The sequence below is a fragment of the Aegilops tauschii genome, chromosome 1 (assembly GCF_002575655.3).
Source record: "Aegilops tauschii subsp. strangulata cultivar AL8/78 chromosome 1, Aet v6.0, whole genome shotgun sequence".
Classification (NCBI taxonomy): Eukaryota; Viridiplantae; Streptophyta; class Magnoliopsida; order Poales; family Poaceae; genus Aegilops; species Aegilops tauschii.
The window spans coordinates 10770534-10842201 of record NC_053035.3 but is presented as its reverse complement, the minus strand read 5'-3'; the positions used below and the strand labels follow the sequence as shown (position 1 = coordinate 10842201).

At 47.8% G+C, this 71668-nt stretch overlaps 4 protein-coding genes, 2 long non-coding RNA genes and 1 pseudogene across 6 annotated transcripts; 5 read left to right on the top strand and 2 right to left on the bottom strand.

The window, feature by feature from the left end:
• Window positions 1-8025: 8025 nt before the first annotated feature.
• LOC109744575 (uncharacterized) lies at window positions 8026-8649 on the bottom strand. Its single transcript, XM_020303741.1, has one exon. The coding sequence runs from the start codon at window positions 8647-8649 to the stop codon at window positions 8026-8028; it is 624 nt and encodes a 207-aa protein (XP_020159330.1).
• Window positions 8650-15737: 7088 nt separating this feature from the next.
• On the top strand, window positions 15738-16426 carry LOC109744579 (Bowman-Birk type trypsin inhibitor). Its single transcript, XM_020303743.2, has 2 exons — window positions 15738-15953; window positions 16033-16426. The coding sequence occupies exons 1-2, from the start codon at window positions 15875-15877 to the stop codon at window positions 16230-16232; spliced, it is 279 nt and encodes a 92-aa protein (XP_020159332.1). The 5' UTR covers window positions 15738-15874; the 3' UTR covers window positions 16233-16426.
• Window positions 16427-22903: 6477 nt separating this feature from the next.
• Window positions 22904-23866, top strand: LOC141026671 (uncharacterized). Its single transcript, XM_073503514.1, has one exon. The coding sequence runs from the start codon at window positions 22904-22906 to the stop codon at window positions 23864-23866; it is 963 nt and encodes a 320-aa protein (XP_073359615.1).
• A 7302-nt stretch (window positions 23867-31168) lies between these two features.
• On the top strand, window positions 31169-31667 carry LOC120966831 (uncharacterized). Its single transcript, XR_005761023.2, has 2 exons — window positions 31169-31287; window positions 31411-31667. It is a non-coding gene; the product is annotated as an uncharacterized lncRNA (long non-coding RNA).
• Window positions 31668-36089: 4422 nt separating this feature from the next.
• On the top strand, window positions 36090-36868 carry LOC109744584 (Bowman-Birk type trypsin inhibitor). Its single transcript, XM_020303746.4, has 2 exons — window positions 36090-36257; window positions 36344-36868. Exons 1-2 carry the CDS (start codon window positions 36179-36181, stop codon window positions 36553-36555), a joined length of 291 nt encoding a protein of 96 aa, XP_020159335.1. The 5' UTR covers window positions 36090-36178; the 3' UTR covers window positions 36556-36868.
• Window positions 36869-47232: 10364 nt separating this feature from the next.
• Window positions 47233-57832, top strand: LOC109744582 (fatty acyl-CoA reductase 1-like; annotated as a pseudogene).
• Window positions 57833-62237: 4405 nt separating this feature from the next.
• Window positions 62238-65337, bottom strand: LOC123497636 (uncharacterized). Its single transcript, XR_006671405.1, has 2 exons — window positions 64392-65337; window positions 62238-62543 (listed from the first exon to the last, which is right to left on the bottom strand). It is a non-coding gene; the product is annotated as an uncharacterized lncRNA (long non-coding RNA).
• Between the last annotated feature and the right edge of the window lie 6331 nt (window positions 65338-71668).

Below are 71668 nucleotides of genomic sequence, written 5' to 3'. Positions count from 1 at the left end.
ACATACCTGGACGTGGCAGTCCAGCGATGTATCACTCATCTCTGTAAAGACCCTTGAAACTGTCCACAGGCTTCCACATTTGGTTCCGAAGACGGACGACCATGGTCAAGGAGACCATTGCTTTCACTGTGCAGCACTCCGGCGGACAAAAGCATTCACCATGTCAAGCAAAAAAGCTAGGGAATAAGCTAGAGTTAGGGGAAATCATCAAGAAATAGGACAACTTCTCTGAAACCGGCGGCGGAAGGCGTAGGCTGGAGCTGCGGCATCGGTGGTGCCACGGTTACCCATGTGTGTCTTCGCGTCTGCTGCCTGGCGGCCGCCGCAGCCTTGCGGCCGCCGCAGCCTTGCGGCGATTAGGTTTCCAGAGATCAGGCGAAAACGGAAAGGAGGCGATTTCATCATGTGTGATGTGAACTTCTGAAATCACTCCCTTACGATGCGCCGCTCAGCCCGCTCTTGCTCGATGTCGATCGATCTCTCCCAAATGTGGCTGTGCACGTAGAATTAGCCAGTTGTCACTTTTTTTAGGAACATTAGCCCAGCCCAGTCCAGTCGTATCAACGCTGGAGCACGAACCTGGGGGCCCCTCGTTTCCGGGGGCCCGGGGCGGCCGCCCCCCCTGCCCCCCCATCAGGGCCGGGCCTGCCGCCAACAATCTTATTCTTATCCTACCCATTCGCAGTGGCGTAGCCAGGTCCGGGCCACGCCCAGGACCAATCTTCTTAGCCACAGGAATTATGGTTGCCACAATGTTTTCTTTTTGAACAAAGGTTGCTACAATGTTAAAATTGCCTACAGTATATAAAGGACATCCTAGCCACCACGCCCCAAGCCATGGCCCCTATAGCCTGAGGCTGGCTACGCCCCTGCCCATTCGTAGGTAAGGCTACTGTCTCCAACAATGGTTAGTGTAGAAGGAATAGATAGGGATTGATGTAATGAATGTTTATTGCTTGAGCCTCAAGGGCATATATATATATATAGGAGTATAATGACCATTGAAGTATAAGACAAGGTAGGGTAAAATCCTACGCTATCCTATCTCTCCTAAAAATCATAATACTCGACGTCCCCCGCAGTCACAATGGTAGCAACGTGGACGGTGAGACTGAAGAATAATCCAAAGGTGAGCCAACCGACATTCTCCCACAGTCGAACGGTCGATGCATCGTGGAACTCGTGGCTGGAGTGGAAACCAACGAGATCCTCAAGCAAGGCGGTAGCCCTTTGTGCCGATGCCGATGTAGCCGAGAGCGTAGGGTGGTGTAGCCGTAGTCGGGGTAGCCATGCGAGGGACGCCGTGGTCGATGTCGAGTCGGGGTTGCCGGTGTCGAGGTAGTCGCCTTGGACTGGGAAGAAGAGCGGCGGCGACGGTGGCATGAGGAGGCGGCGGCGGCAGTGCACGAAATAGACGATGGTGAACGCGACAATGTGACACAGACTGGCGTGGACGATGGTGTTCCCATGCCTAGAAAGGCGACACGACGCATACCACACAGAAGTCCATGGGCATGGCGAAGTGGACCGCGTGCCATGGCGCTACGGCCCCAAGGGGCGACGCAGCGGCAACACGCCGGTAGGGGCGACGGCTGGGAACACATCAGGGTGGAGGCAGGGACCGTGTGGCACCCTTGCTACAGTCCGATGGGTCTCAGCGCGGCAGCGCGATGGTCGCTGCAGCCATGGGAACGGCCTAGAGCGGACGGCTCGGGACGGCGGTGGACCGTAGGCCGTGGCACGACGGCCTGAAGGGGCAACGCAACGGCAGCACACGGGTCGATACAACCGCATGAAAGGCCTCGAGATGCCGACATGGACCATGTGTCGCGGCGGTACGGACTAAAAGGACGAATCAACAATGGCATGGGTCAAAGCAGCCGCTAGGAGAACCACAGGACGGCGGCGCTGTGGCCTGACGAAGGGACGCGGCGATAGCCTGTTGCTCGGTGGAGAAGCAGGTATACTCAATGTCGGGCAGGCATGCTGATCCATGCACACGCGTTGTGAAAAGAAGAAGATTCATGGACGAGCGTGCATGCAAGGACCAACTCCAGCGCGGGACAATGGTGAGCAGCCGCCTGCGCGCAACAAGTACACGCGCCCATGCAGTAGCCGCCTGCGCGCAACCAGTACACGCGCCCATGCAACACACCGGCGCAGGCTCATGACAACAGGCCAACGCACGACCGCGCTAGCAGTCGCCTACCAGCTAACCCGCGGCAGAGCTCGGTCGTTGTGCGGCTCTCAATCCAGTCGGACATAACGAAGTAGAAGCGCGCTGAAGACAACGACCGCAACGAGCGACGCCAACCGATTTTAGATCAGAAAACAAAAGAAACATAGCACCGATCCGTCAATCAGCGAGAGAGAAAAACTCAACCAACATATCGAAAAAAAGACTCACTAGAGGAGTCGATCAACGCAATCGGCAGGCGAACCCTAGGTACGAGCTGCGCGGCCCCCGGTGTCAGTCGTGGAGATCGACTGCCCCAGGGGCGGCGCAATGTGGAAGCGGCGGCTAGGTTTCAATCGGTTAGGCTGATACCATGTAAAGAGATGTTGCAATGCACAATGTATTGATCGTGTGCAATATGCACGTATATATATGATGTATAAGGTGTGCATGTACCTCAATCTATACAAAGAATATGAGGTGGGCTTAGTGTACAAGGAAACAATCTATACATGCAATATCACGTAGTGTTGCCAAGCAAAATATTCCTGCTCCGCTACATCATTTCTTATCTTGGGTAGTACTTAAAAGTTTGGAGGTTATGTGCACATACGTACACACGTAAGTTTAGTAACAGGTGATAACAATAGGTTTCTCATAGATCATCATTGGTACTTATTCAGCTTATTTCAGGATTTACCCGTGTGCTATTTAGGGAAGAATAGAGCTAAGGTTATGTACTTGCGGAGAAAATCCTGGTGGTGGCCAGATGGCGGACGGGGTAGCGGCCAACAACGGGCGCTGGTATGCAGTTTCAGCTGTGAGTGCGACGAGGTAGTAGCCGTGGGAGGCAATCGTGGTGCAGGAGGCGTTGTCATGATACTCTGGTCTGGTGTGTTGGACCCGGTGGACCCTCCGATGTGTTGGGGCTGGTGCACCCCTGGTGGTCTGTATCCATGCGTAAGTTATGTTCGACGGCGCCGATGCTGCTGATGGCGACGCTCATGAGGGTCGTTCTCATGCTTGGAATACAGGTGAAAATCCTTAGTCCGTCTTCTGAACATTTGGCCACAGGTGAAAATCCTTCTGAACAAGCCAGTAGTAGCGTACCCATCTCGGACGTGTTGTTGGGGAGCCTTCGTACTTTCAAGAGGGTCGTCATAGCTGAGTTTCTTGAGCAGTGGCAGTTGTGCTCAGGCCGTGGGGTGGCTTCCGACGGCGGTCGTCCTGCGAGTCTATACTTCCTCAATGGCTTGGTTTCCAGTTGCCCATTTTTCTAGTGTGCTTGCTGTCTTCTGGCGGACCAGCATCCATCATACCAGGACGAGGAAAGTTGTTGGCCCTCTTCGGTGACGGATGAATGTATCCACAACGAGGTTCACCCATCTTGAAATAGATCAAGGCTTGTTCCTCCTGTGTTTGTTGTCTATCACATGTTGGGATTCCATTCGCTTTAGCCTTCGTTAACGAATACTTTAGCAGGTGAAGGATTTTGCGGTGTCAAGTAACATTTCATTTTTATCTTTGTGTGCTTCTATTGTTCGTAGCCTTTGCTAGATGTGCTCCTTAGCACCCTTTATCTGCTTTGGCTGTCTGCCTTAATGTGTTGGTTTGGCTTTATCTATAGACTAGAGCGGAAGCCTATTTCCCTGGACAAATCGATCAATACTTAACTGAAAATTAATTTCCCTAAATGTGGCACCAAACAAGGATAATCATAATCTTCAAATGTGATGGTTCTTGCTTCAGCACAATTGAATTAGTTCTAGTAACATGTTTCTGTTACAGGTAGATCACAAGAAGTGCATACTGGAACTCCTGACTGCTTATTCCAAAGTAAAATAATCATAAGAAATCGATACAATTGGCTGCATGATGATCACTTCATCTACTTTGAGCATGAGTACCGGCCGCCAGGCGGCTAGCCAATTCTAGGGACACTAACCACTCGTTTGAGCTCGTCTTGCGGGTCGAAGAAGACGCACGCGCGCTTTGAGCGGAACCCTGGTGGGATCTTTCTAGCGCCCTCCGAGATCGCCTCCACCGTGACGTCGGGCCTCTCACTTTGGATCGTCGTCACCGCGTCCCACAATGGCGTGGCCAACAGCTCCGGCCATGATGTCTTCTTTGAGCTCATCACGGCCATGTGATTCTTCTTCAAAAGATGTCTATGTTTTTTTTTTTTTGTAGAAGAGCGCAAGAGAGTGAAAGTTAGTGCATAGAAGCCTATAACTCTGAAAGAATTTATATAGTGGAAGCAGATAAGTCAAGAATTTATAAAGTAGATGCATGAACTCCTTCCGGTCTGTTGAAACCAATGTTTTTCGATGGATTTATCATTTGCTGACAAAACGGACGGAGCTTCCCGTATTATCCAAACCTTAAGAGAAGAAAAAAACGAAATGGTTGACACATTCAACCAGGCCTTGGCAGGTAAGTTGATTCGACGTGAACAAGCAAATCGATCTTCTAGTTCTGGTTTGCTTACTCACTGCCCAAGCCCATCAGTATTCCTTAATTTATTCATTCAAATTTTCAGAGGGCCCATGACGCCTAAAACTTCCGACCATAATTTTATTTATTTATTTTGTAAAAGACAACGTCAAATTTCTGCTTCAGCTCAAAATAAGAAAAACTATTGCCTTGTTTATAAGAAAAAGGGTTGCCCCCGCTTTATATTATAAAGCAAAGCACCAAGCATCCAACACAACAGTACCAAGTACAAATAAGTCATAGAGTCATGCTGGGGGCACAGCAGGACAAGCCCCAAATAAAGCTAAAAAGAAACTAATCCGGCTCGGGAGGAGGTGGTGGTGGCGGTGGAGGAGGAGCAAAAGTCGCCGCCGAGGCACGGAGACCCGCCATGATGTTGTCGATGACGCCTCGATCGCTCCGCTTGCTAAGCGGTCTCCAGAGCTGTAAGAAGCCACACATTTTGTAGATCACGTCAGTCACGCGAGACGGAATAACTCGTTCGATGACTAGTTTATTGCGGGTACACCAAAGGGACCAGGCAAGGGTACCTAGCGCGACCCAAATGGGGGGGCGCCTAGGCCCGGGGAGTCTTAAGACCTCCCCAAACAAATCCGGGAGGTTGTCATGGCACCAAGTGCCCCCAACCACCTCCCGGAAGCAACTCCATAAGAACTGTGCCGCGGACACCGGAAGAAGATGTGGTTGCAGTCTTTCGGTACTAGACAAATGGGGCAAAGGCCATCCCCAGGTCCATTACGTTTACGGACCTCAGTGCCTGAGGGGAGGCGACCTCTAACCCATTGCCATAGAAAAATACGGATCTTCAGGGGGAGCTTGATCTCCCAAAGCACTGCTAGTTCTACTGGACCAGGGGTCGGCACAATCGCCTGGTACAAAGATCTAGTCGAAAATGTACCGCTTGGCTCGAGGTGCCAAGATAGCGTATCCGGCTCCAGGGAGGGGGAGTGGAGGGCAGTACACTCAAGTAGGTCCTCCCATTGCGCAAGTTCTACCGCCCCGAAGGTACGGCGGAAGGCAATCGCGCCTAGGTTCGTCAAGGCCACAGCCACGGAGATCTGTGGGCGTACACAGATAGAGAATAACGCAAAAAAACGTTCCGCAAAGGGGCGGGTACCCGCCCATCTATCCAGCCAGAATCGGGTGGCAGATCCTGAGCCTATCTGGATGGAAGTCCCAATGCGCAGGACCGACAATAGAGGGATCACCGATTGCCAGAATTGGGACCCTCCAGACCTAGATGCGAATGCCAGCGGTTGCCCGCGAAGGTACTTCGCACGAATAATCTGAAGCCACAAGCCACCCTCCTCAGTCTGTATCCGCCAAAGCCATTTGGACAGGAGGGCAATATTCATTCGCTTGGAGGAAATAACTCCCAAGCCCCCCTGGTCCTTAGGTTTACAGATCTCGGCCCATTTCACCATATGGTATTTCTGTTTATTGTTCTCGCCTGCCCAAAAGAATCCGGAGAGGAGTTTGGTAACTTCATGATGGAGGGATTCATGTAGACTATAGAATTCCATGATATACATCAATAGGCTAATAAGGGAGGAGTTCATCAAAATCACTCGAGCGGCTTTGGAAAGCCATCTCCCATGCCAATGCTCCATTCTAGGTTGGAGCTTGGCTATTATTGGACGGAAATCCTTCTCCAGGAGGCGAGTGTCACTAAGGGGCATGCCAAGATACGTCATCGGGAAGGATCCCAAGCGGCAGTTCAAACGGCTAGCAATCCGCTAAGCCTCCCCTTGAGAATATCCCAAGACCATTACCTCGCTCTTGGCAAAGTTTATTGTGAGGCCCGACATTTCCTGGAAGCAGAGGAGGAGGAATTTGAGGTTCTAAATATCCTCGTCCGACTCTTCCACCATCATAATGGTGTCATCAGCATATTGGAGGTGGGTCAAACCCCCATTGGCCACCAGACGGGGGCAAATCCCCCTAATGTGGCCCGTGCGCTTGGCCAAGTCTAGGATCGATGCTAGTGCATCAACCACAAGATTGAAGAGAAATGGGGAGATCGGATCTCCCTGACGGACCCCTTGGCCAGTCATGAAGTAGGATCCCACCTCCCCATTGATGTTCACAGCCGTCCGGCCACTTGTCAGTAACTGCATCACCCGGGCTACCCAGTGAGGGTCAAAGCCACGCTTAAGCAACACTTCCCGAAGGAAAGACCAGTGAACGGTATCATAAGCTTTGTGGAAATCGATCTTGAAGAACACCGCACGGAGGTGTTTGCTCTTCACCTCATGGATAATCTCATGGAGGGCAAGTATCCCATCTAAGATATATCTCCCTTTCATGAAGGCCGACTGGTTCGGGAGATGAATCCGGGGGGCAATGAGGGCCGCCCTAGTGGCGTACCCTTTCGCGAGGATCCGAAATATCACATTGAGGACTGTGATAGGGCGGAATTGTCTAATGTCCGCCGCACCCGACACCTGGGGAATCAAAGAGATAATCCCGTAGTTAAGCCGGGACAAGTCTAAGGTTCCCCTAGAGAACTCACTGAAAAGATCAAGGATGATATCCTTGACCATCGGCCAAAAAGTTTAAAAAAACCGGACCGGTAAGCCATCGGGGCCCGGGGCCGAGGTCGGGTTCATGGCTTTAACAAAGGCCTCAACTTCCGCGGCATCGAAGGGGGCAAGCAAATTCGCATTTTCCTCGGGGGAAATCTGCTGGTCACGTGACCATATGTGGTCGGCAAGGGCGACACCATTTCTCGGGCGTCCCTGGAATAGTGACTTGTAAAAGTTGTCAACTAGCAGGCGGATTGCCTGAGCATCCTGAAACAGCTGTCCACCCTCCCAAAGGAGGGGGATGGAACAACGCCGCCTACGGCCATTAGCAATGGCCTGGAAGTAAGTAGTGTTGGCATCCCCAAATAACACCCAGTTAATGGAGCTGCACTAGCGCCAAAATTCTTCCTCCTTGGAGTATATCTCCATGAGGGAATCCTCCAAATTATATCTATGCATCAATTCCTCAGCGGAGATCCCCGCAATATCTACACGGAGGTCAAGATCCCGGATCTCCTCGAGGAGGGCGGCCTTCTGAATCCGAAGATCCCTCCCAATATTAGCCCCCCATCCCTTCATGAACTGCCGGGATCGTTTGGACAAATGATGCCATTCATCGAGGATCGACATCTGTCTATGGGGCTCGGCTCTAGCCGAGATCCAGTGGGTCTGGACGGCTTCCATAATGCCTGGTTGCCGGAGCCAGAAATTCTCAAAACGGAACCGCGGGGGAGGGCACGGTCGTTCGTCCATAGAGGCTAAGAGAAGAGGGACGTGATCAGATCCAATACGGGTAATAGCCTGAAGGGAGGCCAAAGGAAACCGAAGTTCCTAGTCGGGGGATTCAAACACCCGATCAAGCACACTAAGGGTCGGGGAGACCTGTCCATTAGTCCAGGTGAATCTCGTACCGACCCTGTCTAGCTTGAGGAGACCCAGGTCCGCAACCCAGTCATTGAAGCGTCGCATCTCTGCCAAGTCAACCTGCGAGTTATTCTTCTCCTCAGCGGAGCGAAGGAGGTTGAAGTCGCCCCCAACCACGACCGGGAGGGTCGTGGAGGAAAGCTTGGCATGAAGTTCCGCCAAGAAAGAGGCGGACCGACTGTGATCGGCCGGGCCATATACCACGATGATCTCCCATTTGAAATTCACATCATGTTCCCAGACTTCCATACTAATGAAGTGGGCTCCACGATCCATGGAGCCCACCTCAAAGGTGGCATCCTTCACACCTAAAAGGATGCCACCGGAGTGACCTGTCACCTCACTAGGTGGCAACCAGTGCCAAGCAAAGAGATGTCTACTAAGACGCTCCAGTTCCATGAGGGAGAACTCGGTGCGCATTGTCTCTTGGATTGCCACGACATCTATGGATTCCTCACGCATGTACTCAATGAGCTGCCTGCGGCAGCCATTATGGCCGAAGCCCCGCAGGTTCCAGAATAACGCGCGCATGATCACTCGCCTAACGGGTCCTCCCTGGACCCAACTGTGTAAGCAGCGCTAAGAGCACGACGTAACTGAGCAGTACAAGATCGCGTCCGGCCACGAACCTCGCCTGGGTCGGCCACAGGATGGTCCCGACCACGAGGTCGGCGAGGTGGAGGGGTGGAAGCCTCCGCAGCTGCGGCCGCCTCGCGAGCACGCGTGGCTGCGAGGTGGCCCTCCAGGATCTCTTTGGCCTGGAGGCCCGCTAGCTGCTCAAGAGTCGGGCCCTTTTCGCCACGGAAAACAATAGCCGAGTCGGCTGCTACCTTGGCAAGGTGGCCAAGAGGAACCCCAGCAAGAGCGGAAAAGGATGCATCACAAATATCATTGGAATCAAAGCCGGGGACCTCAGAATCGGACGGACCTGTGTCGAGGTTACGGATGGCGGCGTGCCGCGAAGCCTTCTCCACCGTGGTCGGGGAAGCTCCGGCCAGTCCCGTCGCCGCCCCGAGCCTGGCACTCTTCCGGGCGGACGACACCGGAATAGAGGCCGAACGCGGGCGGCCCCGAGACCTGGGGGCCTGGAAGACGAGGGAGGAGGCGGAGCCATGGGCGACTCCGGAGGCGACGGCGCCGAGAAGTCCTCCCGGCCTGGAGCTGGAGACACCAGCCGCGGGGAGGATGGAGGACGAACCTCCATGCTACCACGGCTGACCTCGCTCTCCTCCTCCTCAGACACAGACAACGGAGGGAGGAAGGGAGGGAGGGTGGCGGCCTCGTCGAGCATGGCCGCGATCATCGCAATGTCCTCAGAATCGGCCCCAGGATCAGCGTCGAAGGAGCCCAGACCCACACTGTGAGTGGTCGAGGGGTGGGAGGAGCCAGCAGGGGGAACATGATCCCCAGAGTCTGTCGAGTCGTCGTCGAAGGCCTCAGAGCGGGGAGAGTGACGGCGAGGGCCTCGGGGGGAGCCCTGAGCATCAGCCCCCCCCCATCTGGTCCAGGAACGGCGCCACCTCCCGCCTCCGGGTTGAGGGGATCAATGGGAGTCCCACCCTCAACGGAGATGTGCAGGTCATAGCCAGTGTCGTTGAAGAACATCCGGATCGTCGTCTTGAGCTTGGAGGGGTCGGGGGACTTGATCTGCATCCGCATTGCCGGGCCCTTGGGCAGAGAGGCGATGTCGACCGCCAGAAAATTGCCCAACATGCGGGACAAGCCGCGGAGGACACCCTCATCGCGAGCAGGTGGGGGAAGCCCGCGAATCAGCACCCAAACCGTGGACGGGGAGGCCACTGCCAGAGGGTCCACCGAGGGGACCGAAATGCGGACTGAGAGCTGGTTGAGGGCGAGCGTGAGTCTAGCGCTGTGGTGCCGTAACGGAGACTGACCGGGTCGGGGAAGACCGTCGTGAACTCCCGGTCCGAGATTGGGGTCACCTCCCAATCCCAATCCGGGTTGAACAGGTGGCGAAGCTCCTCAGAGATGATGGCCGGTGAAGCCGTCCGGCCATCCAGGACCGAGATGAGAGCGGTCATGGGCGGGGTGGCCCGGGCCTTAGGAAGGTCCATCTGGAAGAAACCCAGATCATACAACGCATAGCCAAACAACCCAAGTGTCCCAGGAGGCTGGTGCACCGGGCAGAGGGCGGTGGGGTGATCCGACCTCTTGCAGAGGTAGCAGGCTGGAGGCTTAGGGCAGTCCACCTGACAGTGCCCGACCACCCCATAGTTGAAGCACGTGGCCTCGGACGGAAGAGGTGCCGTCACCACCGACGGGTTCGTGGCCGAAGATGTCGGACCACCCGGTTGGGGCTGGGCACCCCTCTTCTTCTTCTTCTTCTTGGAAAATGCCCCCCGCCCATTGCGGTTGGAGTTGTTGTTGGAACCGGACGGGGGGAATTGAGTTTGGCCACGAGGGGGTCATAGCGTCGCGGGGGGGGGGGGGGGGTGGGGGGGGTGGGAGGCAGCCGCCCGGTCAGACCACGGAGGAGAGCGAGAGCGGCAAGGGGGAGTCCGCTGGTCCCGGTCCCGGTCCCGCTCGCGGTCGCGTCCACGGCCACGCCACGTCTCTGGGGAGGGATCGCGGGCGCGAGAGGAATGCCAGGAAGCGGCATCGGCCTCAGCCGGGCCCTGGCTGCGCAACAGGCCGTCACGGAGCTCCGTCTCGCGACGGGAGCCGTCCGGGAAGGGGTGGCGAGCCTCGGGCGGAGCCGCTGTCTCCCGTCCGCCAGCACGGCGCTTGGGGCGGGGGACCCCATCTCCGGCTACCCGGGTCATGTCCGGGACCACCGCGGGAGGGGGAGGATGGGTGCTAGGGGAGGGAATCAAGGGGGCGGCGAGGCCGAGCGGACGAGATGGCGGCGGGGGAGGAGAGCCGGGGGTTGCGACGCGGATGGGATGGATGAGGAGAGGGGCCGCCCCAATAACCCTAGCGAAGGTGGGCCGTCGGGCGGGGAAGGGGCCACAGCCCATCGGGGGGGAAGCGTGATGGTCGGTAGGCGCAGCGAGGCGATGGCGATGGCGATTGAGCGTCCCGCGACGGCGCTGGCATCAGGCGCCGGCCTTCCCTGCCCCGCCGGCCCCTCCCAGCTCGCTTCCCCCGTCGGTGTCCCCTTCCTGGCTTGCACCCTCCGCCCCTGCTCGCCATACCTCCTCCCGCCGCCCTTGGACTGCTCGTGCAGCGCGGACTTGGCGGCGGAGGAGGACCGGGCCGAGGCCGCGGCGGCTGCGGCGGGCATCCCTCGTCCTCCTCGTCGTTTCGGCGACCGACTCGCTGAGTCCCTCGCGCCCGTGTTGGGCCTTCCAGCGACGACACCCGCCTCCTCCCCCCCCTCCCTCACCTTCCCTTGCTGACGCGGCCACCAGCCCGTCGGGCACCACCTTCCCCACCAACATCGGTACCGCGCAGGGAGGCCGGTCGCCGTGGTCGTGGGGCCCGAGCCCATGCTTGGGGGGTGGCCGGAAGGTCCGACGTGGGCGCGGCGGCGTTCTCCGGCGCAGCTCTCCAGCGTAGTCCCGACGATGTGGACCCTGGCATCGACCCCGTCCCCTTCTCTGGACCTCCGAGGACCGCGATTCCGCCCCTTCCGCTCGTCATCGGCGACTCCGGCCAGCATGGTCGTCGGGATGGCGGCTCCTGCCGGGCAGCGGGAAACCCTACCTTCCCTCCGTCCCCCTTGGGATGGGCTGGGCCGTCCCGGGCCCGCTGGGCTGGCTGGGACGGGGGTAGGTGTTGGGCCCCGGGGCCGGCCTGCGTATTGCCTTGTTTATGACCACGGGATGCGGCTGGTCACGTGGGGTCCATGGTGGAGCACAATTGTAAGAACATAATTTGTTCTTCTCTTGCTAAACAATGGATATCCGTTGTTTTTCCAGTGCTAACCACCACACAGGTCTTCTCCATGCGACCACGTCGGTCCTTCTCATCTCTTCAGTTCGCCGGTATGGTCGTGCATAAGAGTGGCAACCTGCTCCTTTTGTTTTTCTCAGTTCTATTGGTCCTTTTTTCCCCCTTAGGTTTCAGTTCCTGCCGGCATCGATGAGGTAGCGGTGGCGGTGGCACCTTGCCACCAATATCTCGCGACCTTGGGTGGGGGGAATGTATCCGGTGAACCCGCACTTGTTGTGCTACTGGTGCACCGGATGCCATAGAGTATTTTTTAAATCTGAAAAAAATCTAGTAAGTTAATGCAATATCACTGTATGATGTCACAAAATTTCGTACAAAAAATTAGAATATTTGTTGAGATACAAAAATAACAAATTTGACATCAATGTCATAATGGGCCAAATCTAAAGCCCAAGTTATGTTACATACTATTCAGTGTTAAATTTGTCATTTTTGTTTTTCGAGTTATGTTTCGAATTTTGACTTGAAATTTTGTGACAACCTACATTGATGTTGTATGAGTGTGCTGATTTTTTCAGAATTTTTTGAATATTTTAAATGCACAATGCAAGTTCGTTGCACCGGTAGCACCACAAACTCCGATGCACCAGATATCCCCCCCCCCCCCCCCCCCGAGTGGGTTGACAGCAGCATGATGCCCCCCACCACACTCTTCATCCCTTTGTCCCACCCCTCTATCGCCACTCTCCCCAGATTCTTATCGCTCTCCCGACTCTTTTTATTTTGGTGAGATGAAAAAGAGGATGTAGTGGCTGCACCCACCTTCGGTGTACCCACGCAAGAAAAAATAGCAAAACTTTTTTAAAAAAATTTGAAACTTTGTGGGAATGATCATCAACAAATGTTATGAGTCCTTGGAAACTTTGGTGGTCAATAACATTCATGGAGCTCTATAAAAAAACAAAATTACAAAATTTGCTCATACATTGAAATCACTTTTTGACTATTTTTAGTGATTTTGTCTCTTTTGTACAGAGCTCCTCGAATGTTATTTGATCACCAAACTTTGCAAGCGCCTATAACATTTGTTGATGGACATGCCCACAAAGTTTCAGAATTTTTTGATATGTCTTTTTATGTTTTTTTCCATGGCGCACCGAGCTAGGGTGTAGAAAAACCACTCTCGATGAAAAAGAAGGCAAGTTAATTTGGGATGTTGGTTGTGTCGAGCACAGTTGGGCATACATTTAGTTACAATTGGCACTTCAACCACAAATCTATTTCTGTCAACTGCACTATCAATCAACAAATGTATTGAGAACATGCAATTTCATAATAAATGAATTGAATTGTATGCTACAAAACAGCAGGAACGTAAGGAGTTGAGCTGGGCACGGCCGCCTGCTGGCTGGAAAAAGTTGAATACCGATGGATGCTTTGTGATGGAGACGGGAGCAGACGGGGGACTTATGGTCCTCCGGGAAGACACCGGCAATATAATTTAGAGAGCATGCATGGAGATTTTCTCATGTGATAATGGCTTGGAGGCAGAACTCTTGGTGTGCAGAGAAGGTGTCGGGTTCGCGCTGCACAGAACCCAGCTCCCCTTCGTTGTTGAGTTGGACTGTGCAAAGGAGGTAATTATGATCAAGGGTACCATGCAGAATGGCTAAAAGTATACGACACGGGTACAGTACGTCAAAGGAATGATAGCTGAGAGTATGAGGGAGATAGTGTTCGCTCACATTAGTCGCTCACAGAACAAGGTTGCTCATGGCCTTGCACTGCGGTGTGATTTGGGTCGGGGACAAATGAAATTGTATGCCTGTGTATGGCAGACTCTCCTCCTTCAGAAAAAAAAAGTCCCCCTTTCCCTCGCAAAATAAAATAAAATGAAATATATACTGGACCGTACTACTTATTCTGTGAAACCATTTATTGCAAACCATAATAAGCACAAAAACGACACAAGAAGCTACATATCATCGCCAGCAGGGCATATCGCCAACCGCCCCGTTTCTAAAGGAATATAGACGAACTCTGCCATGTAGTTTCCTAGAAAAACTCTGCAATGTAACTAGCCAACAACAGGGACGGCCGCCACAAGGCCAAGCTTGTCTCGTGGGTCGAGGAACACACAGACACGTGTCGAGTCGAACCCGGGCAGGCTTGGACTGATCCCAATCTAGAGTACCTCTGTCGTCAAGTCAGGCATCTGGCTGTTGATAGGGGTACTTCTCGGTTACGCTTAAAGAGGACTGCAAATATTATACGGTAATTCCCCGAGTGCCCCTACTGTTCTGACAACGGGGTATGTGCGATCACTTTCCTCATATATAGAATGATAGGTACTTCTCGGTTACGCTTAAAGAGGAATACGAATATTATACGGTAATTCCCCGAGTGCCCCTAGTGCACATATTTTCTTCTTAACTAAATATGTGTCAAGATTTCTTGCTGGGTGCTATGTGCGGCACAGCCCATAGGATTTTTTCCCTGGCCATTGGAATATGTTGGGCCATATAGCTTGCCTACTTACACGGACATACGTATGGAGGGGCCCCTGGATTTGGTGGCCCGGGGCGGCCACCCCCGTGCCCCTCCCCAGGGCCGGCCAGAGAGGGGGAGAGAGAGAGAGAGAGAGAGAGAGAGAGAGAGAGAGAGAGAGAGAGAGAGAGAGAGAGAGAGAGAGAGAGAGAGAGGGGGGGGGGGGGGGGGAGAGAAAGAGAGAGAGAGAGAGAGAGAGAGAGAGAGACCAGGCCACTGGCATCACCAGGGATCCCCGACCCTAGTTGACGGCGGTGGGAGGAATGGGAACCGCCGGATGTTGTTCCCCGTGCATCCAATAGTCTAGGTTTGCCTAAATAGCTAGGTTCTTTTTTGGTGGTCCATGTCTTTAGCTCTGGAGTGCTATGATGGCGGTGAATAAAGATTCCTTCTGGTCTCCATCCGGTGTGGTATTTCTCTTTGTTGTTGGCGTTTGATCTGCGAGGTAGTGTGTGTGTGTGTGCCCTCGACTATTCTCAGATCTAGGCAGTCGCATTGTGCACCTAGGTTGTGATGTGACACCGAGGTGGTGGAATGCTTCTTCCATATATACGGTGGTGGTAATCGTCTTCATCATGTCCATCCCGTCTCCTTGGCCTCTTCTTCGAGGCGAAGTGCCGATCTTGTGGTTCATTGCATCTGCCGATTTACATATGTACGACCGATGTACATAAGAATGCTACTTTTGTTGAAAAATTAAACACGACAGTCGTACAAATGACATGATAGGACAAACGGAAAAGTCACGAGTCTTTTGCCGAGAATTGAGAGATACGAGATCGGCCCAAATCATCAGCTTCAGTCTCATCTTCCAGTAGGTGCACATTTACTAGTGCGTGCAACAAGAGATTGCTAGAGATGCAGTAGTCTGTTAGATGGTGATATACCTCAATGCAAGTGAACTGACTGGCGTTTACTGTAGTCAGTCAGCTACCCATGTGTGAACTGAACTCGACGCGGTGCACTGCAAAGTCTGCAGCCACCTACTACTATATATATATTATCGCCTGCAAAGAGCTTTCTGAATAGATTCCTTTGGTCTATGCATGAAACACATGCAGGCCACCCACGGGGACAACGCCTCGTGCATGCATACTACTGCTACAGATCGAATCCATCATCCAGATCACTTCCACATGCTCCCTGCGTGTAAAGCTTGCTGCCCGTGCTGCTAGTTGCTCATTTCTCTATTGTCACTTGTGCTCTCGCATAGCATGCATGCCCCCCCTCACTCAGGTTGGGACTCCGCCCTATAAGAAGCCCGGCATTCCATCCCATTAGGCACGAACCAACCCAGTCCCTCCTACATATTCAGTCAGTCTTTGCAACCAATCCTCGCCAACCAGACGCAAGCATGAGGCCACAGGTGCTGCTCGCCGCGCTGGCCGTCATCGCCGTCCTCGCAGCAGCTCTGCCTCTCGCCCATAGCCAAGGTGAGGCCGGGTTTCCTCTTCTTCGCCTCGTGGAATAAGTCAGTCTAGCAGGTTATTGACCTTGGTTGGTTGCCTGCAGGCGCGACGCTGTGCTGCGACAACTGCGGCTCCTGCACCAGGTCCATCCCACCTCAGTGCACATGCATGGACACCTCACCAACCGGGTGCAACCCGGCCTGCAAGACCTGCTCGAGGTCCACCGTCGGCGGCCGCAACAGCTTCCAGTGCAAGGACCGCGTCGCCAACTTCTGCAAGACCCGCTGCACTAACGCCGCGTGATTGGACCTGTTGTCGCCCGAATAATGCCGATTAGCTTGTGCTTTTCCTTTATTTTTTGCAGTCTTTAAGAGTTCCCTCTGCATCTTGATCTGGTAGATGCAGAGAAGAAATGAGGGTTCGATGCATGCTCATCATTCCTTCTTGTGTCTGAAATAAAGAGCATATTCTTTGCTCAAAAATCTTCTTTGTTAAAACTTTTATATGCAGTTGCACCGAAAAGGCGTGCATGCATGGAATGGATTGCAATATGAAATCACATCCAAATCATAAACCATGTAGAAGCAGGAATGGAATGCATTCATGTAGAAATCATCAAGATAGAGAGATGTCAAATTCAAATCCAACTAAAAGAATTTACCATCTAATCCATTACAAAATTGTAGTGTTGAAGCAAGTTGCTCAATGCCAAGTGGATCTGGGGTCGACATGATCTACTTGGGATGTTGTGTGTGCGCGCGCGCGCGCTCACAAGCTTTTCGCTTATGGGCACATGGTGCAATTGACACCTGTATTTCTAGATGAATTCCAAGTGGAAGGGCAAGAACTTTTTGTTGCACTGGATTTTTCTATTTGGTCACACACTTCCGTGTATTCAAAGCTGGACTAGATGCACGTCTATTGTCGCCCGCGTTCATACTTTGCCACAAACACTTGGAGAGATATCTGACAATTAACATTAGAGTTTTTCTCTATAAAAAGAGCAAAGATAGAACTGCATTTTATGCTAAACTAAAATACAGCATCGTGGCTTTTTAAGAATACCCTACGCCCCACCACGTGATGGTCTACAATGCAGTTCTATCCAGATTAGTTTCTCGAAAAAAAAAATGGTAGACAATGCGAAGCATGTTCTAGGCAACGTACGTTATGATTTCTTAAATTGGGAGCATTAGTCCCGTCGCCTATAGACAAAAGCCCACATGGTGTAAACCCCATGTGGTACCCCTGGCCGTTGCTTCATTCAAACATCGCGGCTGCCAAGAGCACTGCTACACAGACGACGATCATTGGATTATTCATCGGCCCAGGATCGTGCAACCACATGTCGTCTGTGAAGTAGTTTCGGGCTGCCTATGGACACCCCTACACTGAGCCCATGTGACGGACCTGGTGGCAGGGCACTGGTCACTCTAGCTCATCGCTCACGAGTGGACTGTAGTGGCACCACAAGCCCATGTTGGTGGTACCGGTCATCCATGGTCGCAAATCCGGCAGGCCTCATCTCGTGGAATTTTCGACATTGGCGGTGATTTCTTCACTTGATAATGTTATTTTTATTGAGGGCATGAGGAATATATATATATATATATATATATATATATATATATACACACACACACACACACACAAATATGTACGCATTTCACAAATATAACAAAAACTATGGGCTCATATGTAATTTTTTCATGTAACTTGCTTTGAAATATCTTAGATATAGTATACGAACATATTTAAAATAATAGAATAGTATATATAGTACCACATGGTAGTATATGAGACATGTGGGGTAACTACCACCGGGTGGTAGGATGGATTTTCCTTATATATGTATATATATCGAGGACCGATGTGCATCGCGTCAGCGTGTTATTTTTGTTGACAAAACATGACATTCCTACACTGACACGAGTGGAGGACAAACAGAGATTCACAAGTGTTTTGCGGAGAACTGAGAGATAGATCAGCCCAAATCATCAGCTTCAGTCATTGTTCTCTTCTTCCGCTGGGTGCATGTTTACTAGTGCGTGCAACAAGAGAACCGACCGGTATTTCTATCACTCTAGCTAACTTTTTTTTAGGGGGTCACTCTAGCTAACTGGCGTTTACTGTAGTCACATCCCATCAAATAAAATGAAACGCGGCACGCAGCAGCCCACCTACTAACCCACGTGATGCACTGCAAAGTCTGCAGCCAGTACTATATAATATTTGTCGTTTGCAACGAGCTTTCTGAGTAGATTCCTTTGGTTGGTCTACGTGTGAAACACATGCCTGCAACCCAAGGCAACGGACGACGCCTCGTGCATGCATGCTACTGCTAGAGATCCAATCCCTCAATCCAGGTCACGCCCACATGCTTCCTGCGTGTAAAGCTTCATGCCCGTGCTGCTAGTCGCTGATCAATATTGTCACTTGTGCTCTCGCATCGCATGCATGTCTCCCCTCAATCAGGTCAGTAGTAGGGACTCCACTCCGTCCTATCAGGTACACTCAGGGGTTGTTTGGTTGTGACTAATTTTGGCAAAGATTGCCACACCTAAGGTTAGACAAGTTTGACCAATTTAGATGAGTGTTTAGTTTAAGCCACACCTTAGGCAAGCCATACTTGGACCCCACATGGCATACACACAAAAAATATGGCAAGATTCCCTTAGGCTTGCCAACTTGTGACTCTCAATTTGATGAATTAACCTTAGGCAAGCTTGGCAAAAATGTGTGACAAAAATTGACAATGCTAGGCCTAGAACCAAACGGCCCCTGGTGAATCACATACACTGGTAGAAAAAAGGCCTTTAGTCCTGGTTCGCAAAGGCCTTTAGTCCCGGCTGTGCAACCGGGACTAAATATGCGTGACTAAAGACCCCCCCTTTAGTCGCGCCTCTTACGAACCACGACTAAAGGCTTTAGTCCCGGTTCTCGTGGCTAACCGGGACTAAAGGCCCGTCCTTTAGTCCCGGTTCTCGTGGCTAATCGGGACTAAAGGCCTCCTCCGTAGGTTTAAACCTGGTTTTTTACGAATTTTTTTAATTTTTTTATTTTCAAATTTCTGAATTATTTTAACCTCTAATCTCTAATCACCACCCCTCATCACTGCTCAATTTATCCTCTAATCTCTAATCACCCCTCATCATTCCAAATCATCTAACTTCCCGGACGGTCACCCATCCTCTCACTACTCCAGCCTGAGCACGCTTAACTTCCGGGTTCTATTCTCCCTCGTTTCCAAGTCTGCACCTGTTGTTTTCCTGACAATAGTAGGATGTCAATTCTATTAACCCTCAGGAATTTAGCTTGAGCATGAAGTGACACATTTCACTGTTTGAGTTTGAAACTATTGTTTTAAAAAACAATAATTATTTAGTAACACTAATATTTCTGGAATAATTAGTTTGACCATTGTTTGACCACTGTTTGACCAGATTTGACCAAAATTTTAAAAAAACTGAAATAATTATTTAGTAACACTAATATTGTAGAATAATTAGTTTGACCATTGTTTGACCACAGTTTGACCACAATTTGAATTTTTTTAAATTTTTTGCCTCTCCAGATCTTAAAAGCCCCGTATCTTTTTTTCGTTAGTTTTTGAGGATTTCGAAAATGTTTAACGGGGTTCCCCTAGTTAAATTCGGATGTAACTTTTCGAGTAGATAATTTTTCATATAAAAAACTTTTTCATCCGAGTTCGTATGCAAAATTTATGCCCATTTTAAGAATTTCCAGAGAGATTTTGCAAATAAAGTCGAAATTCATATTTGTTAATTTTCCCAACAACTAGACCACATATCACATGAGAAACTTATTTTTTTTCACATTTCCATCATTTTTCTTTTGTTTTTTCTAAAACTGAAAAGGCGATCCAGGGGGGGGGTAGAGTTTGAAAATGAGGCCTCAAATCCCTTTAGTCGCGGTTGGCCAGACCAACCGGGATTAAAGGTTACCTTTAGTTCCGGTTGGTCTGGCCAACCGCGACTAAAGGTTCGGGCCATTAGTCGCGGTTGGCCAGACCAACCGGGACTAAAGGTCTAACCTTTAATCCCGGTTGGTCTGGCCAACCGCGACTAAAGGCCTTCGGGCCAGCCTGAGGACCTTTAGTCCCGGTTGGCCAGGCCAACCGGGACTAAAGCCCCTCCCGTCCGCCAGCTGTCGACCGAGCACGCTGGGCCCAGATAGTTGGTCGCGGGTCTCCTCCCGAACCGCGACTAAAGACCCCTTTGGTCGCGGTTCGATTATTTTGGGGACTAATGGGGGCGTATGGAAGCCTCTTTTTCTACTAGTGATAGCCAGGCCAAGCACGAGATCACCCCACCCCAAGTTAACCAGTCCAAGATCCTTGCAAAACAGCACGAGGCCCCAGGTGCTGCTGGCCGGGCTGGCCGTCCTCGCCGTCCTAGCGGCAGCTCTGCCTCTTGCCCGTAGCTAAGGTGAGGCCGGGATTCCTCTTCGCCTCATGGAATAAGTCAGTTTAGTTTAGCAGGTTATTGACCTTGGTTGGCTGCCTGCAGGCGCTACGCTGTGCTGCGACAAGTGCGGCATCTGCACCGGGTCCTTGCCGCCGCAGTGCAGATGCATGGACACCTCGCCTACCGGGTGCAACCTGGCCTGCAAGACCTGCGCCAAGTCCACCGTCGGCGGCCGTGACAGCTTCCAGTGCAAGGATTTCATCACCAACTTCTGCAAGACCCGCAGCACTAAGGCCGCGTGACTGGACCTGTTGTCGCCCGAATAACGCCGATTAGCCTGTGATTTTCCTTTATTTTTTGAAGCATTTAAGAGTTGCCTCTGCATCTTGATCTGGTAGATGCAGAGAAGAAATGAGAGTACAATGCATGCTCGTTGTTCCTTCTTGTGTCTAAAATAAAGAGCATATTCGTTGCTCAAAATCTTCCTTGTTAAACCATTTATGCATTGCGACCGACAAAACACATATGCATGGAATGGAATGGAATATGAATTCAAATCCAAATCATCTACCATGTAGAGGCACGAATGGAATGCATTCATCTATAAAGCACCAATGGAGAGATGTCAAATTTAAATCCAAGTAAAATAATTTATAATGAAATCTGTTAAAAATGGTAATGTCAAACCCAGTCCAAATAGTTTATATCCAGGTCTATTAAAATCCAACGAATCACAAAAGTTTGATTTCCACAAAAAAAACCACTAAGAATGTCAATATCGTGTTGACACCATAGTTTTCATGAAATGAATGGTTGATTTTTGTAGATGATTTAGCTTGTTTACGTGTTACTATTTTTTGCAGTTGACAAATCTTATATGCACAAGTGAAATCCCCCAAACTGTAAATTTAAACCCACTATGGATGATTAGGATCGATTGAATATTTAATCTCATGTTTAGGCGATCTGGGGAGTGCATGCACTCAACAAAAGGGAAGGTTTTACCCACTTTAGCAGTTATTGTGTATTGACCTTGGTTGGCTGCCTGTAGGTGTGATGTTGTGCTGCGACAAGTGCGGAATCTGCACCAGGTCCTTCCCGCCGCAGTGCAGATGCATGGACTGCAAGGATCTTGTGACAAATTTGTGCAAATGCCGCTGCTCTAATTCCGCTGCAGAAACATACAGGAGAGCAGGCCTCCGAAACCGTGTCATTTGCGATCCTGCACGGGGAGAAGGGTGATTACGTTTTTTAGGGAGCGTCTCTGGAACTAATGCTCACTACTGTTCGTCTTCATCCTCTACTTCGACAACATCCTCGTCATCTCGGACATCACCATGAGTCATTTTGAATCCAAGAAAAAGGCTGCCGGGGATGCTGTCATCGCCGCCTCCATGGTATCTGTGATCATAGAACAAGTCGGAGCATCTGCAACCCACCGAAGGTCAGAATCGAGGTCACAACCTACCATACTCATACTCTAGAGAAGAATAAAGAACACTATCTTCACCTTCTTTGGAGGCGGCAGCCTTCAGCGGCACACTCTGATCACTGCTTGAAGCATTTGGGGCACTAGAATCTTGGGTTGTAGGCACAATCGGAGGTGCTACACTCTGGAAATGATGCCCAGCCTAGCAGCACAGGGAAGCCCTAAAAACATACAAATATCAAAAAGGAATGCTCATAATTACTGCCATGAGATGACAAGTTGAAGATAGACTTACCGACCCTTCCCAAGGACGTTGCATATCCTTGCTGGCCTCGCCACAAAAACTGGGATGGCGAACTTCAGAGGCGCTCCTGAGCCCCTGATAGCATCGCGCATGTTTGATACCTCTGGCCTCTCTTCCTTGGCCCTGGCCTCGCTGGCCTCTATTCAGCCTCCGTGGGTGGTAAGTTGAGTCATGACATGGTGATGGAGGGTTTAGTCCCACCTCATGAGTGGAGGAGATTTGAGGCCCCTTTATAAGGATTTTCTTTTCCAATTGCTATTGAAGCTTTGAGAAGAGGGGTGTTACACATGCGCTCGCCCTCCACCACCCACCTGCCCACAATGTGCCACAAATCTGAAACATTTGATAGTGGGTCATTGCTGACCACAGTGTGGGTCCCGCCCAAGTTACCTGCTCCTTCCAAGTATGGTAGCTGGGTACCTCCACTACGGCTGCCACTGCTAGGCACTGCCCAATGCGCCCCAGCTAAGAGTCCTCCTTTCCCTGGCTGCGAGTGCCTCTTCGCCCATCCGGCGAGTACCTCCTTGACCCTCATGCCTCCTCTCCTATTTGTGTATTGCACTACTAGGTCAGCGGCAAGGAAGTAATCAAGTCACGCTGTTGTGTACATTGGTGTGATCTCCACAGTAGCTGGCTAGCTTGCTAGGTACGTGGGTTCAGGAGTCGGATTGATCGGAATCGGTTCTGTGGCTAGTGTTGCCCTGATCGTCGTTCGTCGTTGTTGATCATTACCGTCGCCGGAAAGTACTCGACGTCGGGACTGGGCCAATAATTGGTATCTAGAGCAAGATTGATCTTCTAATAACAGGAGATCATGTCGGACGACGAGAAGGACAAAACCAAGCAGCATGCGGAGTACTCCGGTGTGGCTAAAGTAATTGCTGCTCCGGGGAGATCGGAGTATCCACGATTCGACTGTGGGAACTTTGTGGGTTGGGCGACCATGATGGAGTGGGCGTTTGAGGTCAATGAGCTCTGGGAAGCCGTTGACCCCGGCGGTGAGGAGTACCTGAAGGGTGGTGCATTGTATCGGAAGGATCACCAGGCTATTACGGCCATCTGCTCGGTGATGCTGGTGAACGTGCAGCAGCGTCTTATCTCGAAGACATCAGCGAAGGAGGCGTGGGAGACGCTGAAGACGTTGCATCTAGGGCACTCGCGTGTGCGCGAGGCGAACTTCCAAACTTTGTTGAAGAGTTACGAGAATCTAAGGATGGGAGAAGATGAGACGGTGGACACCTTTGCCGCAAGGGTCACGACGATGGTAAATAGGATTCGCAGTCTCGGGGAGAAGCTAGACATCTCCGTGGTCTGGCGTTTTCTACGTGCAGCTCCATCGCGCTACATGTCGATTGTGTCAGCGATCGAGCAATGTGTTGATCTCAAGACTCTCACTTTGGATGATCTGGTTGGTCGCTTCAATGCCCATGATGAGCGGATGAAGCTGAGTTACGGTGATGCAAAACAGGATGAGTACCTGATGCTAACGCGTGCTCAGTGGCAGGCAATGGTTTTCAAGGAGAACAATTTCGACAAGGCGTCCGGTAGCAGCGGAAAGTACCGTCCCGCAAAGGACACCGACGAACAGTCGGAGAAGCCAAGGAAGAAAAAGTTCGACAATAGTAAGATCCGTTGTCACAACTGCAATTTGCTTGGGCAGTTCAAGTTGGAGTGCAAGAATCCCCCGAAGGAGAAGGCGCTCATGGCCCAACTAGGAGATGAAGGTGACATGATGTTGATGTGTGAACTCGTGGACAGGAAGGATCCAGTTCTTTAAATGCCGGCTAAAGAAATTGCCGCGCTCCGTGAAGAAAAAGTTCACTCTCAAGATCATGGTTTGGAAACTCGTGTCGATGCCACGGACACGGGCCGTGATTCCGAAACCTACATCGATATTACGGGCATATGTGCTAATTTCGCTGGAGAGGATGCAGCAATTGCTGCGTGTGCTCAGCCATGGAGGAGTAGTTTTTGTGCCGTACGTTCACAAAAAACGAAAACGTACGTGGCGTCAGAAGTCCACGAAGAAACAAAAACTGTTGTTGATGCTAGCGCAAAAGTGAAGACGAGTGCAGCGTCTATGGACGAACTGGAAGTCGCTGGTGTATCGAGTGCCAGCGCAGCTAGCTCGATGGTGCAGATACATGGAGTTGGTGGCCACGACACGGCACTCCGTGTGTCAGAAACGGACAATCCACAAAGCTAGAAGGTAGCAGCAAGGGACCAAACGATGGATATATACGAAGGTTGCTGCAGCCCACGTACGGGTAGTAGTACGGCAAGGAGCAGGACGAGGTGGGCTTGTCCCATCCCATGGTGAAACTCCACAAGTATCCCATACGGCTGGAGGGTGCAGCTCAGTATTGCCATCTGGAAGCAATCCATACACTACCAGAAAAAAGAAGCCTAGCTTTGGGAGATCACGTTGGAATTTTTGCTTCGCCAACAGTAAAGCGCGTAGCAGAAAATAGCACGTCGTCTCCGACAGTAATGGAGGAAAGGACTCAACCACCCACGTCCGTACATCCACAACCGGTGTTACACCAATATTTGAAGCAAGCTCTTCGAACAATTGACCCGGCAAAGATGAGAAGGAGTGGGCGACCGTGTCTAAGCGTCGAGAAACCGGCGGAACTCAAGGACGCAAATATGAAGGAGTATTGGTGTGAGGCTATGGAAGAAGAGTTGAGGTCGATCCACGACAATAATGCATGGGAGTTTGTGGATCTTTCCAACAATGAAAAAGTCATGGATCTCATGTGAAAATTTATGATCAAGAAAGATGCCGATGGGTCCATGAAGCACAAAGCGAGGCTAGTGGTCAAAGAGTACGTGCAAGAGGAAAGTGTGGACATTGAAGAAGTGTTCATTCCCGTTGCAAGGATGGAATCGGTGAGATTACTCATCGCTCTCGCGATTCAGGAATCATGGAAGATACATCACTAGGATGTAAAATCCGCATTTTTGAATGGCGAGTTAGAAGGAGATGTGTATGTGAATCAACCACCAGGATTCATCAAAGAGGAAGAAGAACACATGGTAATGAATCTACACAAAGTCTTGTACGGGTTATGTCAAGTCTCTAGGGCATGGAGCATCAAACTTGATCGGACGATGATTTCTCTTGGATTTGAGAAAGCCCCACTAGAGCATGCGATATACAAGAGAGGTGAAGGAAGGGATCGTCTACTAGTGGGCATCTACTACGACGACCTATTGATCACTGGAGCAGATGAAGAGGTGATTGCAAAGTTCAAGCTACAAATGAAGGAGCTTTTCAAAATAGATGATCTAGGGCTATTGAGTTACTACCTCGGGATGGAGGAACGTCAAAGGCCGGATGAGATCACACTGTGCCAGAAGGCATACGTAAGGAAGGTACTTGAAAACTATGGCATTAAATATTGCAATCCAATTGATGCTTCAATGGAATATCGTTTTGAGCTGAGCAAGAAGAAGATAGTGAAACTACTTGGCTACAATGGTAGTGACAAGGAAGGAATTGTTGACGGCCGTAGTACTTCGGGCGTGGAATATTTTCTTGGTGGAAGCGTAGTAAGCTTGCTATCACGAAAGCAGAAAGTGATGACATCGACTTCAATTGAAGCAGAGTATATAGGTGTGTGGTTAGAAAGGCTACACGGTGATCTCATCGAACGAGATCCGAAACAAGTGGTGCTCAATGTTAACAGCAAGTCTATGACTTTTCTATGCGAGGATCCAGTGCGGCGTGAAAAGAGCAAGCACATTGATACAATGTATCATCATTACATAAAAGACCGCGTGGAAGAAGGTAAGACGGAGGTCAATTACAGTCGCACCGATGATCAGCTGGCGGACATCCTAACCAAGGCTTTGGATCGAGAGAAGTTCTTGGAGATGCGGAGAAGGATCGACGTTGAAGCTATGACGTGACGATGTCGTGTTTAAGGGGGTGATTGTTGGAATTAAACCCGGCGTCCGTGTCCTATACGTATATTGTGTCCGAGTTCTACTCAAGCTTCTAACCGTAGCTAGCTTGTAGTCCTAGGTGGTACTACATATGTACGTGAAAACCCGCTGTAATTGTAACTGTCAGTTGATCGTGAGCTAAGATCAATAAAGCAAATCAGGCACGATATGTGCCTGTGGCAATCAGCCGAGTTTTCCTGTGCGTGAGTAGCTACTACTAGATCGTACGCGTGTTCCGGCCGGCGGCAAGGAAGTAATCAAGTCACGGCTGTTGTGTACATCGGTGTGATCTCCACGGTAGCTGGCTAGCTTGCTAGTTACATGCGTTCAGGAGTCGGATTGATCCGAATCGGTTCTGTGGCTAGTGTTGCCCTGATCGTCGTTCGTCGTTGTTGATCATTACTATCGCTGGAAAGTATTCGATGTCGGCACTAGGCCAACAGCCGCTGCCTCGCCGCTGCATCGCTTCTTCGGGATGTAGTGCCGCAATATGCGGTCCCCGCCGCCGTTCCGAGGCCGTCCGCGCGGTTGCACCGACCCGCGCTTCAAGGCCACGCTGCCCCTTCTGGCCATATCGCTGTGGCCCGCCGCTGTCCCGAGGTCTTTCCGCCGTCGCCCTGACCTGTCAGCCGCGCTGCTTCATCCCTTCGGGCCGTAGCACCGTGGCCCGTGGTCCACTCCGCCGTCACCACGCATCAACCTCACGTGGTATGCGCCACGCCGCCTCCCTTGGCGCGGGAACGCCACCGTCCATGCCGGTCTTCGTCACGCTGTCCGGTTCTTCGCCTACTTCGAGCACCGCCGCCACGCTACTAACCCAGCCGCCGCCGCCGCCCGTCCACCCCCTTCGTCTTCGTCCATGCACCAGCCCATCGCCAACATCGCCGTCATCTACCCCGACCACTTCGTGTACTCCGACCACCATTGGTGACATCGGCCCCGTGCCGATGGATGCCGCAATCGTCGTCGAGTTCTTCTCTGCTGGCCCTCCGACTTCTCCGACATGGCGTACAACTCGTACAGATCCCTCGTCTACGCATGCCCGGTACTGGCAACACCGGTGCGTGCCTTCGTCCACGACGTGTCCCCAGGCCTGGCAAGCCTGGAGCGGCGCTTCGTCAACTTCGACTCCGTCCGTCTAAGCATGCCCGGTGCTGGCAACACCGATGTGTACCTTCATCCACGACGTGCCGGGCTTGGCAAACCCGGCGCGACGCTTCGTTAACACCGTCTACCTCCTGGCGCAGTCCTACTTCGACATCACTGCGCCCATGCTAACTCGGCGCCTCCTTACACCCGCGGCTCCACGGTGTTTTCCTCGACACCGGCTACCCCGACTCGACATCGACCATGGCATTCTTCGCACGGCTACCTTGACCACGGCTACACCACCCTACGCTCTTGACTACCTCGACATCGGCACAAAGGGCTATCATCCGCTTGAGCAACTCGTCGGCTTCCTCTACAGTCAACATGTCCGCGACGCGACACCGTCCGCGACATTCCCGCTACGACTACGGGGGGATGTCAGCCTGTCGGCTGCTATTCTCTCCAGTCTGACTGTCCGCGACGCTCCTGTTGTCTGCAACGCTACCGCTACGACTGCGGGGGGATGTTAGAGATATATCTGGGTTACTTGTATTTGGTAATCTAGGATTTGTAATCCGTCTCCTACCTTATCTTCAGGAGAGGCTTCTTGTCCTCCAGAGTAAATTGCACAAAACCACCACTTTGAAGGCTAGGTTTGCGAAAAACACTATAATACATTTTTTTCGCAGAAAACACCACGTCTACGGTAATCTTTTTATAAATAACACTAATTGGCGGCTTTGGCTCGGTTGACTGCGTTTATAGCAGATGGAGCCCGCCAGTTAGGTTGACGTGACATCGCTAAACACCTGGCATGTAACGGTGACGCTGGGTAACGTTGTGAACATGTGTGGAGCCCTGTGGGGTCCACCTGTCATTGAAAGAAAATAAAAAATGAATGGTTTTTTGTTTTGCTTGCCTTATCTTCACTGCTGAGCCGCTCGTCCTGTCCCGGCTGAGGCGCAGGTCGCCGCCGGTGTCGCTGTACTGAGACGAAGCTAAGTAGCATCCATTCCTCAGGAGGTGCACCTGCCTCGGCGCCGGCGAGCCCCGCATGCCAGATGGTGCCTCACAAAGTGTGTGCGGACGCAGGTCTCGGCGTCGACGTCGAACTAGGCCTCCATGGGTGCCGCCGCCCACCAACGACGAGATTCCGGCCGCCGTTATATGTGCGACCTGCAGCTGGTCTCGTCCGCCCCGAGCTTCGCAGACAGGAGTCGGGGCGCCCGACCGCGTCGGCATCTCCCAGGCCACGCACGCGAGCTCCAGGCAGCGTCGGGAATCGGAATCCCTGCACCCTCGCGAGGGAGGTGTGGCTAGGTGCAACAGGTAAGCTCCAGCTCCTCAAATCTTCAAATCCGCCACCGCCCGTCCTGCCCCCGACCAAGACAGAGCCCGTCATCGCCGTTGCCGCACCGAGGCAGAGGCCGCCGTTCGTCCGTCCTCGGCAAAGCCAGAGGCCTCGCCGACGCCAGTGCTCCCCCGCAGATGCCATCCTTGAGCACGGTCGCCCCATCCCGGCGCCACCGTCCTCGCCGTCCTTGACCTTCGTCGCCTGGCTGAGGTTCGCGGCGACAGCCTTTGTTCGCCGGCGTATGCACTGCACGCAGAGTGTTCGATGTAATGCCAGAGAGAGGCTTGTTAGGCTGACAAGCGGGCCCCACGTCTAGCGAACGATTTCATGTAACGGTGTGAGAAATTGGTGCCACATCAGCCTGACTGGTGGGCCTCATCTGTAATAAACTCACTTAACTGAGGCCGATCCGCCGATCAGTGTTTTTTGCAAAAACATTAATGAAGACATGGTGTTTTTTGCAAAAAAAAATTTTATTATAGTGTTTTTTGCAAACCTAGCCTTCAAAGTGGTGGTCCCTGAGACGAGCAGAGGTCGAAAGGGTCAGCTTCGAGGTCAGCCTAATAGCAGTACCAAGAGGAGGGATAACAGATAGGTAGCGGTTGCTGATGATAAGGAGATCTGGGTGTTGAACGAGTGGACTAGAATTTTGTACCCATAATTAACACCGTAACTTATATACTCCCAGTTCATCCACAGAATTTTGTACCTTCCCAAGAGTACGTCGAATGAAACAACGATAGATTTTCAGGTGTTTTTATACGTGAAATTAGTGCACATATAGAGAAATATATTGCTTTGAATGCTGCTATACATCCAACATTTCATGTCAATAGTTGTATGATGATACATATCAAGGCATCCATATTTTTGCCCGGACAATATAAAGATGCAAAAAAAGTATCGGATACAGGTCGTACACCAGAGTTACTCATCAAAGCTTTATACTCCCTCTATTCAAATATCTAGTGCGCATACCAACACGTGAGCTGGAGGTTGCAGCTTGGACGGAGAATACACCCACCCAGGCCATGTGCTGTTGCAGTTCGGCAGAAGCGACAAGCGAGGAGGCTGCATGTGCACTGCTGTGCAAGGCTATTTGGGTCCAAAGTACGGGATGGCTGCAAATGCGCACTATAAACCGGATTTAAAAAAAAAAACCTATATGCACTACAAATAGGAACGGAGGGAGTACTAACCATTACACAAACCAGTCCTAGGCTTTGCTCAGGATTTTTTTTAGTATGTACAGCCCATCTTCCATTTTTACGTACATTTGCCTTATTTCTTATCTAAGAGATATTTTGTATTTTTTTATTAAGTCTATACTCCAAACCTGCCTCGGCCAAAGCAAACTGACTGATCAAATCAGCCTCTAACCCTCTATCATCTCTGTTCATGTTCGCCCAGGAAGAAGCAGAGGGGACGGAGCGCAGCTGGTGACATTTTTGGCGGCCCAATGCCTTGGTCCTCTACCATGTTGTTCCTTACCTCTTCGATTCTTCAGTGCCCGCAACAGAACCAGAGAAGGGTCATAAAGGAAAGCTATGGTTGGGGTGGGATGAGCCAAATGAACAGTGAGCTGGTATGAGAATGAAAAAAAAGCGTCACCTGGACGCTAGAATTGCCGTGCCTGTGGTCATTGGCGTTACCGCCATGCTCGTGCTTCATGCCTAGTCATCACCGTGTTGCCTGTGTGGTGACCATTGGTGGAGCCGATTTGGCTGCAGCGTGTGGTGTTACTGTGCTGGCGCCGACTGCGGCATTTGAAATGGCAGACGGCTTGGTGCAATGCTAGCGACCAAAGACACGGCTGTAGTGAGAACAGCGAAGTCGACTTGGGTGGGTGGAGAGCAAGGTTGACGTGGTTGTAAGATGTAAACGGAGGCAACGACCTAGGAGGGAGGGGGCGGCGAAAAAGATCTGGGCAGCCCCTCGATTATTAGTACTACAACGATGGCTGGCAAGATGGCGCATGCCACCGCTCGCTAGGGACGGTTGTAACCGATGCTGGAAGAGAAGGGGGAGATTGGGGAGAATTGGAGTGCGAGCTGGGCTGGGTTTGGGGACGGAGTGCCAGGGCCTGCTTGATCTTTTTTAACCATCTGAAGAGTACGCAAGTGTCTGACCGGTAGGTCCATGCCAATATGTGTGGCCCACTGACTGTGAAAGGAGAGACACAACTCAAGTACCAAAAGGCTGATACATGCAGGACCCACCTGTCGGGCATAGCCGATCGGCTGATAGCCTGAGCGTTGGCCTAGCTAGCGACCCATAAATTTGAAGTAGATGCGAGGAAGGAGAAGGGAAATGAGAAGCCGTCATGCAACAGGAGAATAAATTTTGTCAGGTGATGGTCAACGGTGGCCTAACCACATCGAATGTGCGAGTACACAAATGATATGCTATTTAATACTAGATTTGATGATATCACATTTAACGGCGCACAATTTAGGAAATCTCCCAAATTTATATTGCCAAAGATATGGACAAATGTAATACTACAGTACAGTAAATGGATACCACCGTCAACATAGAACAATATTTTGCAAATTAAGCTGGGTGATATGGTCAAATCTTTTAGAAATTTATTGAGTGAGATGGTAGTAAGTGCACTCTAGTTGTGAGTCTTATATAAAGATACAAACATGTATGCTGCTGGACGCCCAAACAGCCTTAGGCATAAGAAATTCAGTTTTGCCAAAGTACATCTGGAATGAAATTTGTGTCTGCCCTTATGGAGGGGAAAGCTATTCTTCTTTGCCTTATGGTGATTGTGCAGCTAGGAAACTCCATTCATATTGGTACAGAATCAATCTCCCCATCCCTATATACGTTTCTATTCTCCTGTTAACCGGACTACATGATATTGTTTTTGAATTTTCTCAGTTTGGACTTACTTTAATGATGTTTGTTCTTGTCTACAGAGCAATGCCAGAAGCGAATTGGTTTTTTAAGCCCTTCATGCACGGAACCAAATTGCAAGAGGGCCTGCCAGAATGTTTGGGGACGCGACGTCATGATATCAGAGTGTTGGGTCGAAAACCCATCCACGGCATATTGTTACTGTGTCGTATGTTTCTAAACTTGCACTAAACCAGATGTCAAGGGATGGACAATGATGTGATCTGTAATAAAATCTTCTTGTGACATGCTTTTGAGAATGCTTATTGATCATCAATTATTTTGGCTGTCGTACATTACTTTGTTGTGCACAATTTTAGATTTGGCGATTTTGTCTTTGCATGGTATCCCAGTTAACCTAATGCTGAAACATGATCTTCTGCCCTTGCCGATGGTAGATCGAGATTGACTGATCGAAGCCCTGTAACTGCGGGGTCAGAGGAGTTCGATTACACTCCATTAGATGCTAGAGATGGATGACGCAGTTGTTGGATGTTGGCTCGACGATGTCCTGGCGTTCCACGGGATCCAGTTGGAAGTGAAACTCGGGATCAAGATTCAAGAAAAGAGCAGCGTTTGTGTGCTCATTAATAGGACGCTAGCTTTTTTTCGAAAAAACTTCTAATCTATTCATCCTAGCATGGAAGTACACAAAGCATAAAAATAACTAAAATTATATCCATATCTGTAGACCACCTAGCGATGACTACAAGCACTAGAGCAAGCCGAAGGCGCGTCACCGTCATCACCACTCCCTCACTGAATCCGGGACAAACTTGTTATATTAGACAGTCAGAAAGTCGTCGTGATAAGGCCCCACAGGACCAGCACACCAGAACCACAACCGCCGCCGATGAAGCGAAGTATAGATCGAAAGAATCGAACCTGTAGTCACACGAATAAAGACGAACAAATACGGGATCCAAGTGGATCCACCGAAGACTAGCACCGACCAAATCCCGCTAGATCCGCTAGAGACACACCTCCACGCACCTTCCGACGACGCTAGACGCATCTCTGGATCATGGGCCAGGCAGGGAGAACCTTATTACATTTTTAGAGAGTCGCCACCACCTCGTCTTCCTGAGTAGGACACAAACTCTAAACGAACTCACGGAAACACCAAAAAACAAAGCAACATCCCTCCCACGGGCAAGTGCCAGGGTCCATCGCGCCTCTATAGGTAGGACATCAGTAGTAGCGCTGGAAAATCACAAGCCCTGCTGCTAATTAGTAGTAGCGCTGGTCACGGGCAGCGCTACAAATAATGCTTTAGGAGTAGCACTAGAAATAAAAAAGCGCTACGATAAGTGGGACCCAACGAGCCCACCGACGCTAGCTGTAGTCACAGCACGATCCAAAATAAAGCGCTACTCCTAAGATTTTAGCAGTAGCACTTGCTACTGCTAATGGCCCCACATAGTAGTAGCGCTGCTCCTGACAAGCGCTACTACTAAGCACCATAGCAGTAGCACTGTCTAGAAAACAACGCTACTACTAGGCGTGGTTGGTGCCAATTTTCACCCCCTGCCCCTCCCCCCTTTGCCCTCGCCCCCTCCTTTCCCCTCTCCTCCCTCTAAGTTAGTTCTCCACCATTGTTGCCCTTCTTCTCTCTTTCTTCTACCACTCTTCTCTCCCCAAATGCCCCCTCCACCATAATTCTCCTTCATAAATGGCCTCTCTTCTCTATCTACCTCATTTATTTGGCTCTCCCTCCTTCAGTACATATAGATCTAGCTAGCTAGCTCATCTCTCTCCTTCTCCATTAGTTAGCTAGAGTCATCTCTACTCCCAACAACTAGATCTAGCTAGCTATTTAGCCATCAACACTTTCGATCGTCCCTATAGGCAGCGAAGGCCTCATCTAACCATGCCCGATCTCTCTCAGGAGATAGGTGAGTAAAAAGTTGTACATTTCAAGAATGGGAACATGTGTGTTTGAGATATGAAGGGATTTGTGCGAGTGACATGCCCCCGGGTTGCTTATGTTTTGCGAAAATGTCGATTTATTTCCGTTTCGGCAAATTTTGAGCAAACTCGATATGTCCTATTTTTAGGCAAGGTCATGCCAAATTTTTATATAACTTTGATGCATGCATGCATTTCGTTTATAACCCTTTTGCTTGTTATACCGTGCAGTCCGTCATGAAGCACTAGTGCAGAATCGGCCTTTAGTCCCGGTTCGTAAGGACCTTTAGTGTCGGTTCTACAACCGGCACTAAAGGGTGGGGACTAAAGCCCCCCCTTTAGTCCCGGTTCGTCACAAACCGGGACCAAAGGCCCACCACGTGGCACGAGCCCGCGCCAGGGGCTGTGGGACCTTTAGTCCCGGTTGGTGACACCAACTGGGACTAAAAGGTAGCCACGCGTCAGCCGCTGGCAGGCGCTGGAATTTTTTTTAAAGGAGGGGTTTAGGGGTTTTGGATGGTTTAGGGGTTTCATATTGTGTTAGTTAGCTACTACATATAGAGAGAAGTGACCTCTCTTTCTCCATGCCTGGTCGACGCTAGCTACTACATATAGAGAGAGAACTCGATACTAGCTAGCAAGCAAATGAAGGAACCATTAATCATCATCATCAACTTCTGCAAGGATTTCATCACCAACTTCTGCAAGACCCGCTGCACTAAGGCTGCGTGATTGGACCTGTTGTCGCCCGAATAACGCCGATTAGCCTGTGTTTTTCCTTTATTTTTTGAAGCATTTAAGAGTTGCCTCTGCATCTTGATCTGGTAGATGCAGAGAAGAAATGAGAGTACAATGCATGCTCGTTGTTCCTTCTTGTGTCTGAAATAAAGAGCATATTCTTTGCTCAAAATCTTCTTTGTTAAACCATTTATGCTTTGCGACCGATAAAACACATAAGCATGGAATGGAATGGAATCTGAATTCAAATGCAAATTATCTACCATGTAGAGGCACGAACGGAGTGCATTCATGTACAAAGCACCAAAATGGAGGGACGTCAAATTTAAATCCAAGTAAAGTAATTTATAATCAAATCCGTTAAAAAATGGTAATGTCAAACACAGTCCAAATACTTTAGATCCAGATCTATTAAAATCCAACGAATCACAAAAGTTTGATTTCCACAGAAAAAAACACTAAAGTTTGACACTAGGAATGTCAACATCGTGTTGAAACTATAGTTTTCATGAAATGAAGGGAGATTTTTGCAGATGGTTTAGCTTGTTAGGAGTTATTATTTATTGCAGTTGACAAGTCTGTATGCGCAAGTGAAATCACCCAAATAGTAAATTTAAACCCACTATGATGATTAGGATCGATTTGAATATTTAATCTCATGTTTAGGGGATCTGCTAAGTGCATGCACTCAACAAAAGGGAAGGTTTTACCCATACTTTAGCAGGTTGTTGTGTATTGACCTTGGTTGGCTGCCTGTAGACGCGATGTTGTGCTGCGACAAGTGTGGCATCTGCACCAGGTCCTTCCCGCCGCAGTGCAGATGCATGGACTGTAAGGATCTCCTCACAAACTTCTGCAAATGCCGCTGCACTAAAGCCGCGTGATTGGACCTATTGTCGGCCGAATAATTCCGATTAGCTTGTGATTTTCTTTTCTTTTTTTGCAGTCATTCCAGTTCACTCTGCAGCTTGATATGCATACATGCAGAGAAGAAATCAGAGTTTGATGTTCCGTTGAATTATAGATGGCCCTAGGGCCCATGTATGAAACAATTCTTGAAAAATCTAAAAGGCCTATGTGGGTGTCATGACATGGTGCTGGAGAAAAGGAGTAGCGCGCGCACACACACACACAATCCACCTCCGACGTCTGCCACACCTCGCTCGTGCGTCGTTTTCTTGAACGAGCTCAACTCAGACCGATGTTATGTATGCGTTTAATTTTTGTCCGTCAGAAACAGATAATTTATTAACAATTTATTACGAGTCATTTATGGATGCACCACGAATCTAAGACATCATATCGTGGGCTATTGCCGACTCAGGGATGGGTGGAACCCATGTCTCAAAACCACAACCACATATATAGGAGGCATCGACACCCTTAGCCTTCACCCAGATGAGATCACATATGCCTGCTCACGCACAATCCATCGTCGTTCCTCCTGTTGCTGCTGCTTCTGGAGATCCCGTCCTATAGACCACGTGCACACATGTACAGGCCTCCGAAACCGCGTCCTTTGCGATCCTGCGTGGGGAGAAGGGTGATTATGTTTTTGGGGAGCGTCTCTGAAACAACTGCTCACTACTGTTCATTTCCGTCCTCTACTTCGACAACATCCTCATCATCTTGGACATCACCATGAGTCATTTCGAATCCGAGAATAAGGCTACCGAGGATATATGTGATGCAATTTTTGAATATATATTCCTACGCATATGACTATTTTGTGTTTTCCTTAATATATTTTTTCCTTTTTCAACTGGATTTTTACAACTTTCGAAAGCCTTTTGCAACAAAAGAGTATATATAGCTACAGTTGTTGTCAAGCTTTCTGAATAGATTTACGTGTGAAACACATGCAGGCCACCCACGGACGACGCCTCATGCATGCATGCTACTGCTAGAGATCCAATCTAGATCACGCCCACATGCTCTCTGCGTGTAAAGCTTGGTGCCCGTGCTGCTAGTTGCTCATATCTCTATTGTCACTTGTGCTCTCGCCTCAGTCGATCGGGTTGGGACTCCACCCTATAAGAAGCCCGGCATTCCACCCCATTAGGCATCAACCTCCCAGCACGAACCAACCCAGTCCCTGCTACATATTCAGTCTTTGCAACCAATCCTCGCCAACCAGACGCAAGCATGAGGCCCCAGGTGCTGCTCGCCGCACTGGCCGTCGTCGTGATCCTCGCAGCAGCTCTGCCCCTCGCCCACGGCCAAGGTGAGCCCGGGATCCTCCTTTCTTTCTTCATCTCCTCGCCAAGTATGCCAGCGAAGCCGCTTACTCACGTTGTTCGCTGCCTGCAGGTGCGACCCCAAGCGCGTCGCTGTGCTGCGACAACTGCGGCACCTGCACCAGGTCCATCCCGCCCAGGTGCACGTGCATGGACGCGTCGCCCAGCGGCTGCAACCCGGCCTGCAAGACCTGCAATAAGTCCAGCGTCGCCGGACGCGACAGCTTCCAGTGCAAGGACCGCATCGCAAACTTCTGCCAGCGCAGCTGCAATAAGGCCGTCTGATTCGACCTGTTGTCGCCCGAATAATGCTGCTTAGCTTGTGCTTTCCCTTTATTTTTTGCAGTATTCAAGAGTTCCCTCTGCATCTTAATCTGGTTGATGCAGAGAAGAAATGAAAGTTCAATGCATGCTCGTTGTTCCTGCTTGTGTCTGAAATAAAGAGCATATTCTTTGCTCAAAATCTTCTTTGTTAATCCTTTCATGCAGTGCAACCAATAAAACACATATGCATGGGAATCGAAGAAAAACAAAGGACGGAAGGGCTGGAACGTAGGCTCCCCCGCGCGGAGCCGCCGCCGCGGCGGCCGGAGCCCGCCGGAGCCGCCAGCCCCTTCCTCCTCCCGTTCCCCTTCTCCTCCCCCCACACCCTCCATGCCCCCGTACCCCCGCGACGCCTCCCTGAGCGAGGCGGCCGGGGGCCCTTCCTCCGCGCCCCTCCCTCCTCCCGCCGCCGTCACCGTGCGCCGCCGGCGCTCGGCCGCGTGATGCTGGCGGCGGTGGGCTTGCCCTTCCCCGCGCGTGGTCCTCCCCTGCTCTGGCGGTGATGGCCGGCGGCGGTGTGCCTCGGCCGGTGGCGGTCCGGCGTCTCGGTGTGGAGGCCGGCAGTGCTCGCCGTGGCGGTGCCGCCTCTTGGCGGCGGGGTGGTCCGGTGGTGCTGGCCGGCCGGTGACGCGTCCCCGGCCTAGATCTGGGCCCGTAGGGTCCCTTCCGGGTCCTTGCGGGTCGGCTCCGGCGCGACCGCGACGCTCTCTATATGGGGAGGCAGGGGAGCGGCTTGGACTGGGACAGCGACTCCGACGGCGTGCTAGCTGCTGCGCGGAGGCGGGAGCTGTCCGGGCCTTTGTGGGCCCGGCTGGGCCTGTGGGGCCACGGGCCCGGTAGGCTCCTGCCATGGCGTCCGGTCGGCTACCGTCGTGGACGGTGGAGGTGGGGCCCTCCTGTATGCCGACGGTGTTGTTGCCCTAGTCCCGGCTCCTCTTCTTTGTTGTGCAGACAATCTTCGCGGTGCTGTGGTGAGACAGCGTGGGAAGCTTTGTGTCCGTGTTGGTGCAGGGTGGTGGTCGGTCTGGTGGCGAGCTCCGGAGTGCCTGAGGTAGAGGCTGGGATCAGGAGAAATCTCTGTTGGCTTGGCCGACACCGACGTGGTGGCGCCTGAGGGTGCCGCCGGACATTCCTGGAGGGCGTCAGGGCTACCCTTTCTCTCTCCTCGCCGTGTACCGGGGGAAACCCTTGGCAGCAGCGCCGTCATTGTCGCGTCCCTTCTTGGAGGTATTGTTGGGTACCGGCACTTCGGAGTCCTGGAGCTTGGTGGGCGCTCTCCGGTGGACGCAGCGGTCACGAGGCTTCGTCGTTTTTGTCGATCCGCCGCTATCGGCTTTTGTTTCTTTTCTTTTTTCTCTTTCCTTTCTTTTGGGCGTGTTTGTGCTGCTTCCACCCCACCCCCTATCGTTGGTTGTATCGAATGGTTGCTTTGTAATACAAAGCGGGGGAACCTTTTTCTTAGAACACATATGCATGTACTGGAATGGAATATGTATTCAAATCCAAATCATCTCCCATGTGGAGGCACGAATGGAATGCATTCATGTACGAAGCACCAAGACGGAGAGATGTCAAATTTAAATCCAAGTAAAATAATTTATAATCAAATCCGTTAAAAAATGGTAATATCAAACCCAGTCCAAATACTTTAGATCCAGATCTATTAAAATCCAACGAATCACAAAAGTTTGATTTCCACACAAAAAAACACTAAAGTTTGACACTAAGAATGTCAACATCGTGTTGAAACTATAGTTTTCATGAAATGAATGGGAGATTTTTGTAGATGACTTAGCTTGTTTAGGAGTTATTATTTTTTGCAGTTGACAAGTCTATATGCACAAGTGAACCCCCCCCCCCCCCCCCCCCCCCCAAACAGTAAATTTGAACCCGCTGTGGATGATTAGGATCGATTTGATTATTTAATCTCATGTTTCGGTGATCTGCCGAGTGCATGCACTCAAGAAAAGGGAAGGTTTTACCCACTTTAGAAGGTTATTGTGTATTGACCTTGGTTGGCTGCCTGAAGACGGCGTGGCCGCCGTGAGCATTGGGCCGTCACAGGCGCCTGAGCAGACAGCGACGCAGCCGTCGCGGGGGGCGGACCTTCAAGGGGCAGAAGAGAGAGGGCGCCGTGGTGGTTCCGGATCTGGTCCCGGCGGCAGCAGGGGACGCCGGAGGAAGGAGATCGGGCGGCGCCGCCGGAGACGCTCACCCCAAGCGGGAGCCCATGAGCGGCAGCCTGCTTTCCCAAGTGAGGATTTTTCGGCGCTGCGTACAGTAGGATTCGTTGGAGGGGAACCGTGCGGAGAGGTATGGAGCGGCTCCTTGATTTCTTGTTGACTTGGTCGCTTCACAACACATACCATCCAGCCCTGTCCTACCCAACGTGCATGTGCATGCCAACCCCTCCACACCGAGGCGAACCACACCAGCGAGCACCCCGCCAACCCACTCCCCATCAGCCCGCACCCCGCCTGGCTCTTCCACGCGCTCACTTCCCAGCCATCCGCCTGGCTTTCCCGCTCGCCCGCAACCCGCCATGCATGCCAACCCGCAACCCGCCATGCATGGCGGCTCCCAATCTACTCCCCGTACGGACCGGCCCAGTTCTTTTCCTGGTCCGCCCTTTCCTTCCACGTACGACGACGCCTGCGGTCGCTCCTAGCCCGACGCCCTCTGACTCCTCGGCGTCCACTAGTCCATCCCCGCCGGTCGTGGTGGACCAGCCCCCTTTCCCGTCCAACACTCACACCATGGTAACTCGTGCTAAACGTGGCCTCTTCCAGCCCATTGACCGTCTAAATCTCTCCGCGACTCACTTCACTCCCTCTCCTATTTCGAAAACATACCGGGGTGCACTCCATGACCCTCACTGGCGCCGTGCTATGACCGAGGAATTTGATGCTTTTGTCATTAACGGTACGTGGTCTCTTGTGCCACATCCTCCTCGTGCTCATATTGTTTCAGGGAAGTGGATCTTCAAACATAAATTCCACTCGGACGGCAGCCTTGCCCGGTACAAGGCCCGATGGGTGGTACAAGGTTATTCTCAACAACAGGGCATTGATTTCCATGAGACATTCAGCCCCGTTGTCAAGCCTGCGACGATCTGCATCGTTCTCAGCCTTGCGGTCTCTCGGTCGTGGCCGATTCACCAGGTCGACGTCAAGAATGCTTTTGTCCATGGCACTCTTGACGAGGAAGTCTACTGCCAGCAGCCTCCCGGCTTTGTTGACGCTGGCTGCCCGGACTACGTGTGTCGCCTGCACAAGTCTCGTTATGGCCTTAAGCAAGCCCCACGCGCTTGGTACCAGCGGTTTGCCCTCTTTGCACATCGGCTTGGCTTTGTCGCTTCCAAGTCGGATGTGTCTCTCTTCATCTACAGGCATGGCACCGATCTCGCTTACCTCCTATTTTATGTGGACGACATTATTCTCACTACATCGACGGATCAGCTCCTGCGACACCTGACACAGCAGCTCCACACAGAGTTCGCCATGACAGACCTCGGTGCTTTGTCATTCTTCCTTGGCCTCTCTCTCACTCGGACATCCTCGGGAAGGTCCTCTCTCAGCGACAGTATGCCTTGGAGTTACTTCACCACGCCGGCATGGTTGACTGTAACACCTCCGCTACTCCCATCGACACCAAGTGCAAGCTCTCGGCTCAGGATGGACCTCTTCTCTCCGATCCCACCATGTATCGGAGCTACGCCAGTGCTTTGCAGTATTTGACACTCACGCGACCGGACATCGCGCACGCAGTTCAACAGGCCTGCTTATACATGCATGCACCCCGAGAGCCTCATATGCACTTGGTTAAGCGCATTCTCCGGTACATAAATGGCACCCTCGACCTCAGCTTACACCTCTCGAGTTCCTCCTCCACAGTGCTTACAGCCTACTCTGACGCTGATTTGGTTGGGTGCCCTGATACTCGACGCTCTACGTCTAGCTACTGCGTCTATCTCGGAGATAACCTTGTCTCTTGGTCGTCTAAAGGACAGACCACCGTATCTCGCTGCAGCGCCGAGGCGGAGTATCGGGCGGTTGCTCATGTTGTTGCTGAGTGTTATTGAATCCGTCAGCTTCTTGGTGAGCTTCATCGCCCTCTGACGTCTGCCACGGTTGTCTTTTGTGACAACGTTAGTACTGTCTACATGGCCTCTAATCCGGTACAGCATCGTCGCACCAAGCACATTGAGATTGACATCCACTTCGTTCGGGAGAAGGTGTCTCTTGGTGAGGTCCGGGTTCTTCATGTGCCATCCTCGCATTAGTACGCTGACATCATGAAAAAAGGATTGCCGTCACAACTCTTCAATGAGTTTCGCTCCAGCTTATGCTTGCTTCCATACGACGCACAAGCTGAGGGTGGATGTTAAAGTATACCTTTTGTTCATATCACATGTAATAGGAAACTAGCACAATATCCCACCGAATATTGTAGTCTGATTCGGCTGAGGATTTGCTTTTGATTTACCTTGATTACCAAGGCATGTACTCCTATATATTGTGAATACAAGTCAGCCCCATGTGTGGCGTACAAAACACAAAACACTTGTTTTCTATAAGAGGTGGTGAACCCACTAAATTCCCGATGGCACTAAAAGCATCTAGAGAGGGACACATCAAGAAATTTCAACCGGTAACCGTATCAAGGACGAATCTATATCAGGTGGTGATGCCCACATAAAAACCGTATCAAAGAAATTGTAATGTATAAGCGAAGACAGCTCTTAGAGGGCACTCGGCTTACACGTCCTGCTGTCACAGAGCGGTCAAGTGCGGCGAGCATGTCCATGTGTCATGGACGTATTGGTCGTCGTGTGCCGTCTAAAAGTGAGTGTTTTACCTGCAGTATGTCGAGAGTGTGCCGTAGGCTGAGTGTTTTATGCATGCCTTGCTGTTTCACTTGGTTTATCCGCTTATATGCCAGGTGGTTGATAAATTACACTCGGCTTAAGAAGAAACAAAAAGGCATTTTTTTCATGTAGTGTATGAGTCAATAATGTGATAACTGCAACACTTCCTGGTGGGCATCTCCTTTCAAATAGGTTTTCAAATGTTTGGTGGCGCGCATTGATATGGATGGTCTTCGTGATGACCTCGGGCTGCTCACAACTAGTGTACTGCTCACAACTAGCATCCCCCTGATGTAATACTAGATGACGACTTGTTTTAAAGGGTAGATGATGACTGTTACCTAATGATTTTCTTTATAGGGTAGCGACACCTTACGATTTCCCCAATGGATATAACAACGGTTCACCCAACAGTCTTCTAGACTAACTTCATTTAAATTGTCATCCGGATTTCCGTCCGAATATGCGGTGGTGATGGTGACGGTGGTGATGAACCAATATATTTTAGTTAGAGTTTGCGTTTTACGCCATCAAGCACGTATAGACTTTGAGAAAACAGAACATTAATTTGTTACTCGTGGGAATAAAAAAATGTCATTCCTCCATAGGAGCAAGGGCTCCATAGGAGTAATTCATGTAACTTGGGGTCCGTAACTCGTTAAGACGGTGATTTTGGATAGTCCATTTTCTAAGAGAAAAGACTTGTGAAGGGCATCTTAGATCTGATAGCATAAAAAATACGTCTTATGTTAGATCTGATAAATATCACGAAAAGACATGTAGACCTTTTCGAACAATCTCATGGTACAGACGATGGAACACACTACAAAAACTCAAGACAGTGCCTGGGGTGGCCCCTTATGTGGCCCAAGAAGCCCGAGAAGTCCACCGGACTACTACGCCATTGATGGAGCACCCGTCGGATCAAAGCTATAGCCATTAGAGGATCTTCAGCCGGACATGGCAAATTCGGCCCCTCAAACGCCCGCGGACGCGCATTCGTGGATACTGACCAGTCACGTCTCGAATAAAAGATTCCACATCCGGATAACTTAAATTAGAAACCTGAAATCCATATTATTACATGCAATGTAAAGCGATCTTTAAGTGGAGCTCGTCTGGCTCGGCCGTGCCCATGTTCGGAGCGCTCCCCAGAGTGTTGGTCCGGTCACCGACAAGGTAGAGTAGGGCATGGAACACGAGCAAGCTCACGGGACTCAAGGCTCCGCCATCTCTCATACCCTACTCTTCCTCATCGGAGCACCGAACCCGTTGGGTGCGGGTGGACGCCAGATCGATGATGGATCCGTCCTGCAATGAGTCGGCGTCATCCACCACGACGTGGTTGCGGCACCCAGACTGGTGCACCATACGGGGCACCAGAGAATGTGACTCCTACTCGCCGACGTCCACCGCCACAAGGGCTGCCGCGGCCTCCCGCGTCTGCTGCCTCGCACGGCGGGCATGCCGCCATGCTTTCATCAGATGACGCGACGGTGCGTCCATGGCCTCGGCGCGTCAACATAGGGGTTGCGCATCCGCCACCACATTCGGACGCTAGACAGACCACACCGCCTCCGGTGAGGCAGCAACGGCTGCCCTAGCACCAGATCCACGCGCCATCTGAGTGGACGTACTGGATTCCCGACGCAAGGAGTCCGAACGCTACAGTGCACATGCCTCCTCCCGGGAGCGGCGTAGTGCAAGCCGGACAGCCATCTCCTCCTCGGGGCTGCGTGGGATGAGCTCGGGATCGACGGATCTGTAGGTGAAGGACTCGAATACGCTGCCCGCCATGCCAAAGACGGTCGGAGACAGCCGAAGGTGAGCTTGGGTGGTGGAGTGGAGTGGAGTGAAGTGGATGGGGATGAATTTATGTTGGGTCGGGTGGGCTAGTTTGGACCACCCGTCGGACCTCCGCATCACCCACCGAACCATCACGCATCTGCTAGAGCTGGCTACAAGACCGTCACTCCGCCGTCGCCGCCCACCACCACGCCGCCAGACACCGTCACCACCAAAGTTGTCGTGATCTTCAGAAAGAGATATCTCATTGAAACCTAAGGACCATATGTTTGATTTAATATTGAGGAGAATTTTTATTTTTATTTTCGAAACTGGGGAAAGAATTATTTAGGCTATCAAAAAGCATCTCATCTGCACACTTCCCCTAAATTATTGGGAAAGACCCAATAACTACTTGTTAGGGAGTTCTTTTGTGGGAGAGGGGGCTCTCTTAGAGATGCTCTAAACCTATGGCCATTAGGCCTTGCACAATACTAGATGCTGAGGAAAATAAATTGAGTTTTTTGAAGCACTAGTGCCTATCTTCTATATCTAAATAGCAAACCCCCACTAACTATTTTTTTCAACATACAAGCAAGGCACATCATCGCACACCATGTATGAGAAAAGGCCCAGGCCGACTACCATAGGCCTCTTAACATGCAACCATGCCACTTCATCATGAAACATGCATGAAAAAGACCCATCTCAAAATATGCAACCATACATGAGAAGTTTCATTCTATTATGATGTAATAGACATTCTACAACCATATAGTAATCAAACATAATAAATTACATGTATTTTCAGTTTCAACTTTTTATATTATTACTTCAAATATTCATGTTTCATACAACGAATCACATTGAAGTTTGTTGCAAAATATACCCGCAACAACGTGTGGGGTATCATAGAAGAGACGCCTAATTACGCGTCTATCCTCTACAAATAAGCTCCGTTCTTAAAGAAAACTGATTTATTTCTTTAAGCATCTCCCCTAAGCATCTAAGACAACCCAGAGTGGGAGTAACATAGGTGGTAACTTCGACATATCTAGGCAAATAAACGATGTAGCGACTATTTAATGAAAAAAGAGAGGCATGTGATTATATAGCTAGTTACTCATAGTATGAGTAACATCATACATATCAAGACAAAAGAATATAACCTAATAAATGAAGTGTCGCATGACACCACACATATAGTACTCCCCACTATAGAGGTAGTAAGATAGACTAATAACATCTGCATGTTACTAGTTAACATATGCATGTTACTAGTCTAAGTTACTTCCCACTATGGCCAGGGGCGTAGCTACGTACAGCTAGCCGGTGTAACTGGCACCGGGTCAAATCTACACTTGCTTAATATAATCCATTGATTTAGTGTGTAGGTCATTGATTTTTTGATGTGTTCTTCTATGTGGATACCGGGTAATTTTCAGTCTGGGTCCGCCCTGGCTATGGCTAGTCCTACATTGTACAAGGCCTAAAGCACCTACGTCTCCCGCGAAGAAATTAATATCACCCACGTGGATGGTTATGCCACCTACAGATAGCTAGGCACACAGCCAACAGCAATCACCCACACAAAGATTAATCGAGCGATAGGATTCAGCGCGCATTGGGGCGTTGATTTGCAGCCATCCAGGAAGCCATGGACGCCGCTACGGTGATCGGGTGTTTCCGAGACATGTATCTTTTTACACTGGGCTTACGAAGAAACACACGGCAATGTATTGTTTTTTGTGCGGCAATTATGTGCATATTGGAGGACGTGTTCCTGGTGGTCATCTCCGTTCAAATAGATTTTGATATGTTTGGTCGCGTGCAATTGGATGGATGGTCTCCGTGATGACCTAAGTACGGCGACCTACTGCTCGCTACCAGCATCTCCCCGATGTAATAGTAGATGACGACTTGTTTTAAAGGGTAGATGACGACTGTTACCTAATGATTTTCTTCGTAGATGATGGGGAGATGGCCAGGTACAGCGAGGGATGGTCCCTTGCCGAAATCGACGCCACCAACGGTGTCTCCTACAAGGACCGCCGCTCTTTTCCCTAGCCCATGTCCTCGGTGACTGCGGCCGCATTGCGCACAGCGCAGGAGGAATCGGAGAGGATCATCCGCGAGCGTCAGACAGCCGCCGGAAGCCCTGCTGCTACACCGCCAGCTTTTGTTGCCCGAAGCCCGACGACGACTATGACGCTGGAACGGGCGCCGATGATGGAGGAGCCGCTGGCCAGCCCGGCATGACCTACGAGGTCAGTGTGAAGAATATGCTAGTTTAGGGTTTTATTTTAAGATTTTTAGTTCATCGGACGAAATATCAGCCGGTATTATGTACGTATTCTACTAGTTTCAATGGAACCCACCATGTTTATATCAAAATTTAACTTGTTTGCACGAATTTCGTACAGTTGGTTCGAGTTTTATGAAAATGTATGCGGCTAGCGTTGGATGTCGTCCTCCCGCATCCGTGTCCGCGGACTGGTCCCACTATACGTGGATGGGCGCGGAGAGGAGGGATTGCCGTTGAAGATGCCCTTATGAAGAAACACACGGCAATGTATGTTTTTTCGTGTAGTTTATGAGGCAATAATAGTGTGCAAATTGCAAAACGTGCTCCTGGCGGTTATCTCCGTTCAAATAGGTTCTGATATGTTTGGTCGCGTGCAACATGATGACCTCGAACGGCGACCTACTTCTCACAACTGGCATCTCCCCGATGTAATTGTAGATGACGACATGTTTTAAAGGGTAGATGACGACTGTTAACTAATGAGTTTTCTTTAATAGGGTAGCGACACCTTACGATTTCGGCAGCATCGCAATTATACTGCAGAAACAGTGGCTGCTCCAGGAAAGCAAGATGCTCTACGCCGGAACCGACCACTCTCCGGCCACACACTACACTACGACGTAGCCGAAGCGAAGCGTCGCACGTAAAATAGCTAGAGGTTATGTGTACCTGTCCATCTGGCCTAATTGTGGAGATATATAATGCATATTCCGGCCGGTCGCGGAAGTGCACCTAGAACCAAGGCATGAAACTTGGGGTCCGTTACTCATTAACATGGTCATTTCGGACTGTCCATTTCTTTTTGAGAAAAGATATGTAAAGGGCAAGTAAACAGTATGCGGCGAGTGTTTGATCTAATAAATATCAAGAAAACAAACATAGGTTTGGCAGGTGGACACCCATGCACTCTACAATCCATGGTGAACGGCCAACTAAAAGAGGTCACAACAGTTATTGTCGTTGCGGCAAAAGTCAAACTCATGCACAATATTTCGATGCCGGCCACCTTGGCTAGGGTGTTTATGTGTAAGGTCTTAGACGGTTTTGAAGATGTTGACCCTTTTGAACAACCTCAAGGTTCAAATGAGGGAACACACTACAAGCTCAGACAGTGCCCGGGTTGGCCCCTTAGGTGCCGCAAGACGCCCGAGAAGTCCACCTGACCACCATGCCATCATCGGAGCACCCGCCGGACCATTGCACCATCCACTAGACCACTCACCGGACCAGCGCGTCATCAATTCGACCACCTGTCGGACCTCCACGCTACCCTTCAGACCATCACGCTGCCACCAGAGTCGACTGTCGTACCACCGCTCCGCCGTCGCAGCCCACCACCGCGTCGACGAACCACGGTGCCACCGTTGACACAATCCGCACTTCCGTCATCGCCCACCACCGTTACCACCAGAGCCGCTGTGATCTCAGAAAGAGATTCATTGATAAGTAAGACCCATATGTTAGATTTAATAATGGGAAAGAATTATTGGGCTCTGAAAAAACATCTCACCTCTAAACTTCTCAATTATTGGGACAGGCCCAATAACTACTTATTCAGGAGTTTTTTTCTTTTTGGGGATGAGGCTCTCTTAGAGATGCTCTAAAGCTATGGCTGTAAAGCACCCACGTCCCCCACGGAAGGAATGAACATCTCCCGCGTGGATGGTTATTCCGCCTATAAATAGCTAGCTCCCAGCCAACAGCGATCACCCACACAAAGATTAATCCAGCTATCCAGGAAGCCATGGACGCCGCTACGGTGATCGGGTGTTTCCGGGACAGGAGCATCCTCATCACCGGCTCGACGGGCTTCCTCGGGAAATGTACGTACATTTGAGTACCAATCTACTCATGCACTTGTTCTCCCTCTTTTTCTAAGTAGAATGGTCTTTATTTAGTGGCGGATTGAGCATAGGTCTGGACAGTCATGTCCTAGTCCTATATTATCATATTAGTGTTGCAAAAAGAAAGTTCGGCGTAGTTGTTTGATTACTGGTCCACACATGGCTTAGCTTACTAATCAATTCAGAGGTTGAATCAAGTCAAAAATATTTAGAGCTTTGTGTGCAATAACATATATGCATGGTATAATGTAGTGCTGGTGGAGAAGATACTAAGGGTCCAGCCGGACGTGAGGAAGCTCTACCTTCTTGTGCGCTCACCAGACGCCGCATCCGCCCAGCATCGTGTGCTGACGGAGGTACGATTTGCCTTCAGTCTAACAATAGAATCAAGGGAAGATCTGGACTATGAATGAGGAATAAAAAAAATGTCCTCTCTTACCTAAGAGAAATGAGATGATAGTTTTGGCCTCTGTATCAGATACTATATCTTAGTCAGATGTTAATTAAATTTCATATGATCTCCAGACATCCAATGACCGCCGTAGACAACACTAAGGAATAACCCATGGTATATATAACAAATAATAATAGTAATCATTATCATCATCATCATCGTCGTCACCTTTAGATAACGGCAAAAGATAAAAGAAGGATGTCCTTGTCACAACTATGCATGCCCTTTCTTTCTTCAGCTCTTCCTTTTTCCTATCTAGTCGTAATCATGGTTATGTGGTAGTTAAGTAAGCCATGATTGCATATATTTTCATCCAACAAACATAGGACAAAATAAACTTAAACAAGCCTCTCCTCCTATGTCAATAGAGTGCACTATCAGGAGCCATCACATGTTTCACACAAATATTTTACCTTATGGCCAAAATGAAGGAATAAACTAGCTACTACTACTACTCAATGTCTTAAATAGTGGTTTTCATGGCTTAGAGGTGAGATCCCTGTAAACTACGAAAAGTTATAGCTAGCTATCATGGAAACTACCAACAATAGTATTTTGACATCAAAATATAAAAATAATAAATATGCATACATGGTAAGCCTTACAAGGCAATTGTAGTTTTTTTTGCGGGGTAAGGAAATTGTAGTTTTGAAACATATTTAAACATATTGGAATGAATAACCATAGTTTGTATGAAATCATGTAATTAATCGTTAAAAGAACATGGATGTTATTGAAATATATATTTTTGGTCTAGATAAGTTGATTTACAAAACGTAATTTTGGAAATAAGAATTTCTATCACAAAAATGTTTATATAAAAAACTGGTCAATTATAATGATAAACTAAATAGAGACTGTGACTAATTATCGGAAATAACTTGCCTTAGTGGGACTACAACAATATAACTATAAATCTGAATATATTGTTGATACTAGTTAATGCCCTTGAGATGCTACAATCCGCCTTGGATGGAAGTACAGAGCTGGCCCTGAGGGGATGGCGAAGGGTGAGAGGGGTGGCCACCTCGGTCCCCGAAAAAAAGGGGCCCCCTTTCCAAGTATAGGCGAGAATGGAGCGGGGAGCACCCTAGTATCAATCACCATTAGAGCACCAGAACCTGTTCTCTACATCTCGTGGAGGAAGAAAGCTTAATTGTTTCCTTCTCGTGAGTGGGCCTGGGACTTTCTTTGTTTAAATGGGAAAGGGATACCGATGGTTAAGTGCGGGTAAGCCGCACTAGGTTTGGCAAATACTAGTTCTAGTTCCGTTTGATGCCGACCATAATACCTCTGGTGCCACTAGGTGGGCCCAGGCCTCTCCATGAGGGTGTGTGAGCGGTGTGGCCGCACAGGGCCTCCCCATAATCGTGGGGCCCATCCTTGAAGAGAAAACTGGTAAAAATTGTGCTGGTTCTGCACGGGAGTTGTATATCTCGCATTAATCAAGATGGAATGATCTCTCGCGTGCAAGCATTTGCGGTAATGGGCCAGCCCATTAACTCCCGCTTAAAAGAAAGAGAAGAAAAAGGGAACGGCCGCACGAGCACGGATTTAATCCTGGTGTATTTCCAGTGTTGTTAGCCACTAGGCTCGGCTCGAGTTCTTGATGAAATACAGGGGCGAGGTCTACTTGAGGCAGAATAAGTAGATTAACACTGCTTTTCCAGGATTTTTGCTTTTTCAGCATTTTTTCTCTGTGTTTTGCTGGATATTTTTCTTTTTTTTCTCTGTTTTCTTTTGGTTTTCTCTATTTATCTTCTCGGTTTACAGTGGTTTTCTTTCATTTTTCGCCGCGCTGGACCAGGGGCGCACACGCTGGCAATGTTGTTGAGAGACAAGTCGCTAAATCAACTCGATCAAGCGGGTGAGGTCCATCTAGGACCCTGATATGCTGTTTGTTTGTGAGGTGGGGCAATCCATTAATCTTGAGCATGCGTCTGACCGCATCTTCACCTATTGCCGAGGCTCGGCCGCTCTGCCGCCCAGATTATCTCGAAAAACCAACTTTATATAATTAACCTGTATTCCAAGTGCCCCGCAAAACAAAACCTTTATTTCAAGTGAAACATTCTATTTTAGTAGCATTTTTTACCATGTGACATTTTAAATTGTCAAGTATTCTATCATAAATACCATTACCTGAATCCTTCGATTCATTCGCCCGGCCCTCCGCTATTTTAGTATTCATATATTTTCAAATATTTTATGAAATAACATGTATCTGAGTTACATAATTACGCAAGAGTATACTTTGGTTACATAAGTTATTCAAATACAGGGGACTCGGTTTTGCGTTTCGCACCAGGGGCCCAAATTTCTGGAGATGGCCCTGGGTGGGCCGCACTAGTCGAGCCAGTGATGAGGATCTTCCTGATTATGCACTAGGTGTATGCATGATTTTACTGGAAACGTCACATCATTGGCCCCACAAGGCAATGTTGATAGACAAGTCATCGAGAGAAGAACACGCCATGTCCCACCTCCAGATGACACAATGTCAAAGAACACATACCTCTAAGTCACTTTTTAGTATATTGTTAGTGGGTTAGTATTATATCTAAGGATAATATTTGATGGGCCCCATGTTCTCCTTTCACCGCGGGCCCCTGAAATCTCCGGACCGGGCCCGTGGAAACACCAAGCTATCGTGAGTATAATGTTAAAAAAAGAAGCTATGTCAAGTATATAGAAGAGTTATTTGGAGACATTGCGCTAGTGGCTAATATACATACAATTACTAAAACATTGCCCCGTCAATTAACGCAACTATAGCACGGAAATTCGCAGGGGCACACACCTACCCAGCCGTGTCCGGCCACACAATTGCCTCACGATCTGCAAAGTTGTTGGATTCCACACCATTGCACACCAAGTTTTAAGTTTTAGTTTCTGGAATTTGTGATCTTTTTTCGTTCTATGTATCAAGTTTCAGTAGATGAAACATAACAAAGTTCTTTAAAGTCCCCAAAACATATATAAAAAGGGTCTTATTTGAAATTCTTCATCACGAGAAATAGGAATATGAAATCAAAACTTAATCTGGATTTCTATTTAGAAGATACGAAAGGTTCAAAATTGAAAGCTAAAATAAAAATGGGGTCGGTGCCCCCACACATGTGTGCCACAAATTCCCTCCCAGCTATAGCAAGCCATGTAGAGCCATTGTAATATACGCAAGAAAAATGGGGTCCGTGCCCCCACGCGTGCGTGCCACAAATTTCCTCCTAGCTATAGCAAGCCATGTAGAACCTTTGTAATATATGTCTGCCAGTAATTGTCTCTGCTCGCTGCACCATGCCTCTTCAAGCTGACTCGGTGTTCTCACTTCACGATGTCCATTCAAATGCCTCCATTCAACAATGGCGCACTCCATCATGTTGTTCCTCGGCTAATCTGGAGAGCATGAATCGCCTTGTCTTCTGCGGTGTTTACTTCTGTATGATGCAAGTCTAACTAGTGACACATTGACAGTCACATTGTTGTTTCCCAGCTAGTGCCGTTTTTGAATGTGCGGCCCAATCCTCGCTATGGATGTTAAAAGAAGTTGATCTGTATTAACTTATTTGTGAAATTCAAGTATCTTTCAAACTTAGCTTTTCTTATACTATTTTGTGTAGGTTGTTGGAACATAACTCTTTGATGTTCTGCGAAGGAGGCACGGAGCTGATTTCAACTCTTTGATAAAAGACAAAATTTTCCCTTTAGCTGGAGATATTGTGTACGAAAATTGTGCACTCCCAAGCTCTACGATTGAGCAGATATCCAAGGAAATTGATGTCATTGTCAGTGTAGCTGCAACTACTAGCTTCTACGAGAGGTGCTTATAATACTAGTAGACTGAGAAACATTTATTTCTTAATCGACTGACATGGACACCCGATTCAAAGTACCAACTTCTTAGGAGAAAAGTAGTATAATAAATTATGCTAAATACTCATAAGTAAGAGTCATGTAGTTTCAAATAGAAAAACTTCATCTACATATCGGTCTAGTTCTTTTTCCAGTCATGCATAACCTTGTCATCTTCAATACATTTTTTGCGAGGGTTCATCTTAAATACATTTTTTCATAAATATGGTTTGTTGATCTATGCTAGGAACATTAATTGATATATGAGAAACCTAATGACAAACAAGATACTTATCGTGTTAGTGAAGAAATAGCCAATAGGAAATTTATGTATGTCACCATTTGATGTATTGTTTTAGAAGGCTAACATATAGGTTGTGAATCAGCATATCATTGGATATTCCGTGTGCAGATATGATGTTGCCTTGGCATCAAATGCCTTGGGGGTCGCCCATGTGTGCCATTTAGCAAACAAGTGTGGTAATCTCAAAATGCTCCTTCATGTTTCCACAGGTAAGAACGTCCATAACTCATGCTCCTTATCTCATCTTTTTGAAAGTAATGAAACATATGGTTAGAATGTAGATGTTCTATGCATATATATGATGAAACATCATATACTCACAAAAAGTAGTGTTGTTGCTCTTGTTGTTGCTGTCTTGAGTAGCTTTTGTAGCCGGTGAACAAGAAGGCTTGTTAATGGAGAAACCATTCAAACCAGGTGAATCACTAAGGAAAGGTTACAACTTGGACGTTCAAGCTGAGATAAAACTAGTTGAGAATTTCAAGTCAACACTCAGGGTGCAATCCTCTAGTGACAAGTTAGAAAAGAAGAAAATGAAGGAACTTGGGTTGAAAAGGTTTGGAAACATAAATATACATATTATTTGAATGATTTTCTATAAACATATGTGACCAAGATGTTGTAGTTAACATAAGTAACGTGAGCTAACAATATTATTTTTCAAGGGCTAGGCACTTTGGTTGGCCTAACGTGTACTCACTCACAAAGGCTTTAGGGGAGATGTTGCTTGGTAACTTAGGACGAGACCTTCCGGTTGTCATAGTCCGCCCCAGCATCATACTCAGCACTTTCCAAGATCCAATGTCGGGATGGATAGAGGGGACTAGCTAAAAAAAAATAAAATGAAGTGTTTGTCCTTCATACTAACTCGTTTTATGCATCTACATTAGTACTAATTTTGTGTATGTGTTAGTTGATTGTGTCACATTGGTTGCAGGACAATTGATATGTTGTATGTCGCCTAGAATGACCAAAAACTTCCATGTTTCATCGCCGACCATAATGTCATAAGTGATATGGTGGGTATTACACAAAAACTAATCCAAAACATGCATACACATATCAAAAGTTGTTTAACCATGTATAGAGGCATGTGTTTTGCCAACTACGTCAAATAGGGTGCCTAGAGATTATTCTTAATATAATTGGGGATTATTAGTGTACTATTAACGCATATGTAGTTTATACGTTTCACTCATATGTAATTAACTAGCATATACATTTATGGGGTATTATTATAGTTATAGGTTTGAATTTAATTTGAAAACTACAATATTTATAGATACCAGGAGACATGGTGATTAATGCAATGATGGTTGCCATGGCCATTCATTGGGACCAGCATAGAGCTCAAGCAATTTACCATGTGACCTCAGGCCATCGGAATCCTCTGAACTATTCTATTACGGAGGAATCACTTTATGAGTACTTTCGTGCAAATCCTCGTGTATCCAATGGTGGGAGGATTGTCAAGAATAAAAGGGTGCTCCTTTTCAAGAAATACACACATTTCCATTTATACATGATCCTACGGTATAAGATAGCATTAGAGGTACGTACATTTTTCTTTCCAATTCATATGTACTTTCAGTCTATGTGAATATGTAGACGTCGACAATAATAGCTATAAACTACAGGTTCAATCTCCAAGAACCCTCCCTTTATTTTGCTGTAGTTCGCATTGCAATATGCATTGGTACTTAGAATATTTCTAATTATAGATGAGAGAGAGAGAGAGAGAGAGAAGTTTTAACAGAAAAGAAAGAAATACAGGTTCATATTCAAGTCATTTAAATAGATATTTACTTAGAAATGATGAAATAAATATGTTAAAACTGTGAATTATGTAATGACTTGGGAAATCTTGTGATATATAGATGTTGCATGTGATGAGTGTATTTGGGGGTTCATTTTCCAAGAGTTACAATAAGCTGAACCGTGGCTACAATTTCTTGATGCTTGTCGCCAAGTTGTACGCTCCATATGTCTTCTTTAAAGGGTGGTGAGTAGCTTCAACTTAATTTTGTAGACTACCACAGAAGTAACGCTATTTTGTTATAAGAGTCTAGAACCACGTACCATTTTAGTGATTGGTCTCACAAACCAATATTTACTTTCGGCTTTCATTTCACAGGAAGTAGATTTAGTTTATTTGAATGTTCTGGAAACTACATGTGAACTTTTTGTGTTAGCATTGTTTCAATAATAAGTAGTTCTTTGAATGCTTCTTACGTGGATATCTACAAGTAAATTTCACAAGACCTACCATGACTTCAGGTCTGTGTTAGCGAAGTTTAGAATAACACATGTTTGGAACTAGATGTTGCTAGCGGTAGTTGGTACTTTCTATATAAGGACATAATAGTGGCAGTGATGGAAATTTTACTCTATTCTTAAAAATTCATAGTTCCTACCAAAAAATTGTAGCCTCTGTCGTCAAGGACCAGCTAGAACATTCTGTTTGTGGAAAAGGTATAGTGACGTTTCATAGTGTTGGTTGGGTTATCTGTACAAGTGTGAACGTATGTGCTTCATTTTACTGAGAAATCTGAGAATGTTGTACTAGTGCTAACTATTATGGTCGATGTGTACTAGTGCTAACTATTCTAAACTAACTTACCAAGTATTAGGTACAATTAAAAATCTAGAATGCATGTGCAAGCAATGTTACATATATAATCACTTAGGTAAAGGAAAATGGTTATATACTCTCGGGGTTGTGTACTTCCACTCTTCAAATACTAAATAGATGAAGTGATTATACCCCGTTATCATTTTTAATATAACTCGTATTTAGGTATCCCAGAATAATTAATAAGATATATTTAGAATGGGACAATTAAATAGGGAAAGTGATATTTTTTAGAAACATCCGAACGACTCCAATGTCCCTTGCTTTTGTGCGTGTGAGGACCGCAAACTCGCGAGCGGCTCTCCCCCTCTGATTTTCTCCCACTGAAGATCTCCCGCTCCCGAGCGGTTCCCTTTGCCATTTTTTCTCTTCGTGAGTATCTTTACGAGGTCTTAGGCTATGTTGGTTCCAGGCCATGTTTTTTGTTGATTTTAAATCCTTTCTATAAAAGAAAGGTGATTGAGGTGGCAATTGAACTCTTAATCTATTCACCGACACCCTTAATTGAATCCAACAAATCAATTAGACAAAAAATCTTTTGTAGATGTTTTTCAACCAAGACCTATTTGCTTGCCAGCATACATCATATGACAGGAACACTCGACCTCGTCTCTAAAGACCCTAAGTTGAGCTTGATCTCATTAATGGCTTCTAAATAGCATGGTAATATACACACTGCAAATATGATAATTTACATGCAAACACCACGGTAACTGACCAGGGAGGGGGGTACAAACACAATGGTAACTTTGACCCGTGAAAAAAGTTGTTGCAAACATACCCTCCTTAACTTCTGTGTAAATAGCATGGTAATTTACATACCACATACGTGGTAAGTTACGTACAAACACCATGGTAACTTTCACCTAGTAGAGAAATTATTTATTGATTACATACACCCGGTAACTTCTGTATAAATAACATGGTAATATACACAACACATGATAACTTACTTACAAATACCCTGATAATTTTGACCCAGGAAAAAGGTTGTTGAAACATACCTGGTAACTTTTGTGTAAGAAGCGTGGTAACTTATGTACCCAAGGTGTGGTAAGTTTTGACCCGAAAAAAGCCGTCGAGGCATACCGCATAGGATCTAGTTTTGAAGGTCTTGTCATGATGGATTCAGAGGTGAAAACAAATTTTGAATCGGACAGACAGTTTGAGATACAAAACATTTTGAATTTTTGAAACGGAAGAATTTATGATAACATCAATTTTTTGTCCTCTAGTACGTATGCATGCACATCCATGAGAGAGAAGGTTCGGAACCGTTTTTATGCCCCGATAATTTAGTGTAAACAACATGATGATAACTTGCTTACCTCGGGCCTGGTAACTTTGGATCCAAAAATATACCGTCAGAACATACCAACATGGGATCTAATTTCAAAGATCTCGTCGCAACGGATATAATTGTGAATAAAACATTTTGAATTTCAAAATCATAGAGAATCTAGGCTGAGATCATGCATCACTTTTGCATTTTTCATTCATGCAATTAGTTGCTCTAAAAAGACTCACACATGCAAGGGGAAAGAAATGCAGTAGGAACACGAACATCCACCAAGGAATCGTCCGGTCTGATTACTCGAATCGTGACGTTCGTCGGTTATTTCATCAAATTAAGGATTATAATGAGGTATACTATATTTTTATTTAAGAGGTATATTTTTTATGGAAGTACATAAAATCCAAGGAGTCCATATCACTTTGATAAATTGGTTATAGTTCTCTGTTATTTGTAATGTGCTCCATTAGTAATTTCTATATACATGAGAGGAGCTGTACTAAAAAATCCAAGTTCGTATATTTTACATAGTTTGCATCATTGCATATATACTGCTTTTTTGGACGTACGAAGTGTTTATTGCAAAAATAAGGAGCTGGCGATATTCTTTCATGCTATTCATATTACGGTATCTTAAAATAATTTATTAAAACTATATTGAGAAAGATAAAGTGGTATACGAGTATATACAAGAGGTATATTGACCGTGGTGTACATACCCCAGGAGTATAGAAAATGTGTGTGTGTGCGTGTGTGTGTGTGTGTGTGTGTGTGTGTGTGTGTGTGTGTGTGTGTGTGGCCCTAGGAAAAATGTATACAAAATATAGTAAACCGGTGTACAAAATGTAGTAATTTTCACAATATTGTAGTAAGGCATTAACATTGATAGTAAAAAAATTATTGTAGAATACTACTGTTTGTCAACACTTTTACCATGCATGCTTGTATATTTATATATGTATAATAGATATAGAGGTATAATAGGTACTCTTGTATATGAAGTTTCACGAAGAAATGACATCCTTGGTATTCTGGAAAAAAATAACAAAATCGACGCTTTGTTCGAAAACACTATTTGAATGAATGGTAAAGTCAGATCGTATTTTCTTTACTATGAAATACCCTAGGTGACATTTTCGTTCACGAAACTACACAAATGAGTAGAATGGTCGACGATACCCCAAAATTCAGATTTTTTTTCTGCTTCTTTTTCTGAATTTACTATTCATGGGGGTGCGCGTGAAATCATGTTGAACATGTGTATTTTCGGGTGTAATAGTTACTTACAAGATGTATATTGAATGTGGGATTACGTACACCTATGAGTACATATATTTTCACACAATATATATTTGATTTCATAGATCCTAGCATACATTTCCATAGACTTGGCCAAACTTAAAAGTGTTTGACTTAATTATGACTAATCTAAAACTTCAATTAATTTGGAATGTAGGATGTATGGCTTTTGCCGCAAGGTTTTTGTTGGCTAGAGAATGTTTTAAATTGTTTGTTGCTCATCATTTACTGTACTAATCCAATTTTCCCTGTGTCCTACGAAGCTTTGATGACACGAACATGAGGAAGCTGTGGGTGGCGACCACTACAGACAAGCTAAATGAGGATTCCATGTTTGATTGTGATCCTGCCTGCATCAACTGGAGCTCGTATCTCGTGAACACACACATCCCGGCTGTTATGGTGAATTCACGCAATGCCACATGAAGAAAGCCGACAGGATTGCATAAGGGATGCAGATTATAAAGTTTATTGCCAAGTCAGGAATGAGCATATATGTATATGCACTATATGTATGTACTGTGTTGTGTATGGAGATATATCATAATATACTCGTCCTTTCCATGTACGTACCTTAAATATACATAATACCATAGACTAAATATAGGTGCCTATGTGTGTCACAGCCATAGGCAATATATGTAACACTTCCTACAGAGATAGTGTGTTATATCAGATTGGTTGTCCCGGCGTATAACATAACAATACACATGACATGTGTGTAGTACACAATAAATATGAGTCAAATTATTCTGATTTGAATCTTCTTACTTTGTGTGTACACTGGCTAGACTGTAGAAGTGTGTATGTATTGGCATGTCCATATATTCTTTTTCATATGCCCGCAAAGGTGCGGCCTGAGTATGAATCAACAAATTCAAAGAAAATAGTTTGGAATGACAGAAAAATAATTTTGCACATATCGTGGGAAGGAGGGGCATATGCACACCACACACACCCGAGGAACTGATTACTCTCATCCAACATGACCTCCCACCCACTACCCTCCTACAAAAGGGTATTCTCTGCAGTCTTCCGTATTCCCACCCAGTACTGTAGAAATATACGGTAAACTTAATTCAGTGAAGAAACTAATTCATTTGTCTTAACAACCATATTAGGCCTGAACTCTTATATGGCCCAACAAATCGCAGATAACATATTGATACAAAGATCGCCTTTTAGGGGAGGGTAATCATGTATCCATCTAAACTAACTTGGCACATGCTACGTGATATTCACCAGCATAACTCCCTTGTTTTCATATTATCCTCAGTACCTATTGGCACATGCCAATAAGCCATAAAATATAAATTTCTAGTTTTAAGAGAGTATTTTGCTTTTCATAATTCCTTGGAAGATATGTTTGGTCTACAGCACATCAGTAGGACTTGATTACATGCTTGTGCTTGTGATAAGGAAAAGGTATGAGTTCACAAGTTTCCTCAGTAAATAAAACTCACTAGAGTTCCTTCAATTCCTTCGTGGTAAAAAAGGGAGATTAGATTCAGAACACAGTGAACAATGAACACAAACAGGTCATCCATGCCCTCCTATTCATCACTTGACACAACCGAACTTCCTAGGGAGAGTCGTACCCTAGGGAGAACACACACTGATATACCTATGGATGAAATTTTTCATGTTCACGCTAAATCTAAGAATATATATCAAAAGATATTTTTGAAATGTTTGAAGACTTCTACATGCGTGTCACAAAATTCGCTCTCCTTTTGGTAGCTTTTGTTAGGAATTATTCCTTATTTTTGGCAAAGTTTCATATCATGGAAATTTGCTTATTAAACCCGCATAAGGTGAATTTTCAGGGTTCTTTAACATTTATTTAATTACTAGGGCTAATTTTTATCCAGTTAATTAATTAAAATGTCAGCAAAGAAAGATGCTTGATCTTTCTAAGTAATTGTCTGTGTGCTAATATATATTGAACCATTTTCATGTTGTCACATTTCCTTAACTTTATTTTCGCTTTTTTTCTTATGAGAAGGTGAGATTTCTGCTTAAGCCTCATCATGTGTGTCGACCGTTTTTATTTAGCCTTTTCTATGACCAGTCTTTCTCCTTTTTTAACAAGGGAAAAAACTAGCCCATCCTCTATAAATTATCAGACATCATATTTGGCCCTCCAGGCTCTCCAATAGCATTTGAATAAGTATTAAAAGTATTAGGCCAAAACTAGTAATATAGCTAACAACTAGCGATATGAGACCACCATGTGATTAGTGTTATCAATGTTAATCGTGCTTATAATAGGGTTGGCTATAAGATTGGCTGTTAGCTTAGTCATTTTTTAATTTATATCTTCTCTCATTTACTTTTTTGTACCTAGGAGTGCATGTAGAGGCAGGCTCTTGCATTAGAGCTCTCCCCCCTCTCTCTCTCTCTCTCTCTCTGTGTGTCTCAACAGGCTCTCGCCCCGCTTTATAGATGAAACACAAACCAAAGTATATTGCCGAGCAATATAAGGTAGTGAGGAAGCCGTCTTACACAATAGTCCGAAACTTACAAAGATCTTCATCCTGAGATTGGCACAGAGAGGAGAACCACAACGACGTACTCAAGAGGAGAGAGGTACCCTAAGCGTCGCCGTTGTGGGTGCCAAAGTACGGAGCTTTCACTCGATAGCTCACTCATGCCACCACGATGCACCTACTATAGTCGCAACCAACACAAGCCACTAGATTTGTATCTGGGCTTCGTCACCTCCCTTGAAAAATAAAAATCCCAAGCCACCCGCCGCTACACCCCTCGCCGCCCAAACGACTAGGAGGCATAGCTACCAGAGCCTCCAGGATGCCCGTCGGAGAGCCAATCATGCGGACCGCCATCCCAACATCCATGCTCCAAGCCTCCACTAACCATCCATGTCACAGCTACCCAACCACATTAGGAGTGGAAGACACCTCCTTCCACTCCTAGCCCGATATTAGCCACAGGGTCTGGGCCAACACCTCCACTGTAGGAAGTGCCCATGCCTACGTCCACAACCAGTCAGGGTGGTTGAGAGGGAGAGGTATATAACCTAGTAAATGTCGCTGCCCGCCTCCAAGAAAGCTCGAACGTCGTCACACTCGTGGCTACCGGCGCCGATCCGTCTAACGCCACATCCGTGCTCGGAGAGCCGAACTTGGACCGACGCCACCAACAATCAGCAGACAAGAGGAGCACAAAAGGAAAGGCACCAATGAGGACTAAGTCACCCTCCTATACATGTGTGCCATTGGACGTCGTCAACCATCACATATTAGATCTGCGTCGCCCGCTGGCACCAGCACGCAACGAAGCACCCTCGCACGCCTGCGACCAGGATCGCACCGCCAAAAAATCACAACAGCCGCTTCGCCTCATCGCCGCCTGGAGTGTAAGAATAAATCTGAGGCATATCATCGATCATCTGAGGACCAAGCAATCACACGAACACGACACCGAGATTTGTTAACAAGGTTCACCGATATGGCTACATCCCCGGGGCCTGACTATGGGCGCTCCTCCCCATGACACAGCTACAATACCGCACCCGGTCGCCCTGGACGCCGGCACATGCCGTCGGCTTCCCTGTGTTCCGGTGCTATTATGTTGGCATAGGTTACATTCTGTGTCTACCCTCGCAATATATGAGAGGCCTAGGATACAAGTGTCCTACTAGGACACGACTCAATATCCTATGTAAACACAATACTACTCAGAGTCCAATTGTAACCTACCTTGTACAAAATATTTGACACAACTCTAAATGGGAGCACCCGAGAAACGTTGTCACCAAGCCACCATGGACTGCAGCGCTGCCGGCCGGCCAACGCCCACACAAGAGGCCAACTCCACACGGCCGCTGTCCATGAGCACAGAATCCGAAGGGCCTCCACCAACTCCGTACGACGCACAACGAGTCTCATAGCAAATTGGGCTGGATCTGGCCAGGATCGGCATGTATAAACCTGCTAATAGTTTGGACTGAAACTATAGTTTCAGTCAGTTTTCCTATTGGATTGCTTTTGGATTGGATGAAATACACTAATCCCCTAAACTAATTTAGTTTGGTCTGGGGTTTACCTATTTTTGGATTGGATTGGTTTGGTTTGGACAGACATTGACTAGTCTCAAATGATTTCGATCCATGGATGGAAACCAAATCATCCGACCACTCGTGCAGCTTGTCGTCGCAGAAGAGCACGTCCACGAGGTTATCAATGAACCCATCCACAAAGGAGTTGCAGCCTAGTGTGAGCATCTGGTCAATCCGGCCACCCGCTGGAGACCCATGACCTCGCCCTGCAGCCACTTCTACACGCCGCCGCCGGAGTCGTACTGCGACCAGAGTATGGAGAGACGCGTGGGGCTGGAGCACGATCTTGTCCTGCCTCTGTCACTTCTCTGCTGCGGAGGCGCCGCCTCATGGACAACTAGCTCGCCTCGGCTACTTTCGCTTGTTCTGCTGCTGCTGCTGCCACGGTGGCCGGGCCGGGGACGGCCGCTAGTTCGCCCACGGTCTGTGTCCCACGTCCATAGTTTGAAACTTTAGGCTCAAACCAATTCCAGGGAATGGATTGGATTGGTTTGGCTTGAAAACACAAACAATTTGGTTTGGTTTGGATTTTAGCACTTACAGTTTGGTTTGGTTTGGTTTGATTGGTGGACTTGGACATGTATGGGTTGGATTGGGTTTGGTTTGGATTACAAACTATTCCCAGGCTTAGGCACGTACGTCGCCGCTCAGCCTCCGGCAGCCATCGACCACCAAGGCTCAGGCGACCACCATCAGCACCAATGCCACTAGTAGCCATGCCCGGGGCCCCAAGCGATGGAGGCCCTTATGATACTTGATCTTAAGAAATACGAAACTACTTCACAGCAGACACACATGCATGATTCATGCACAATGAACAATCGTGCACAAATCATGCATGGAGTGTACGTGTGAATAGCAACACTCTTAAGAAATATATGGCACAATATTTCGGCATACACGCAACTCAAATATGACAAAGTAAATGAAGTCATGTGCGTTATATTTTCATTGTACGTAGATAATAATACTTTTACATCAGGAAAAAAAGGACGCCAATAACTGCCACACGTGTGGCACAATGGACATCCGCCCACACGCCCCTGTGTGGCATATCTAGCAGGCAGCCCACACGACTTTGTGTGGGCGAATATTAAAACTGCCCATACGTGTGGCACGAAGAGCACCCTACCACACACATGTTTAGCACGATGGGATCGACCCCTCGCATGAATTCGTTCGCCAGGGGGGACACACAGCCCGCACGCCTCCATCACACGAGACCCTTTTCCCTGTGAAAAAAGGAACAAAAAGCCCACTGACAATAAATTAAATGAAAAGGCCCAGATTTTGTGTCCTTTCTTTGACAAATAAAAGCCCAGATTTTGCTCAGCTACTAAAAAATGCCATCAGCTTCGAAAAATAGCAGTAAAATTGCCATTTGAGTTTTTTAACAATGGCAAAGGTTTATAAACACATATTTAATCCCCCAATGAAATATGGCAAATCTTCCATAACAAAAAAAAATTCAATATTGCGATGTGAAAAAACACAAAATAGTCAAAAAATTCATGTGAACACAAAAAATTGACAGGACAAGTAAAAGATAAAAAATGCAATGGCATTTTTAATTAAAATTGCCATGAAAGTTTAATTAAAATTGCCAGGTTTTGAAGGATAATTTTGCCGTGTGTTAGAAAAAACACAAAAAGTTGAAAATTAAGTATGAACAAAGAGATCTGCCATGGCAGATTGGTATCAAAGAATTGTCGTGTTTTGTATGATGAATTTATCGTGTGTGAAAAAACAAAAAGTTGGAAATTCAAGTATGAACAAGAAACTTGCCATGGCAGATTCGTATCAAAATTTGCCACGGCGAATTTCACGTAAACTAAATTTGCAAGGTTGTAAAAGAAGGAAGAAAATTGGCCATGCTCCATAATCTACCATTGCCATGAAAGATGCAATGAGATCGCCATGGTCCCGTTGAAAAAAGAAAACTTGCCACGTTGCAAAAAAAGAAATAAAATTTGCCATGCCCCGTAAACTACATTTGCCATGATACATACACTAAGTTTTTTTTCCGCACACGGCAAATTCATCATAGGAAACATGGCACATTTGTATCAAACAGTTGCCGTGTTTTGTATGATGAGTTTGCCGTGTGCGAAAAAACACAAAAAGTTGAAGATCAAAGTATGAAAAAGAAAAGTTGCCATGGCAGATTCACATCCAAACTTACCATGGCAGATTCGTAACAAAACTTGCCACGGCGAATTCATGTAAACTAAATTTGCCATGATTTGAAAACTAAATTTGCCATGATTTGTAAACTAAATTTGCCATGAATCAATAAACTAAATTTGCCATGATTTGTAAACTAAATTTGCCGTGAACCAATAAACTAAATTTGCCATGGTGAATAAACTAAATTTGCCATTATTAACAAACTAAATTTGCCGTGGTTTAGTTAGAAAAAAAAGCATAAAGATTGTCATGGGAGTGTTGACAAAAACCCTAAATTTGCCATGTTTAGAATATAAAAAGGTGTTCAAAAATTTGCCATGTTGTTTTTTTATCAAAATTGCCATATTTTGTGTGAATGAAAAATTGTCGTGCATGTGAAATACCACGAAAGATTGCTGTGCATGTGAAATACCACGAAAAAAATGATCAAAATTGCCATGGCAATGGCTTTTCAGAAATTGATGCTTCAAATTTATGTTTACACAAAATCCAGTTTGACATGGCAAAAAACTAACTGTGACAATTGACTAGCAACTTGCCATGGCAACTATTCACTGACAACAAAAGATGGAACATATACACCATTGTAAAAATTGCCATGTCAGTTGATTATAATTTGCCATGGAAAACAAATCTGCAATTAATAGTGAATTCCCCATAGTATAATAAATTTGCCATCTTCAATGCAATAAAATTGCCATGTGATCTTTTTATGAATTTGCCATGTCAAAGCAATAACATTGCCATTTGTTGTTAAGTTGCCATCACACAAAGATTTCAGAAAAAAATAGTGCCTCAATCAGAATAGATCAGGCAATGAAAAAGACATAGAGCTATCTAGTTGCAAATCAGAGCATGAGAACAAATGTACTACTAGCAGAACAGCAACGCACCATCTGAATCAGCCGGGGACAAGGAACTCCATGCGCATCTGGTGGATCCCGACTTCACCGGTGCATCCACGCGTGCGCATTGGCCGGGCTCGCCATGGGGATCCTGCTCACCAGTGGCTGGACGGGAGCTCTCCGACAGAAACTCCTGGACAAGCTGCTCGCCACCATGGCATCGCGCGCATGTTCCACGCGTTCCAGCGGTCACAACGCACATCTCCGCTGCCTACAGCTCGTGCTCCCGCTCATGGAGGAGCTCCGCGAGGCGTCCCAGCCCCGACCCCTCACCGACAATGCTGAATGCCGCCTTGCCCTCCTCAGCCGCACCTTCCAAAGCCGCCCGCCGACCAGGCCGTCGCCCCCGTCGGCGTCCACCGCGACCATCACGCGGCGTTGGAGCGCCCGAGCTCCGCGTGGCGTCCCCGCCCCGCCTCGTCCATCGCTTTCCTCCTCACCCGCGCCTTCCAACCGCCCGCCACGACCATCCCGCGGCGCCGGAGCCCCCGTTGATCCGCAGATGCTCCTCTCCGACTGCGCCCCGCCTCCTTGAGCAGCGTCTCGTTGGCTTCGGCTCCGCCGCACCTCCTCGAGCTCCGCCTCGTCATCTCCGTCGCCCCGCCGCTAACACGCCCCGCGGACGCGCGTGGAGGGACTCATTCTCCTCTTCCAGGGCCGCGCGAACGCCTCGACCTGGTTGTAGCCACGCCGCCGCCTGGCCTGCGGCAAGCCGCCGCTCATGGAGACGGCCGCGCGGGTGGTCTCCGTGCCTTGGCGTGCTTGGGTTGGATCCAGCCATCTACCTCCATCTGGGCCCTCCAACCGCGCATCTAGCGCAGCCCTTGCCGGGAGTCGCCGGGATACACGGGCTTCGCCGGATTAGAGGCTGGCGGGGGAGGAGAGAAGAGGAGTGACGTACTGGTGTGGGTGAGTGGGGAAGAAAAGGTGAGGCGAGGAGTGGGAAGATAAGGTGAGGGGGAGGAGTCGGCGGCGTTCGGTCAGGTTAGTTTCAGCCCGCACGAGCCCATGGGCTGACGTGGCAACTTTCAGTGCTCCAAAAATTGTGCAGCGTGATGGACGGCATCGAGTGCGTGTGGGCGAGATGCAAACGCCCACATGTGTGGATGTTAATATTTTCGAAAAAAAATCAGTGCTTCGGAAAATTTCCAATTGCGTGCCTACCAAACGAAAATTTCCAAGCCTAAAAATCAGTACATAATTATCAACACCTACCAAGGGTCTGCACGTACTAGCAACTAAGCTGTAGATGCATGAAGCATGGCTGGTGGACGGACCAACCAACTGAGAGAGATTCAGAGGAACGAGAGGAGAGTAAACGCATTGAAGCATGGCTGGACCATAGGTACTCCATTATATATTTCTCTGAATCCCTGTCCCTCTGTGACCCACTAAATAAATAGTAAATACATATGCCACAATGACGGAGCTCTCTGTCTCAGCAGTAATTTCCAGAGAGAGTAGTGTTTTTTCTCCTTATTGCTGTTCTTGGTCTACCTCTGGTCCTTGTCTCTACTGATTGTGCTACCATTTAGATAATCTGATTGTCGCATTCTTTATCATCAGAGAGACCCCCTTTCTGTACAACAGCACGCCATGCGCTTGTCGAATTGGAGTTGCCACACTTGCTGAAGATTTGTTTCAATGCTTCAACTCTGCATTGCATCCGTAAAATACCTGGAAGTCCCGCTATCAGAGGATGTTAGCAGTTCAGAAAACTTATATAAATGACTAGTATCACCAGTCAAACAGCTAAATTTTCACACCTGCTGTCTACTGTCTACACACCCTAAGAACCTTATCCTATTCATATTTTGCATATTTGCAGCATCACACAATCAATGGAAGTAACAAAGGTTTTTCTTCAGCTGTGCGCACGGTAGCCTGAATCGACAAGAGTTAGCTGAAACCCTCTTTTGTTGCCCCCATCATTTTAATATGTGTATATCTCTTCTGTTATTTAGCGCCATTAAGTTATGTTGGTACCCGTGTGAAAATAAATTCAAGCAGGCCGTAGTAAGAGAATAGCAAAATGCAGCCAGTAAGAATATAATTGACAGGTGTAGAATTGGGAAGTACTCCCTCGGTTCCTAAATATTTGTCTTTCTAGAGATTTCAACAAGTGACTACATACGGAGCAAAATGAGTGAATCTACACTCTAAAATATGTCAATATACATTCGTATGTGGTAGTCCTTTTGAAATCTCTAAAAAGACAAATACTTAGGAACGGAGGGAGTACCAGCTAAAGATTCGTTTCTAATTTTGAATTTGGATCATTGGATGTGCCACTAATTTTACACTACTAGGAAAACGGCTATAGCTAATATGGATATTAATGGCGCACCATGTATGTGGTGCGCCACTGCTATATAGCAGTGGCGTACCAGATACAGGTACGCTATTATTAGCCACATTACTAATGGCGCACCTGGTGTGTGGTGCGCCATTACAAGTTTTGAAAAAACGATTAAAAAATTGTTACCAGTGGCGCACCAGGGGATAGTGCGTGCACTATCCACTGGTGCGCCACTACTAACATGTTTTTTTATATATTTTTTCAAAACTAGTAATGGCGCACCACACACCACGTGCGCCATTAGTAACCTTAAGTGGTTAAATTTCCTTTTTTTTGATAGGTAAGTAAGGGGAAAGCTTTCTTTTTGTTCTAGATCTACTTTTTTCTCCCTCCAACAACGTACACACTTTTTATGGCCTAGATCTACGTATGTTTGTGGTGTTGCATATGTTTGTGTTTGCAGGTACCGGTATTTGAAATGCGATAGTTGCCAATATTTGCCGGAATGTTGATTCATTTCCGTTTCGGCGAGAATTTGGCACTATGCATTCTTTTTGGTCCTATTTTTAGGCAAAGTCATGCCAAATTTTTTTTGTTCTAAAATATCGTTTTGCTCAACCCCACAGGCGACCATGGTTCGCACGATGATCGAAGGCATCGTGAATACGTTTTTGAGCTCCGCGAAGGCCGAGATGCTTCAAAAGAACGAGACGGAGATAAGATGTCCGTGTCGAAGATGCAAGCTGAAGAGCCTTATGGACCCGGATTCCGGACAGGTGCGGGACCACCTGCTCTTGCGTGTTTTCATGGATGGCTATTGGTGGCAAGGTGATCAAGATGATTATGAAGTCGTCCATGGGGGCCGGGCAAGAAATAAGGAAGGGCAGCAAGACAACCGCGGCGAGGGCGGGCGAGAAGACGAAGAATCTCCAGGACATGATCACAAAGTAGATGCAGGACACAGTCATCATGTAGAAGATGCCGGACATGATGATGAGAAAGATCAAGACGAAGGGCGTGATCATGAAGATGAATATGCCGGAGCAGACGACGATGGACCATCGATGGGCTGGGTGCAGGACCATCATATTCAAGAGCTGCTTCTCAAGCAGACGGGTAACGCAAGAGCTGCCGCCCGAGAGAAGGCCAAGCTGGATCAACTGGAGATAGACGCGGTTACTCCATTGTATGAAGGATGCAGGCCCGAGGATACCCGCCTGAAAGTAACGCTTATGGCTCTGGAGATGAAGGTAAAACACAAAATGACCGACGCATGCTTCGACGAGAACATGTCATTCTGGCACGAACGTCTTCCCAAGGGAAACAAGTGCCCAACCAGTTTCGAGGAGGCGAAGAAAATCGTGTATCCTGTGGATTTACCGCACGTGAAATACCATGTGCGCATGAACAATTGCATCATTTATCGGGACGAGCACGCGGAGTCTACCATATGTCCGGTGTGCGGCGTCACTCGATACAAGAAGAGGAAGAAAGCTCCTCGAAAAGTGGTGTGGTACTTTTTGATCACTCCTCGTCTGCAGTGGTATTTCGCGGACCCTAAGCTAGCAAAGCTCCTGCGTTGGCACGCGGATAGGGAGGAAAAGAAGCGAGAAGATGACGGAAATGATCCGGAGATAAATAAAAAAACAAGATGCTGAGTCACCCTAAGGATGCGAGCCAGTGGCAAGCGTTGAACTTCGAACACCCAGAATTTGGGGACGATCCAAGGAACATCGTGCTGGGCGCGAGCACCGATGGAGTCAATCCATTTGGCAGCCAGAGAAGCACACATAGCACCTGGCTTGTGTTTGTATGGATGTACAACCTTCCCCCCTGGTTGTGCATGAAGAGGAAGTATATTTACATGATTATGCTAATTGAAGGGCCGAAACAACCAGGGAACAACATCAATCTGTATCTGGGGCTGCTGAAAGAGGAGCGAGACACGTTGTGGAAAACGCTAGCCAATACGTGGGACGCCGCAGAGAAAGAATATTTCCCTATGAGAGCTGCACTGCTCACGACGGTGCCCGACTATCTCGGTTACGGATATGTCGCGGGGCAGGTGGTCCACGGATTTTCTGCATGCGTCTGGTGCATGGATGACACAATGTATCGCCAGCTAGATAGAGATCCCGGGTCTTCGAAAACCTTGTTCATGGGACATCGAAGGTGGCTTTGAGACGATGACTCATCGAAGGGTGCGAGCCAGCCGGCACCGAGTACGATCCGTGCTCAGGACGGGCCACCTTCACCTAAGGATATCTTGAGGAGGGTGCATGTGGTGGGTAGGCCCATGCTACCGACTAATCTGCTCAATGCTGCAACCGGTGCTATGCGGAGTCTGCATGACAGTGTTCTTTCTTTGGAGAAGCGGCGCTCTCCGAGAATGATGTGGCATACCCGGTTTTCATGGCCAAGGTGCCAGAGGGCAAGGGCTTTGTCGATAGCACCATCGGGGGAATGATCGTCCTGCGGTTTGATGACATCTTCGCTATGTTTAACCATCATCCGCTGCACTACACCTTCATTCGGCTATTTTCGCTCAGTATGGAGATGCGGATCATTAGAGACAAGACCCCGAACATCGTGATACTCGACCCCTTCTACATGCGTGCCAAGATCTTGGGCAGCGCTGGGGACCGGCAAGTCGCGAGTTCATACCTCGAAGGCGTCATTCTGGCGAACCCAGATAAGGATAACTTCCTCGTGCCTTACTTTCCCGACTAAGTCATCCCCTCACCGCCCCGTAACATATGATTTCTTAGATTTCGACCGTTCTTTTTTTTGTCTAACATTTCGTGTTTTGTGCAGTGACACACATTGCACACTCATCCTCTTAAGCCCGAAATATTCCATGGCCACGTATTTTGACTCGGACCGTCAGTCGAAGAAAGACTACACAAATATCAAGAGAGTTCTTGATGATGCTCTCCCCGGCTACGCCAAATCTGGAGGCACCTTCAGGAGGCCAATTTGTAGGTACGACAAGCACGTGTTCACCCACGTAACGACGTTCCCTTGCGTCAAGCAGCCGCCTGGCGGTCAGAAGGATGCCTACTACACCCTCCATCACATGCGGGCAATCGTACGGGACCATAATCACCTTCTGCTACCAACTAATCTCAAAGATTGGGCCACACGCTTGTCGGCAATCCAGGACGCGGACATCAGACAAGAATTTTTTCGCATCCAGTCGGAGTTTGCGGAAATCATCCATCAAGATGTCCTTCGTACCTCGGGGCAGTTCTACCTCAAATACCAACCGTCCAACAGTCAAATAGAAACAACACTACAAATGCAGGCTGACAACGATCACGATTTCATGACCATCACGAAAGACGGCGGCTTCATCCACGCTCCCGTCCCTGAGTCGAGTCGAAAGTAATGATGCTATGTAGTTCTGAAATATCGATTAGCTCATGTTGTAATTAAACTTTAATGAACTTGTATGTCTCTTTAGTTTGGACAGTCGCTCAACTTATATGTAATCGATGCTATTTATTAGTAGGACCATGAATCGTGCTATTAATGTGTTGCTTTTCTCTTCCGATCCTTTTGTTGCATACTTATATATTGCTTATATATTGTCTGTGAATTGCTACTAACGTTTTGTTTGCCTAGTGCATAGAGATGCCGTCGTATGTCGTGTACAAGGGTAAGGTTCCCGGAGTCTACGACGACTGGGAGGAGTGTCAGAGACAGGTTCACCGTTTCAGCGGTAACAGTTACAAAGGGTGCACCACTAGGGCAGAGGCGGAAGCTAGATACGCGCGCTATCTAGAGGGAGAGAGGAGGGAGCGGAGGAGGAACCGGATGAAGACCAGTTTCATCGCGATGATGCTCATCGTGACCGCAGCTCTCTTTTATGTGATGGTAGTTTAGATGATCGATATCGACTTTGTAATGTGACGACAAACTCGGCTAATATATATGATGAACTTTGCTAATGTCTCGAGACCTAAACTTGGCTAATGTTTGAACTTTGTTGACTATTTCGAATTTGGAGACTAATATGATGAATTCTATTGTGTGATGTTATATTCCGTGTTGTGTAACGTGTATTTTGTAACCTGTGCAAATACCAGATATTTTGTAACCTGTGCAAATACCAGAAAAGCAAAAAATAATAATTCCTAATATTCATAATAGTGACGCACCATATTGAGCATTAGTGGCGCATCAGGGCTAAATACCAGTGGTGCATTATGGGGCATAGTAATGGCGCACTTGGGGGCATACGTGAAGGTAAATATGCACCCCTAGAAGGCATAGTAATGGCGCACTGTTGGGCATAATAATGGCGCACTACCAGGTGCGCCACTATTATCTGGGATACTAATGGCGCACCAGAGGTGCGCCATTACTATTTTTTACTAGTGGCGTGTTAATAGTGGCGCACCTATAGTGCGTCATTAATAGTAAAAACAGGTGCGCTACTAACAACTTTTTTCTAATAGTGTTAGGAGTTGGGGGTTTAATTGCAATTATCAGTTAATAATGATGCTTGCAAGTATGCATAGTACTACCAACGTTCTTCTCTGCATCTGGTAATCAATTTCGCTTTAGTAAAGAGTAGTTAGTGCCTTTGTACTACTCCCTCCGTTCCGAATTACTTGTCGCAGGTATGAATGTATCTAAATGTATTTTAGTTCTAGATACATCCATTTCTGCGACGAATAATTTGGAACGGAGGGAGTACTACATAACCATCCCTTTCGAAAATAGTGAGTGTCTTTGCACTACTACTAGATAATTTGGCATAGGGATTGTAAAAAAAAAAAAGACAACCTGCCACAGGTGGGTCTGCACGTACGCATGGTAATGGGCCACAGGCACTCCACTACATTATATCTCTCTATCTATGACCCACTGAATAAACACATCAGCCAAAAGCACTACTATTGGGAAGCATCGTGAAGGCACTCCTCTCCTTCAATGCGCTGCCTAGAATAGATCCGCCTTG

Coding starts and splice junctions, on each gene's coding strand:
- LOC109744575 (XM_020303741.1), bottom strand. CDS start 8,649: ATGCGCGCGTTATTCTGGAACCTGCGGGGCTTCGGCCATAATGGCTGC.
- LOC109744579 (XM_020303743.2), top strand. CDS start 15,875: ATGAGGCCACAGGTGCTGCTCGCCGCGCTGGCCGTCATCGCCGTCCTC. Junction 15,954..16,032: donor GCCTCTCGCCCATAGCCAAG/GTGAGGCCGGGT, acceptor GGTTGCCTGCAG/GCGCGACGCTGTGCTGCGAC.
- LOC141026671 (XM_073503514.1), top strand. CDS start 22,904: ATGTCGGACGACGAGAAGGACAAAACCAAGCAGCATGCGGAGTACTCC.
- LOC109744584 (XM_020303746.4), top strand. CDS start 36,179: ATGAGGCCCCAGGTGCTGCTCGCCGCACTGGCCGTCGTCGTGATCCTC. Junction 36,258..36,343: donor GCCCCTCGCCCACGGCCAAG/GTGAGCCCGGGA, acceptor CGCTGCCTGCAG/GTGCGACCCCAAGCGCGTCG.